The 67,182-nt window shown below is 43.0% G+C and overlaps 1 protein-coding gene across 1 annotated transcript; it reads left to right on the top strand.

The window, feature by feature from the left end:
* The first annotated feature begins 37,636 nt into the window (after positions 1 to 37,636).
* HEBP1 (heme binding protein 1) lies at positions 37,637 to 62,294 on the top strand. Its single transcript, XM_036866676.1, has 4 exons — positions 37,637 to 37,796; positions 46,390 to 46,528; positions 48,286 to 48,466; positions 61,694 to 62,294. The coding sequence occupies exons 1-4, from the start codon at positions 37,719 to 37,721 to the stop codon at positions 61,869 to 61,871; spliced, it is 576 nt and encodes a 191-aa protein (XP_036722571.1). The 5' UTR covers positions 37,637 to 37,718; the 3' UTR covers positions 61,872 to 62,294.
* Positions 62,295 to 67,182: the final 4,888 nt, after the last annotated feature.

Here is a 67,182-nt window from a genome sequence, read left to right as displayed (position 1 = left end):
AAGAAAATACTGTAGCAAATAGCAATGACAGCAGGGAGATGGAGAAAAGCAAAAGAGGAGCTCAGCAAAAGATTTGGGGGTGAGATGCAAATGTCAAGGATCCTATGACATCAGCCTTGCATTTGGATCAGGAAGTTCGAAAAGGGCAGGTACAAGTGGCATATTCACTTCTCATCACAGAGAACCTGACTCTACCACCAGGAGTTGCATGGCTTATCACGAAGACAGACGGGTTTATGTTCCCAGAGCAACCTCTAATAAAACACAAGGGCTCATCCAGATTAGACTCATACAGACTTCCAGACCATAAAACTTTCTAGACTAGTCTAGCCTAGACTATAAAACGTTTTCTGGGCCCTGAGATTGAAACAAATGCTGCTTAACAAGTCTCTGGCTGGAACGTATATTTAAGAATGAATGACAGTGTAATTAAGGACAGACTCACGCTGGCCACTGTAGCCCTCCTTCCTATAGGCCCTCATCATAGTTTGTTCCTATGTGTTCATTTACTGAGCACTTATCACCTACAGGGAAGACACTGTTTTGGACCCTTGCCAAACTTGATCCAAAGCCCAGCCCTTCACCAGCTTCCAAAAAACAATCCAGTGGACCAAGCATATTGTGACTTGTGTAGTTTTCCTGAAGATTCGAGGGGGAGAGAGAAGGGGTCACAGGGCACATAGCATTTCACCAAAAAAAATCAGTTAGGCACGTCTCTTCTCCCAGGTCTCTGCTCCCACTCCACCACTATGTCTTCCTCCACGAGGACCCTCTTGGGTCTGTCCCACTTTTAGGCTTTCCCCCCTTCCCTTTCCTGCCTCCTGCTGCCTTTAACCTCCACAGGAGGCTGGAATCTCACCCCCATCCTACAGTGGGTGAAATCTGTTCATGGAAGCTGTCATTTCATACAAGGGAATTCTCACACAATGTTGGTTAATACTCACAACTATCCTACAAGGTGGGTATTACCACCCGATTCTTACAATGAAGATATGTGAGCATGGATAGAACAAGCCACTTGCCCAAAGGCACAGGGTTGCTAAGCGCTTGAAGGAGGATTTGAATGCAGGTTTGTTTGTTTAATCATAAGAAAGAACATGGCACATGTGCTACAATTTGTCCTTCCTTCATCCGTGGCACATGTCAATCACACACTCCTGCACCATGAGCCTACACACAGCTTTAGAATCCTTAACCCAGCTTTCCTGGGAGCTACTATCTATCAATTTGATTCAGCCTAAAATTTTAAAACTATTTGTAATCCCTGCTTCACTCATAGCATACTAACCATACTAAAAACCCCTTCAAGATGGTACTTGAGGGACTTCCCTGGTGGCGCAGTGGTTAAGAATCCGCCTGCCAATGCAGGGGACACGGGTTCCAGCCCTGGTCCAGGAAGATCCCACATGCCCCGTAGCAACTAAGCCTGTGAGCCACAACTACTGAGCCCGCATGCCACAACTACCGAAGCCCACGCACCTAGAGCCCGTGCTCTGCAACGAGAGAAGCCACCGCAATGAGAAGCCTGTGCAGCACAACGAAGAGTAGCCCCCACTCGCTGCAACTAGAGAAAACCCTCACGCAGCAACGCAGCCCCCCAAAATAAATAAATTAATTAATTTTTTTAAAAAGACAGTACTTGATTCATGATAGGTGTTCAATGATTGAGTGTGGCTGATATTTGGCCAACATTTGTTCTAATTGGTTGGGAGTCCTAGCTGATTAGTCAGACATGTTCTGATTGGCCAGGACATGTACTGATTTGTTAATATTTGGACTACACCCCTGGTTGAGTCTTTTTCTATTTTTTTTAGACTTTTTTGTAAAATTTATTTTATTTTTATTTATTTTTGGCTGCTTTGGGTCTTCGTTGCTGTGCGCAGGCTTTCTCTAGTTGCGGCGAGGGGGGCTACTCTTCATTGCAGTGCGCGGGCTTCTCATTGCAGTGGCTTCTCTTGTTGCGGAGCACCACGGGCTTCAGTAGTTGTGGCTCATGGGCTCTGGAGCGCAGGCTCAGTAGTTGTGGTGCACGGGCTGAGTTGCTCCGCAGCTTGTGGGATCTTCCAGGACCAGGGCTCGAACACGTGTCCCCTGCATTGGCAAGCGGATTCTTAACCACTGCGCCACCAGGGAAGCCCTGGTTGAGTCTTTTTAGTTCTGCACTTCTAGTTCACTGGTTAAGTCCTAAGTAATGCTCTGAAAGTCAATAAATTAGGGTACTGCTGATTGTGTAACCGACACACTATTAGAACACCTGATTTTTCTGCCCTTCTTAGAGGACTTATCATAGGCAGCTGTGTGTTGTAATGATTTGAATATATGTCTACCATATTAAAAACCCCACACTAAATGCTGAGTTCTTTAAGAATAGAAGTGAGGGAGTTCCCTGGCTGTCCAGTGGCTAGGACTCCACACTTTCACTGCTGTGGACCTGGGTTCAATCCCTGGTTGGGAACTAAGATCCCACAAGCCACGCTGGCATGGCCAAAAAAAAAAAGAAGTGAGATTTTTGTATCCTTTTTAGCCCTATCTGATGCAAAGCACATTGCCCCAGATGTTTGTTGGATAAACTTGAATTCACAAATGAATGACTATCACATTATGAGAGAAGAATAAAATCATTTAGAAAAAAAAATTTTTTTTAAACAGGTGGGGGACCTTTTTATAATTAATAAGACTTTCTTTTTCTAAGGTCACATTCCTTGCTTCCTGTAATCCAGATGTTCTCAAGTTCTTTCACTGCGCCTCTTCATACCAGTGCCATGGTCCAAGCACCCAGACTACTTGACCTCAGGAAACCCAGTCCCTCTGAATGTCTGTCCCCCAGGAATGCTTACACACTCCACACATGCCTCCCGGTTGCCCTCCAGTTAGGTGGACTCAGCTTTTCTGATAATTTCCTCTGGTCATCGCATCTCTGCGTCTCCATAGGCATCATTCTACAGAATAAGCAACACTGACACTTGATATCAAGGGCCCTGGAGTCCACTGGTTATATCCTTCTCAAGGGCCAGTTGTTTCTGCAGAGCTGCGTATAAAATAGTGAACAAACCCAATAAGATTCTTGCCTTCAAAGACCTTGCAGTCTAGTGGGGGAGACAGACATTAAGCAGGTTATGAATAGTGTAGTATTACGAATGGCAATAGTACTATGACTGAGAGGAAGCCAGTACCATGAGAGACAATTACAGGGAGAACATAGCTTAGGCGGGGCGCAGAGGGGGCGAGGAGAGGGCTCTCTGAGAACCTGAGGGCCCAGAGAATGGGCAGAAGTTGGATGAGTGAAGACCCGGGTCAGAAAAGAGCTTGGTTCAGTGGCGGAAACCAGCGGGCCTGGAGGACAGCTGTGCAGAGAGCTGGTGGTGAGAAGCAAGAGGTAACATCAGCCAAATCATGCAAGCGACCTCCAGGCCTTGACCGAGAAAGACTTTGATCAAAAAGGGATATGATCTAGTTGGCTGCTACGTGGAGAATAAACTGGAAGAAACCGAAAGTGGAGATGGGGAGACCAGCTACAAGAAAGAGATCATGGTGGATTCAGTTACTCATGCTTTGTCTCTCAGACACAGTGTATGCACAAATTCTGACTTTTCACCTGCTTTCCTGTTCTGGCAAAAAAAAAAGAAAATATGGGTGCTGTTTATCTTCCTCTTATCATACAACCTGTTGAAGCTTACAGAACTCACATTCCTTCTCCGGTGAGCCTGGCTGTAGGTGGGACAGTTACCTACCCCCGGTCTGACGCATACCTGCCGCTCCAACAGCCACGCTCTTATCTGCAGCCACAGATGGCTCTTATCCCTTGGAGGACTGGACCTAATAACACACAGACACTGAGGCTCCCTGGATCTCTCTGCCCTGAGCGATGCCCCCGGCTAGGTGGAACTATCGCCTTAGATGACAGCCCAACACGCAACGTATGGAAATCAACTTTCCTTCTATATTAATCTGTCACAAAAGGAAGGTGAATGGCCATCCTATGAGATATACTATATAAAAAGTAAGTTCTCCCTAACATACAATCATGGTAAATACTAGCCATTATTCACATTCCTGTACAATTAACACTTTCAGTTTTCCTTATTTGAAGCATATTATAATAATGTAACTTTTGAATAACCTAAAAATTATTTCTCAAATATTTGACCTAAAAATTATTTCATACTTTTCATCATCTAATTATTTCTTAAATATTTTTATTATAATATTGCCTCTAAAATAAACTAACAAAACCTGATCACCATGTACTTCTGGCCATCCTTCTAGGTTTGGCAGCAAGCTTGGTTCATCAGCCTGGGGTTTAATATAACACAGTACTTGATGTGATGCTTAGTTCATCACTAGGATGTTATCTGAGGTTCTGAGAAGAGCAGTGGCAGAGCTGAGAGGATGTAGTTAGCCACAGACTGGGCAGAGGTTGTGAGACAAATAAATCTACTCGACATTTGCCTCCACAAATATTTTCATTCATTCTTTTTTCTTTTGCTTTGTTTTCCTTCCAAGTGCTTGTCCTTAAAGAACTAAAGGCTCTGAGAAAATTTCCAGAAACTGTGTATATAAAGCTGCCTTTTATGTATCCAGTTCTTCAGATCTCATTCATTTCTTTTACTTCTTCCTTCTCGTAAATATTCTTTTTTATTTTAGTCATCAAAACCTGTAAATTTTATTCTTTCATCTAAGTAATTACTTTTTTAAAATTCCTTTACCCCAGTCTTAAAGACCACAGGTGGGCACTTAGAGATGAGATTTTGCATAAAGGTGTTTCCTCCTTCCCAACACAACTGTCTCGTTTTATTTCTTTCTCTGAGTTAATCTTAAAAACCTGAGTTTTGTTCTTCACTTGGAAGATTTTGCATGAGGCTAATCTTTCCTCCACTTCCCCAGTCTTAAAAGCCAGCACTGGTCTGATTTGAGGAGATGCTTTGTAATGGGTTTCTATATTTTCCCCCATCACTTTTTGGGGGAACACTTATTTCCCAGTCCCGTATTTCCACATGGAGGCATTTCGCTACAGCACTGTGGAAGAAGTGAGTTTTCTGATTGGTGAGATCAGAAGAAGGAAGGAGGGTGTGTTAGCATAGCTGCTTCCTCTTTGGGACTCATTCATTCATTCATTCATTCATTTACTTTTTAAATTATTCATTCAACAAATATTTGAGTGACTGCTACTTTCTGGGCTCTATTCTAGATGCTGGGATGTAAGATCAAACAAAATAGTGGAGCCAGGTCGGGGAGAAGATAGATAAATAAATAAAATATATAGTGTATCAGGTGGTGATAAATGTCATGGAGAAAAACAGAATAGGGAAGGGGGAATGAAGTTCAAAAGTTGCTGGCAATGGGGGAGGGGGTCCCAATTTTAAATTTGATGTCTAGAGAAGGCCTCAGTAAGAGGGTGACCCTTGAACAAAGATTTATGGAGGTGGCATGAATAGCAAATGAAAAGCCTCTGAGGCAGAAGCATGCCTGGACCGTTTGAAGACCAACAAGAATGTGGCTGGAAAGGATGGTTCTGGGGGAAATTAGCAAAAGATGAGCTCAGATATGGCCAGAGCAGAAACAGGTTATGTAGACTTTGCAGGTATAAGCAAAAACTTTGGCTTTTAGTCTATGTTAAATAAGGAGCTGTTTAAAGTTTGGGGACACAGAAGTGTTGATTTTAAAAGACTTAGATTTTATCGCTTATGTGTGGAATCTAAAAAAAATGGTACAAATGAACCTATTTACAAAACAGAAATTCACAGATAGAAAACGAACTTATGGTTACCAAAGGGGACAGGGGCAGGGGGAGGGATAAATTGGGATATTGGGATTGACATATACACACTACTATGTATAAAATCGATAACTAATAAGAACCTACTGTATAGCACAGGGAACTCTACTCAATACTCTGTAATGCCCTATATGGGAATAGAATCTAAAAAAGAGTGGATATATGTATATGCATAACTGACTCACTTTGCTGTACAGCAGAAACTAACACAACATTGTAAATCAACTGTACTCCAATAAAAATTAATTAATTAACAAGCAAACAAATAAGTAAGACTTAGATTTTAAAGGGATCCCTTTGGATCAGGATGGTAGTGGTGATGAATAGCTTTTGGCCACTGCAATAATCCAGCCGAGAACTGATGATGGCTCAGACAAGGGTGGTGGCTTTGGAGGTGGGGAGAAGTGGTAAGATAATTTATTTTGAAGTTAGACCCCATGGGAATTGCTGATGAATTGAATGTGAGAGAAAGAGGAACCAAGGAGGCTTTGAGGCTTTGGCCTGAGCATCTGGAAAACTGGAAAAGGGGAGTTGGAGGAGAAGCAGGCTAGAAAGGGAGGTCAGGGGTTTGGGTTGGGATGTGCTAAAGTGGACATCCAATCGGATGTGCAAGTGGAAGTGGGAACTAGGCAGCTGGATATAAGAACCTCAAGTTCAGGGAGAAGTCCTAGGGGAAGATATAAATTTGGGAGGCATTAGCATATAGCCCATATTTGAATGAGGTCACTAAAAGAGTGAGTGTGAGAAAGGAGAGGAGGGGAGGGGAGGGAAGGGAAGGGAAGGGGAGGGGAGGGGAGGGGAGGGGAGGGGAGGGGAGGGGAGGGGAGGGGAGGGGAGGGGAGAGTGAGCCCTGAAGCATTTCAGCATTCACAGTTCACAGAGAAGAGGGAGAACCAGCAGGAAACCAGCAGGAGTAGCCAGTGAGATCAAAGAATGACCAGGGGAATTTGGTGTCCGGGAAACCAAGACAAAAAAGTGTTTGGGGATGGGGGGGGGGCGGTATTTAATCAATTGTTTAAATGCTACAGAGAGATCGAGGAAGGAAAGACTAGGAGTGATCTGCATGCTTTCAGAGCTTGCATTTCAGTCTACTCTGCTGTGGCTTAAGGAGCCTGCAGTTTTCCTGCTATGCCAGACTGAGTAAGCCTCTCTAATTCAAAGAAAGAAGCTGCAAGCCCTTTTGGCCACAAATCTAAGCCACGTTATTCAGTCTAGTTTTCGATAGTGAAGCTGATATTTTTATCTTCATCTGCGTATCTCTTTGGTCTACTCTCCCTTCAATCGGAGCTATGCAGGGAAGATGGGTATTAATTTTTTGGCCCCCAAAAGCTTCAACGATCTCAAATATTCTTTTTGTGTATCTCTGCTTGATAGATGTGAAGTTTTGTTTTGTTATATATAGTAGGTTTCCCCAATATTATTTTCTCTTCTTCCTGCCCTGTCTTAGAAAGATTCTCCCCCAAGCTACTTTCTTCTTCTCTTGTCCGGCTTTTAACACCCACCTTAGGAGGTATAGATACCTCAGTGTGAAGCCAGGGACCCTAATCCAGCCCCATAGTGATTCTTTCTTCTCATGGGAAGCAGATGGGATTAACAGACCTAATAATTCCTAATTATTGTTCTTAAACAAGGTACAACAGGATTCACAAACCTCTTCCCAGAAGCCAGGCTGAACATCTGACACAAGCATCAGGATTTTTTTACAACTTCGCCATTAAAAGCCTCTCTTTATGGAAAAACCATGTGTGTATGTTTTCATGTTTCTAAGAGGATAGGAATGAACTTGCCCCTTGGTGACCCAAATGAAGTAGAGAATATGGATATCTCCATGAACCCACAGGATCTGCTTTGAGCAGAGTAACACATGGAGTGAAAAACAATCTAAGTCCTTGGAAATGTCACCGGTCATGCCTGCAGACACTCAGTTGCCCTCTCTCGTTCATGTCCTGATGGACAAAGGCACTGAATCTGGGCAGAGGACCACGGGGAACTTTAAGGAAGACAAGCTCAGGCAGACAACAGGAGCCACAAAGCTCACAAAGATGATGAGAAATCCTCTGATGGCCTCTGGCTCTTAGGGTCTGACATTTCCATCTCAAGATCAAAAGCATCAAGGTACAGTCCAGCTGAGAAAGGGCACTTGTCCTAATTTGGGAAGAGGCTAAAAATAAAACTAAGGAGGAGTTTTTGGAGAGATGATATGGCATGGGGTTACTCGTCCATGACATTAGACATATTTCTTCTTCATTCTCTCTTTCTCCTTAGAGTTACAGACCTTGGGGCTTTCTGTCGTTGTAGTTTTTGCCTTATCAATAGCTTTAAAGACTATTAGCAGTATTCTCAGGGAGATTTACAGGAAGCTGTTTTCTTATTACCATCACATACACTTCATTTTCATTCTACCACCCTCAGAGGTAAGATATGATTCTTTTATACTTTCTCATTCCTGTGAAAAATGTTTATTTTTATGTTTCTCTTTAATACCTTGGCCTTAAAGTTGTGAAACTCTGTTGTCTTATTCCAGAGATTTTTATTTACACAAAACTACTCTCTCCTTCACTAACAAAATCTTTTAAGACAAGTAGATTTCTGATAGAGGACATTTCACACAATATTAACTTGTTCTTTCAGAAGACAAATTTCTTTCTTCCTCAGCCTTCAATACATAATGATCGAGTTCTCTTATTGAGAAAATCTGTGTACATCTTTTCTCTTTCACCTTGAAACTAGGGCTAGAAATATTAGACGCTGAAGAATTTCATTTCATTACCTTTGGCTTTATATTATGTAATTCTTTCCCAGTGGAGTGACAATTTAATTTCCAATCTGTCTTCCATTACATCATTATCCAGGTTTTAAAATATTAATCTCATTGATGACACACCATCTCTTCCAGTTTCTAGTACATGGTAAACTAGATATTCGTAAGTATTAATTTAAAGGAAAAAATTTGGCAAAAAAATGTAGTTTAAACTGGAATGATAAATAAAAATCTTCTTTAATCTTTATCACACTCAATATATTTGCCTCAGATGCTGTTCAATTTATTTTTTTTTTATTTATTTATTTTTTGGCCGCACTTCACGGCTTGTGGGATCTTAGGACAGGGATCCAACCCGGGTCCTCAGCAGTGAAAGCACGGAGTCTTAACCACTGGACCGCCAGGGAATTCCCCATGGACCAACTTTAATTTCATGCCTTCTATGCAAATCCAGAATGGCAATTTCAGAGGAAAGGACAGTACAGCCTTCACATGGGGGCAAAGGGGGCTTCTGTTGGGAGCCTTATGCCTCATGCACCCCAGGCTTTGAAGTGTCTTTGTGTGGAAATGCTCTAAATCTCCTCCAGCATGTGGGCCATTCAGGCCGAGGTGCCCATGCCAGCTCCGGTTTCTGTCCTTAGGGGAGCTCTCTGACCCTGCCTCCACCCACATGCCCCCGAATTCTGCCATTCATTTTCAATTAAACTCTTTATATTGCTGAAGCCCTGCTAGAAATATTTCCCGAGGTCATCCCTCTGCCCCCATCCGCCAACGGTCTCTCCATGGCAACAGAGCCATCCTACGTCACTCCTACCCCCGTGTCCAGTGTCTGCCTGGCTGAAGGGGATTTGAGAGTGTGTGTTTGTTTCTTTTAATAGCGCTGGATCTCAGTGCTGGACAGGATCTCAGAGCTCTGCAAATCTAATCCCCGCTGAGTAGGAATGGCTTCTGTAATCCTCCATCACGTCACCCCTGCTTGGACAATATCAGCTCCCGGGAGCTCGTGGTATGCAGCCGAAATCCACTGCTGGATGCTGTCGTGACTACTGCACATGCCCACCAGCCCGCAAGCTAATTTTCCCTCCCAAAGCCGCAGCGAACAAGGCCTAATCCCTGTTCCGTATGGCAACCCTTAAGAGGCCTGAAACACTGAAGCCTGTTTGCTTGAAGTTATTTCCTCCTTTCTATCAAAAATATTTTCTCTCCCTCCCTCCTTTCTCTTTCTCTTAAGCACATGAAGTTTTGTCTCCCAACGCAAGAGGTTTCCTTTGACATTAATTTCTCCTTCAGCAGTCAACGCTCACATTCCTTAGAGAGAAGGTTTTTTTATGGAATTAATTCCTCCTTCCCCTCAGAAATGTTTTCTCTCACTGTTCGGGCTTTAAATCTTTAAAGACATGAGACATGAGACGCGTATTCTAAAAGCTGAAAATGCCCAGTGAAGAGCAAGAATGGATTATTTAGAGAAGAGAATGTACCTGGAGCTACTGCTACCTATGACATCACAGAACTCTCTCCTTGTTTCTTTTTCTGAGTTAACCATAAAGACCTGAGGTTTTGTTCTCATGTCTAAGAATGAAGCTCTTTTTCTTCTTTACTAGACCAACCTTAAATAAGAGAAAGCACCTCAGAGAAAGGGTTTTTGCATGAAGTTTTTCTGCCTAGTCCATATAAATTCTTTTTACAAATTCTTTTTTCAACCTTACAAATTTTTTTTAACCTTACAAATTCTTTTTTTAACCTTACAAATTCTTTTTTTAACCTTAATTTTAATCCTGCATCTCTGTTTTCTTATCTGAAAAATTGTTGAATATATTTTCTTCCACTCCCCAGTCTTAAAGATCAGGGATGCAAGAGTCTATTTGCTTCCTTTACAAAAGTATCGCTTTTCACACCTTAGCCTTATAGATCTGTGGATTTGTTATCCCTTTTAATGAAGGGACGAAAGTTACAAACTGGCAACTTAGAGAAAAAGAGATACAACTGGGACCAATGACCAGTTACTACTTCAGTTTATTTTTTTATTTTTTTATTTTAAGTAACTTTATTTATTTATTTATTTTTGGCTGCGTTGGGTCTTCGTTGCTGCACGCAGGCTTTCTCTAGTTGTGGCGAGCAGGGGCTACTCTTCATTGCGGTGCACGGGCTTCTCATTGTGGCGGCTTCTCTTGTTGCAGAGCATGGGCTCTAGGTGTGTGGGCTTCAGTAGTTGTGGCATGCAGGCTCAGTAGTTGTGGCGCACGGGCTTAGTTGCTCCGCGGCATGTGGGATCTTCCCGGACCAGGGCTCGAACCCTTGTCCCCTGCATTATCAGGCAGATTCTTAACCACTGAGCTACCAGGGAAGTCCCACTACTTCAGTTTATATTTACAATGTTTTAATTTTAAAGAATAAAAGAAGGTATAATTCATTTCAATTTGATTTTTGTGTATATCATTTCAAAGAAATAAAAATATAATTTATTAATATGTGTACAAAATTAATTTTAGCTACTCAAAATAATGACATAGATACAAATGTACTAATATGAGAACATGCCCATCATAAATTTCAGAAATAAATCTATAATGCTCTATTGTGTGTATGTACACGTGTGTGCGTGTAAAAATGATTAACGTGTATAAAAGGTGCAGTGGGCTGAATATTTGTGTCCCCCTGAAATTCATATGTTGAAACGTAATCCCCAATGTGATGTTATTTGGAGGTGAGGCCTTGAAAGGTCTTAGTGCCCTTATAAAAGAGCCCTACAGAGCTCCCTTGCCTCTTTGCTACATGAGGACATGGCAAGTAGACAGCCTTCTATGAACCAGGAAGCGGGCCCTCAACAGACACCAAATCTGCTGGCGCCTTGATCTTGGACTTCCCAGCCTCCAGAACTGTGAGAAACAAATTTCTGTTGTTTATAAGCTACCCAATCTAGGGTATTTTTGTTAGAACAGCCTAAATTGACTAAGACAGGAAAGGTAAATACAAAACTGTCAAGAATGATTATCTATGGGAGGTGTGTTGCATTGCATCCATGAACGGAGAGAATCTGTGTTATAAGAGATCTTTCACTTTTGACTCCATATTCACTTGTATAAGTGGATAATAAGCATATATTTCTTCTAAAAAATGTTAAAGTTGCCACCAGAACAGAAATAGAAAAGAAAAAAGAAAATATACTAAGAACCTAGAATCAATCAAGAGAAATTATATAAAATGTAGACGTTAATTTCCATTGAAATTCTTTTCTAATAACTATTTACATTTTATTAACCTCAAATTATGTCATCTAGTTTCATTTCGTAATCTACGTCTCGTTATTTTAATGGTGATCATTTTTAAGTTTGATTGTAACTTTTCTATGAAGTAGTCAGCGATGAACTTTGACATCTTTCCCATGCATACTATAGATCAGGGAAATACTTCTTAAGGAGACATTACACGTTTACCCATAGTAGAACTTCAGAGTTCTTATATTATAACATTTCTTCATAAAGAGTCAATTTTTTATATTTTCACTCAGTTTGCAGTTCCTAGCTTTGTTGAATCCTTGTTTTCCTGAACCTGACTCTAATCAGGTTCAATCTCTTTGGGATGTTTTCACAGGCTATTTGAAAAGAGATGATAAACTAGAGTTCCCCAATATTTTTTCCTCTAAAAAAAACTAAATATTCTTTTCCCTTGTTTAATTTTAAAACTCAAATAGAATTTCTGGTTCCTGCAAAGATGGTAAACTGGCACAGATGGCTGGCTCTCTTCCCCAGAGTCAAACAAGAAAAAGCTTCAAGAGAACATGAATTCCAGGGACTAATGACATCGACAGTAAGAAACCTCTGGGGAGGTAGAAGCAGTGCACCTGAAAGGGAATTCTATTTTTCCTTTAGACTATACCTTACAAGGAAGGTGCAAATTGCTGTATTTTGAAGTTATTGAATTAATTCTTCTCTGTATAGTTAAGCTATCAACTTGATATATTTGATTTTTTTGTTTTCAATTTTCAGGATTAATATTTTCCTATCTTGATTTAATTTTGTTTTATAATTACATAAACCATTTACGTGGTTTATCTACCTGAAAGGGGTGGGGGCATATGGATTGGCTAGAGCCTGGGGCAGAAGACTGGCTGGGAGAAATACGTTAGTGAAGACAAGTTGACATTCCCTCCTGCCTCTTCCGTACTCTGTTTTGAGGCAATGACTGCCTTCTTGTCCATCAGGGAAATCAGTGAAATAGGGGTCCAGGGGGTAAAATCAGGCAACCAAAATCTCAGCTAGAGTTAGGAGTTAACAAAAGCAGGGGTGAAGTGACCAGCCTGGAACATTTATTCCTCCACCCCTTCACCATAATCCCTGGCTATTAACTTCCAAATCATATGTCCAGCCTGGACCTTGCCGTTGAACTCCAGACTCGTCTATCCAAAACAGTCTACTCATAACTCTCCTTGGATGTCTAATAGGCACCTCAAACAAAATGTGTCCTCAAACAAACTCTTGATATTCCCCCCAAAACCTCTTCTTTTTGCTGTCTTCCCCATTACAGTAAGTGATAATTCTGTTCTTCTAGATACTGATTCCAAATCTCTTGGTGCTGTCCTCCATTTATACCTGGATAAATTCATACAATGGAGAACTATGCAGCTGTGGGGAAAATAATAAGATTCCTGTGTACCACTATGGAGTGATTGCATGATGCATAGCTAAGTGAAAAAAGCAAGGTGCAGGATAAAGTGTATAGCAGTGTACCTTTACCTAAAAAGGGAGGCAAAATGAGAAACTGCATATATTTTCAAAAATGGAAGAATAAATTAAAATGTAATGGGAAATGACTACTTTTAGGAGGAAGGAAGAAGCAGGTTCGAGGAAACAGGGTTAGAAGATAAACTTCTCTGAATATACTTTGTTTTATAGCTTTTAACTTAGAAACCATGTAAATGGTTTATGTAATTATAAAACCAAATTAAATCAAGATAGGAAAATATTAATCCTGAAAATTGAAAACAAAAAAAATCAAATATATCAAGTCGATGGCTTAACTATACAGAGAAGAATTAATTCAATAACTTCAAAACACAGCGATTTGTACCTTCCTTGTAAGGTATAGTCTAAAGGAAAAATAGAATTGCAAAGTAATCTTAAATTGTATTCAGGAGTCATATTGCTAATAACAAAAGTATGAAACTGTTAAACACACATATATATAATAGGATAAAACAAGTAATCCGTTAATGATGTCTGAAACTATTATATATACACATAGACTGAACTAAGGCAAATTAAGTAATTATGCTAATGAGTAAGCATAAAGAGACACAAATATAAAATCAAAGAAGTTAGGTTTTGAGAATGTGATATTTTATTTGAATTGGAAATACGAGTATTAACTTAAAATACAAGAACAAATGTTTTTAGTTCTGCCCAAGGAAACGACTTAGACGCAATGACCAGCCCAATGAGGACCCCTAGTGCCCAGACTGTATTCTCTAAATACCATTTCCCATGAAAAGGAACCAGGGCTCCTTGGGAAAATGGATGAATTCCTGTCAGAAGCAGGAATGAGCCTGGAATACCTAGTCATACTAGAAAACAAGGAAGCTATTAAAGTTCACTGGGGTCATGTAAAAAAGTCCACGGGAACCAGTTTGAAGGAGCTCCCAATGGTCAAAACTGAAACAATTTGCAGGGGCTCCCAATAGCCAAAGATGGAACATTATCAATAAGAATAATGATCGTAGTAGAGTGAAACATATAAAATATGTTAAAATCCACAAGTTTATAATGATACTTTTTTAAAAACCTCATTGATCACCTTTAGAGGATACAAAAGAACCAAATAATTTTTCTAAAAACTGGAAATGCAAGAGAATTAATACCCCACGAAGCAAGCCTCCTACAAGGACAGGAGTCAGTGTAAATACCCCTTTCTTCTCTTTCAAGCAACAGTTCTTCACGGGCACTCTACATGACTTCCCAGGGTGTCCCTAGCAGGATGAACTTCTAGTTCCCCATAGCGGGATCAACTCAGTGAGGTGCTCTCAGGTTATCTTTTCCTCCTTTCCTGCTTCATTCTCCCTTCTTCTGCTCCTTGGAGGATCATTTTCCAAAACAATGACCATCATGCAAGTCCTTGTCGCAGGCTCTGCCTTTCTGAAGAACCTAGGGTTCTTCAAAAGTTGTTCCCTCAGAAGAAGATTCTGGAACTGGGTCACTGATAGGTCAAACAACAGTAATGACTCCACTACTGGTGATAAGTAAGAAAGACTATGGATTTGGCTGACTTTTGTTCATGGCCTTAAAGGCCTTGAAGAAAAAAAATTAAAAATAAAAAAAGTTGGGCTCAGGTTAACCAGACAACTCTAGACATACTGTGAAAGTGAGAAAGCCTCCATGGCAGTGTTTAAAGAGGTTCTTACCCTTTTTCACAGGGGACTGAAAATCAAGTCCAGGATTTAATTGCTAGGCTAGCAGAGCTCAAAGAATACTGAACAACAGTCTAAACAGGTCTCACATCAAGCTCAAGGACCCGATATCATAATGGTGAGAGTCAAAGACCTACCATGGGGTTATCTGGGTGCATGAACCTAACCACCTTGAACCCCGATACCTCTTAATCTTCCAGGTTGGCAAAAGCAGCTTCCTCCCCCCTTGCTAAAGAAGAACAGCCTCCATTCAAACGGAGACTCCCAAAAGACCTGACACCTGAGACTCCCAAGACACCTGAGGCAGGTAGTTCACAAAATGATGCTTGTTCTCTTCTAGATCTGGCTCCATCTTCCCCACCTGCCTTCAAACCAATGACTAGGGGCAGGTCAGAGTGGAACCCAAGTGGGGAATTACTCCTCTGGAAGCATACTGTATACGCACTCTGTGAATATGAATACCTGGCCAGCATATAGCAACAGGAGCTGGGGCATGTATGGAAATGGAACTCAAGGGTGTTAGACAGAGAGGGAAAAATAAAAGGCAGGATAAGGGAGCAATTGTTGACATGGGAGCACTCTTTCATGACCTGGGGCTTACTGTCCTGACAAGGACACCTGAATCAGTCCTCAAATGCTGTTGGGATGACTCCTTCAAGCTTGGACACAATGTTGGTTGGCCATGAGATAGAAATGCTAGATCTGCCTTGACAGAGTGCGGAGGAAGGTTCAGGAAAGTAGAAATGTTAGAACGATTGCTATACGACTCGGAGAACCTGATACCTAACTAGGTCCCCCAGGAAGGCCCAGAGGGCACTCCCATCACAAGAGCAACAAGAGATGACACTGGTCATGGGGCGCCAGCATCTTCGAGAAGTCCAGCAATAAGTGGCCTCTGTACGACACCACTGATTGCAGGAGATTCTGCCATGGAGTCAAACTCTCTATTATCAAACGGGGTGACAGGATTCCAGACCAGCAGAGGCCAGATGATGGCACCTAAACTTAAGAGTCAAGATGAACATGATTATTGTAATACAGACCAAGCTTGGGATGATAGTCAAGGTCCCTTGACCTACCAGGATCTGTGGCAATGGCTAATAGACCAGGGTGTTACTAGGAACAATACAGATGGACAACAGATTAGAATATTACTTGGTTTATGTAACCACACAAAAATTGAAAGCTAATGAGAAAAAGGTTGATATCAGTCACTACAATAGTTATTTACAATCTCATTTATCAGTTCTAGGACAGTTCTGAGACCTAGAGCCTACTGACTGAAAAGGATGCCTAATCCCCTTGATAAAAGACCTTGCAATGCCACGTCAAACACATACATAAGCACTTCCCTATTCCTTCCCCAAAGGAACCTGCAGCCATTTTCTAGACACACTAGGGAAAGGGGAATACCTAGACCTACTGGCTACACAGTCTGGACTGACAGTGATGCCATGGGACCTAACATGCCATCATAGTTCCCAAGTGAGAGTGAAGCTTATGAAAGCGAGGAGAGAAATGGTGTCTTAGCCCAAGTTCATCTCATGGTGGGTACAATGTGTGCATGAATGTTGTCAGGTCCCTGAGTGCATCCTTGGGATGGATATACTTAAAAACAGGAAAACCCCTCATATTTATTCCTTGACTTGTTCAGTAAGAGTCATTATGGTAGAAATGGCCAAGTGAAAGCCTCCGAAATTACCTGCTTCCTCTTCCAGCCATGATAGTATATCAGAAGGAATACCACATACTGGGAAGAATTACAGAAATTAGTACCACCTTCAAAGTATTAAAGAAAGCAGAGATGGTGGTCCCCATCATATCCCAGTTTAATTTACCTTTCTAATCCTGAAAAAAGAAAAAGAAAAAAGATTGACAGCTGCTGGTTCACTACCATAAACTGATATAAAGTTAAGCAAGGGGTAGTCTCAATCACAGGTGCTATACCAGATGTGATACCTTTACTGAAACAGAACAACATAGTTTCTGTCACTTGGTATACACTACTGCTGACCTGGCAAGCGCATTCTTTTCAATTCCTAGCAATAAAGAGGACCAAAAGCTTTTTTTTTTTTTTTTTTTTTTTTTTAATGTGGGTTGGACAGCAGTACTCATTCACTGTTTTGTCCCAGGGGTATGCTCACCTCCCAGCCTCTGGCATCTTTCATCATGGAGCTGCATTTTTTCCTTCGCCCAAAACACAAAGAAGTCAAAGGAAAAGGTCCATCAGAAGCTGAAGAAGCTACAGGTTTCTGCTCCAGGCCAACAAGGTAAACCAGCAGATCAGTGATAACACATCTGAGTTGCAATAGCAACTGATGCCCTACACTGACCTTGAGAGCATTAAAAAATAGCTGCTTCTTCCCTTCCACCTTTCAGAAACTTGCACAAGTTTCTTTTGTCACCAACCCCAACCTGGAACCACAAAGGGAAAGAAATTCTAAGAAATGCAGTTCTAGCTTAGCTAGGTTCAAACACCCCACCAACTTTCTTGAGTTCCATGTAAATTATAAACAATAGTTCTCAAGTTTTATTGTGCAAAAGTATCGTAAGGCATTCTGATTGTCTACCTGCTACAGACTAAACTTCCCCCAAATTAGTGACATAAAACAACAGCCATTGTATCATTCTCAGGGCTTCTATGGATCAAGAATTCAGAGCACAGTGAGGATAACTTGTCTCTACTTCACAATGTCTGGGTCGCTCAGTTGACAAGCCTTATAGCTGGGGATGTCGCAGATGGCTGGAGGCTGGAATAAGCTGGAGTCCTCTTCACCAACATGTCTGGTGCCTGGGCTGGGATGACTCAAAGGCTGAACTCAACTGGGATTATCAAGCCAGTTTTTTTCATGGAGACTTTCCATGTGGTGTGGGCTTCCTCACAGCATGGCAGCTTCAAGTGGTCAACCTTCTTACATGGTGGCTCGGGGATCCAAGGGCAAGTGCTCCAGCAAACAAGGCAGAAGCTGCATGACCTCTTTGTCCTACCTCAGAAGTCATGTAGTGTCATTTCTGCTTAATTCTCTTAAAAGTGAGTTACTCTAAGTGACTGACTAAAGCCAGTCCAGATTTAAGGGGAAGGCAAATTAGACCTCACCTCTCAGTGGGAAGAATATCAAAGAATTTGTGGTCATCGTTAAAGCTTTAACACCGGAGGAGCTTTCAAAGTGGAGACTCCAACTTTTATTTTTTATTTTATTATTTTTTTAAAACAGCTTTTGCGAATGCTAGAAGCTACTGCTTATCTTTTTTATTATTATTATATTTATTTATTTATTTATTTATGGCTGCAATGGGTCTCCGTTGCTGCCCACGGGCTTTCTCTAGTTGTGGCGAGCAGGGGCTACTCATTGTTGCGGTGCACAGGCTTCTCATTGCAGTGGCTTCTCTTGTTGCAGAGCATGGGCTCTAGGCGCGCGGGCTTCAGTAGTTGTGGCACGCAGGCTCACTAACTGTGGCTCGCGGGCTCCAGAGCACAGGCTCACTAGTCGTGGTGCTCAGGCTTAGTCGCTCCGTGGCATGTGGGATCTTCCCAGACCCAGACCAGGGATCAAACCCATGTCCCCTGCATTGGCAGGCAGATTCTTAACCACTGTGCCACCAGGGAAGTCCCCGGACACCAACTTTTTAATTAAATATGATGGTGTAAAAGCAGAATTTATCCATTGACTCTCAGAAAATTACCCCAAAACAGCAAGGAGAAGGAGAAACACAAACACAAACATAATATTCAATAAAATTAAGAAACAGTTGAAACCGTGAACCTCTAAGTAGGCCAAAGAATGCCAAAAGTAGAAAGGATTAAGCAAGGATTCAAGAAAATTCAGAGAGGGAGAGATCACCCTGGGCTACAGGTTTCAGAAAGAGTTGGCAAAGGCATTTTACCAAGATTAAGGGAACACACTGAAGTGCAAACTCAAAATAATTAGTTTACAACAGTGGGGAATGGGATGTACAGGTTGATTCATAAAAATATAGGCTGCAACTGAATGAATAAGCATTTTCAGAACTCTAATGGAAAACTGATGAATTCATAAAAGTGCTAACAAAAGATCAAGATGAAAAAAAAATTAATTACATGGGACTGAGTGAACTGATGAGGATGATTATAATTTTTGTGACTTTCTGTTTGAATAAAAAAAAAATCGCACAAGGACTCAGAGGCAAAAAATACACAAATCAATTTGCACTGCAAAGTAAAGGACCTGTTACAGGGGAGGATTACTGGACTGAATGTCAATATTATGACATAGTATGAGTGTGTTTCGTGTTTGGTAATTGCCATCATTGTTGCTTTTGTTGTGGTCATCCAAAAAAAAAAAAAATATATATATATATAGGCTGTAGGTTTAAAGAAGAATCCCTTGGACTGGGCATATTCCGCCGCCCTCCCCCTCCTCCCCCTCCTCCTCTTCATCACCACCATCATCATCATCATCATCATCATCTCCGTCCATAAGGAGGTAAGAAAAGAGACAATTTACATTGTGAACTGATTTCATCTGGTTAGAAAGGAGTGGCGGGGAAGACCAAATGAATTCCCACATATATCTCAGAATTGTTTTTTAAAATGTCCCTAACTTGATACATGTTCTTACCCCTCTCTCTCACTGACATTCCATGAACAGCTGATCCAGTAAAAACTCAATCCATTCCAAAAAATTTTTTCAATGATTCAACTTTTTATTTCACTGACTGGTACTTCCGACTCTCTCTCTCTCTGATGCTGCATTTAAAATCTTCAAAATCCCCCAAAATAGCATTCAGCCTTCCTGTATCCAGAGACAGGGGCCCAGAGACAAAAAGATCAGGCCCCAGGCTGTTTTCAGGTGGCACAGTAGCAGACATTCCTAAGACATTCCAAAGACTGGCAAGTCTTTGTCAGTTTTTAACTGAAATGCCTTTAAGCTCTCCATCCTGAAACTTTTTTCTATGGCATCTATGACAGAAATGCATTCATCTCTCATATATACAACTCCATGGGGGTGGGAAGGTGTGGGAAATCCACTCAAAATTGAGTAATCAAATTGGAACTAGCATAGCAGCTGTACAGAGACACAGCAAGGAAAAAAATGGAGGAGAGGAACAGAAAAAAGAGGGAATCAAAAAACAACAGAAAAATATTTCTATAGACCAGATGAAAATTTAGACCAAACGTTTTGTCATGAATTACGATCAAGATGAAGTAATTGGGGTGTAACCCAATATGACTGCCACCGTATAAAAAGGGGAAATTTGGACCAGAGACAGACGCATACAAAGGGAAGATGATGTGAAAACACAAGGAGAACGCCATCTACCTGCCAAAGGATGTCTGAGACCACCAGAAGCTAGAAGAGAGCCCTGGAACAGATCTTTCCCTCCCAACCCTCAGTAGGAACCAGCCCTGCCAACACCTTGATCTTCAACTTCTCACCTCCAGCACTATGAAACAATAAGCTTCTGCTGTTTAAGTCACCCAGTTTGTGGTACTTTGTTACAGCAGCCCTAGCACACTAATTCAAGAAGGGAGGTGGAAGAACCAATATACTAAATTTACCATTGATCATTGTAGGGAATTTACTGGCATTATCTCAAGAAATACAGGTGAAATGGTGTGTTATAAAGTAAACCACTTGTATAAAAATACAAATACTTGAGTGTTAACAGAAGAAACCCACACATAAAAACAAAGATGCTATCTATGAAATGTGAAAACAGAAAATACACTTAAAAATTTATGACAAAGCAAGAACAAACATTAACCTTGAATTAATGTGAAATGACTAAATTCACCTTTGAAAAGAAAAGGTTTTCAGATTGGATCACAGAGTAAAATTCTGCTATGCATAAGGACACACCTAAAAGAGATTATCCTAGTGTCTATTGCTTTGTCTATTTGAAAATGAATCTTGAGTTGCTAAGTAGGAGCTGAGCCAAGAAAAAGATGACCTGGCCCATATTACCGTTGAATATGCAACCTCATCTGTCACAAATTCACTTAGAAACTTCGCTGGTGCTTATCATATGTTTATGAACGCATCTCTGTACATATGAAGAGTGTGAGTTCAGTTATAAAGTGCATTAATATAGCCAGAGGTAGGATTCTTTATCCATAGTTCAAATATGTGTGCTCAAAATTCAGAAAAGTTAAAAATAAGAATATGGCAGGGACTTCCCTGGTGGCACAGAGGTTAAGAATCCACCTGCCAATGCAGGGTACACGGGTTCGAGCCCTGGTCCAGGAAGATCCCACATGCCGCGGAGCAACTAAACTCATGCGCCACAACTACTGAGCCTGCGCTCTAGAGCCTGCTTGCCTAGAGCCCGTGCTCCGCAACAAGAGAAGCCACCACAATGAGAAGCCTGTGCACCGCAACAAAGAGTAGCCCCCGCTCGCCGCAACTAAAGAAAGCCTGCACGCAGCAACAAAGACCCAACACAGCCAAAAATAATTAATTAATTAAATAATTAATTTTTTTGAAAAAGGAATATGGCAATAGCATATCAGAAAAATCCAACTGAAAAGAAAGCTGAGGCTATGGTCTTAATATAAAAATTGATTTCAGAACAAAAAAATATTAACAAGATTTTTTAAAGCACTTTATAATGATAAAGTATGTAACTCACAGTAAAGATATAACAATTACCAGTGTCTATGCACCAAATCACATTGTACAGTCATAAAACAAACCTGTAGGTGATATAAGAATAGGCAGAAACACAATAGGATTGGGAATTTTTAACCTTTTTCCACCCATGAAAGAACAAGTAGATCATTTTTTCTCCCACTCCTTTACCTCTAAAACTCCCCCAGAGTTGCATAATTACTATAATGTAAGGACAGCACCTGCACTACACAGGAAATGGTTTAGTGTTACTAGAAGGTAGATTTAGACGGGTCAAAATGTATATTATAAACTCTAGGGCAACCATTAAATTGTTTTAAGAAGTATAATTGATAAACTAAGAGAGTAGATAAAAAATGGAATAACATAAAATGCTCAATTAAAACTAGAGAAGGCAGGAAGTTCCCTGGTGGCCTAGTGGTCAGGATTCCGGGCTTTCACTGCTATGGCCCAGGTTCAATCCCTGGTGGGGGAACTGAGATCCCGCAAGCCACGCAGCACAGCTAAAAAAAAAAGAAAAGATGTCAAAACTAGAGAAGGCAGGAAAAGAAACATCTGGCAACAAATAGAAAACAGTTACAAACATAGTGGATATTCAAGCAAATATATCTATAAATACACTAATTAAAAGACAGAGACTGTCAGAGTGGATAAGAAAAACAAGACCAACTATATATTGTCTATAGGACAAGAAACCCACTTTAATTATAAAGACACAGGTAGATTAAAAGTAAAGGGATGGAGAAAGATATATTTATATAGATAATGCTAACATTAACCAAAAGAATGCTAGAAGAGCTTATTAATTTAAGACAAACAGATTTCAGAACAAGGAAAATTTTCAGCTATAAAGAGGGGTACTGCATAATGATAAAGGGATCAATTCTCCAAGAAGATAAACCAATCATAAAGCTGTTCAACTCCAAGCTGAATAGAGAAACAGACAAATTGACTATTATAGTCAGAGACTTCAACATCTTCCTGTTAGTAATTGGTAGATCAAGCAGGCAGAATATTAATAAGGAGATAGTTGACCTGAGCAGCACTGTCGATCACTTGATCTAATTAACATTATACATCATTGCCTTCAAAAACAGCAGGAATAGACATTCTTCTCAAGCCCACACAGAACATTCACCTCAAAAGAACACGTTCTGGGCCCTAAGACACAACTTAGCAAATTTAAAAGACTAAAAATCACACAAAAGAATTTCTCAGATCACAGTGGAATTAAACTAGCAATTAACAATAGGGAGATAGCTGAAAAATCCCCCAGATACTTGGAAATTAAACACACTTCTAAATAACACGAGTCAAAGAAGTCTCAAGAGAAATTTTTAAATATTTTGAACTAAATGAAAATAAAAATGCAACTTATCAAAATTTAAGAGATGCAACAAAAACAGTCCTTATAGGGAAACCGAACGCCCATGTTGGAAAAGCAGAAAGCTCTAAAACCAATAAGTTGAACTTCCACCTTAGGAAACTAGGGAAAGAAGAGCAATTTGATCCTAAAGCGGAAAGAACAAAAGAACTAATACTGAACACAGGAAATCAATAGAGGGAATCAACAAAACCAAAGACCGGTTCTTTTGAACGATTAGTAAAATTGATAATCCTCTAGCCAACCTACGGAAAAAAGACACAAATTACCAACACCAGAAATGAAAGAAAAAGATACACACACCCCAATGTGCACTGCAGCACTATTTACAATAGCCAGGACATGGAAGCAACCTAAATGTCCATCGACAGAGGAATGGATAAAGAAGATGTGGCACATATATACAATGGGCTATTACTCAGCCATAAAAAAAAAATGAAATAATGCCTTTTGCAGGAACATGGATGGACCTAGAGGTTGTCATACTGAGTGCAGTAAGTCAGAGAGAGAAGGACAAATATCATGTGATATTTCCGCTTTTATGTGGAATCTAAAAAAAAATGGTACAAATAAACTTATTTACAAAACAGAAATAGTTACAGATGTAGAAAACAATCTTATGGTTACCAGGGGGGAAAGCGGGGGAGGGATAAATTGGGAGATTGGGATTGACATATACACACTACTGTATATAAAATAGATAACCAACAAGGACCTAATATATAGCACAGGGAACTCTACTCAATACTCTGTAATGACCTACATGGGAAAAGAATCTCAAAAGGAGTGGATATATGTATATGTATAACTAAATCACTTTGCTGTACACCTGAAACTAACACAACATTGTAAATCAATTATACTTCAATAAAAATTTTTTAAAAAAGAAATGAAAGAGAGGTCATCACTATTGATTCCATAGACATTAAAAGGATAATAAAGGAAGACTATGAACAACTGTGTGCCAACAAATTTGATAATTTAGGTGAAATGGACCAATGCCTTGAAAGACACAGACTACCAAAACTCACACAAGAAAAAATAAATAACCTGAATAGTCCTATCTCAAAGAAATTGAATCGATAATTAGTAGCCTTCCAAAAAATAAATCACAAGGCCCAGATGGCTTCACTGGTGAATTTAACAACCTATATGGAAGATAATTTAGCAAGATCTATCAAAACTTAAAATGTACCTATCCTTTAGCCCAGGAAATTTTTATTTATATAAACTTGCAAACAAGGGAAATGATATCTGTAGTAGGTTATTCATTACAGCATTGTTCTTGTTATCAAAAGATTGAAAACAATGTAAATGTCCATTGATTGACTACTTGTTCAGTAAGGTATGGCACATCCACACGTGGGAATCTATACAGCTGCAGAAAAAATGAGGACAGTTCTCATATACCAATATGGAATAATTTGTAAGATATATAGGCACATGGAAAGAAAACAATGTACGGAAACCATGAGTATAGTAGGCTACCATCTGAGTAACAGGGAGAGGGGAGAAGAACGTATGCATGTATTTCCTTGTCTATGTACAAAAAAATCTTCAGAAAAATATATATGAAACTAACATAACAATACATACCTCTAAGAAAGGGAAGTGGGTGGTTGGAAAACAGAGGCTAGACGGAAATTCTTTACTACACATCCTTCAGTATGTTTTTAATTTTTGAAATATATATTCTACTCCAAAAATATATGGAATTGTAAAAGTTAGTTTCCCTGTTGCTCCCTCCCAGAGATTCTGATTTGGGGCCAAGGAATCTGCATTATTAACAGGTTTCCCAAGTGATACAGGAGATGCAAGGAGCACACTGTGAGTAACATAAATCCTCCTCACAGGTCCACATATTAAATTATTATAAAAGTGGGTATTCCCTGGTGGCACAGTGGTTGAGAATCTGCCTGCCGATGCAGGGGACACGGGTTCGAGCCCTGGTCTGGGAAGATCCCACATGCCACGGAGCAACTGGGCCCGTGAGCCACAACTACTGAGCCTGCGCGTCTGGAGCCTGTGCTCCGCAACAAAAGAGGCCGCGATAGTGAGAGGCCTGCGCGCCACGATGAAGAGTGGCCCCCGCTTGCCGCAACTAGAGAAAGCCCTCGCCCAGAAACGAAGACCCAACACAGCCAAAAATAATAAATAAATAAATAAATAAATAAACCATGAAAAAATATATATATTATAAAAGTGGAAGCACAAGGAAATGAGGATGAAGAGAGCCAAAGATGAAATCCAGGCTCTGGTCCCTCAGAATGGGGAAATTATAACCTTGTCCTCCATAGGATAAGATGGAAGGGGAATTTTCCAAAATAAAGGACAATTCATCCAGGCAGATGTAAATGAGAACTAGATCCTTTCTCCATTCTGACTGCAATTTTAATATAGACTGTGTCATCAGAAAGAAATAGCTGATGTGACAATTAAATTACAGACATGTCAGTAGAACTCCTCTCTTTGGATTCCTCTTTTTCTCCAAAATTGCTGATGACGATCAACCTTTAAGATTCAAATAAGAATTGTGCACAACTTTTTTCCTTCTCCCTTCTAAAAAAAGTACTTGGTGTAGGATGGAGTGGTAGACACCAGCACGCACACACGCACGTGCACACACACACACACACACAGTCTCTCCAATAACCATGTTCATGGTGCTAACTTTCCTCCTAGCGTTCTGCTCCTCCCACACCATCCCATCCTGTCCCGCCTTCACTCATTCAACGAGCATATATCAAGAACTTATGTTTCTGGTGCTATTCTAGTTACCAGGGACAGAGTCCTGATCAAGGTCCCTCCTCCCGTGATGTGTACATTCTAGTGGAAGGGGGCAAACAAAAGAAAACAGCATAGAAATAAATTATATATTTTCAGGTAGTAATAAGTGCTCTGGGGGAGACGGAACACTTTAGGTTGGGTAGTCAAGGAAAGTCTCTCTGAAGAGGTGACCTGAGACCTGAATGATGAGGAGGAGCCAACCGCGTGAATTTCTGGGGGAAGAACATTCCAAGCAGAGGAATAGCGAGTGCAAAGGCTCTGATCTCGAGCATGCTTACATTCTTGAGGAGTGCAAAGACCAGTACGGGTGGAGTACAGTAAACTAGGAGGAGGATACTAAAATATTAGATAAAAGAAGGCGGCTGCGTGTGTATATACGTACTATAACTCACCTCTACACCATTGCATCGTAGCTTACATGTATCATGCCCTCTTACCCCTTAATACTTCTGTGTGTATTTCCTAAGAACGAGGATATTCTCTTACACAACCACAATACAGTCATCAATATGAGGAGCTTTAACATTGATCATTTCTCTAATCCACAGTCCTTATTCCAATGTAAACAACTATTCCACTAGGTTCTTTATAGCATTTTTTCTGGTCCAAGGTCCAGTCCAAAATCACAGACAGCATTTAGTTGTCACGTCTCTTTAGCCTCCTTCCCCCTGGATCAATTCCTCAGCCTTCACTTGTCTTTTAAGATATTGGCATTTTTAAAGAATACAGGTCAGTAATTTCATAGAATTTGCTTTTTTTTAGCTTATCTCAGATTGGATTTATTAAATTTTTTTTTACATATACATCTATCCACTCTTTTTTAGATTCTTTTCCCATATAGGCCATTACAGAGTATTAAATAGAGTTCCCTGAGCTATACAGCAGGTCCTTATTAGTTATCTATTTTATATACAGTAGTGTGTATATGTCAATCCCAATCTCCCAATTTATCCCTCTCCCTGCCCCTTTCCCCGTTGGTAACCATAAGTTTGTTTTCTATTGATACAACTGTAACTCTATTTGTTTTGTAAGTAAGTTCATTGCTTCTATGTGGGTTTTTCTGATGTCTTTATGGTTAGATTCAGGCTACAAATTTATGGCTGGAAAGCCCCATGGGCGATTTTGTGTTCTCAGAGCATCAATCCAGAGGCATGCTATCCCTCGTTGGTAATGTTAATTGTGATTATCTGGGGGAAGGTATTGTTAGTTTCTCCACTGCCTTGTTACTCTTTGTGGAAAGATACTTTGAGAGCATGTAGATATCTTACTCCTCATCAAAGGAACCCTTTAAACATAAACACATTAATTTATACCCAACAAAACAGACAATAATTCCTCAGTTGGATTTTCTGGGTTATTTGGAAAAATGTTCAAACTTTTTGTTTAAATCAGGGTCCAAAGACAGTCCTTACGATGCATTTGGCTGCTACGTCTTGTGTCTCTTTCGGTCTATGACGAGGGAACATAAATCCTCGCCAGTTCTTACAAGCATGAAATTCCGAGATCGAGAAGCTTCCTGGACACACACGCAGGGTGGTGATTCTACTCCAGTGCCTGGCACATCGAGCTCACCGACTTCTCTCGAACTGTTGGGTCCTCACTTCCAACCATGTAAGCACATCGGCTCCCTCTGCAGCAGGTCGTGGCTGTGCTGTGTTCTCTCCAGACTCAGAAATCTCCCTCCTGAGTGAGGACTAGAGCTTGGGCAGACTTCCAAAACACGAGTCAGCCAAAGTCCTGGACTGAGCCTGCTCACAGCACGAAGTATGCAAGCCACCAACTCAGGGGGCAAAGATGTGAAATGGACGGGGAGTGGCAGGGAGGAAGTGGCCTTCTCGGTCATTACCTCAGGGCTGAGCTACTCAAGACAAAGTGCTCCTTGCTATGACCGCTGGTGTGGAGAAGAGACTGAACGCTGGCTGAAATTTGACTGTAAAATATTTAAATACCGTTATCAGGAATGGTACATACTGAAAGACTCACTACAAACACTGTAAACGTGTGTGTGTGTGTGTGTGTGTGTGTGTGTGTGTGTGTGTGTGTGTGTGTTACCTTAGAGGCTCAAATGCCCTCCTGGTGCAGACTGTTATGTTGGGGAAAACTGCTCAGACGGGCAACTTAGATGAGCAAATGTGAAGCAGAAACCGTGGTGGGAAACGACAGTGTGGAAGGAGCTGCAACTCCCAGGAACCAGAGGTCAGAGCGTTGACAAAATGCATATGGTTGGTGTGTGAGCCGAGGCTGGCTCTGCAGACCATCTCTTTTGGGGGGGAAAAATGTCCATCTAGACTGTACTGTAGCTAAAAACTAATGGCTATTCGGGGGAGATCTATTTGTCCTTATCTGAACAACTGCAACCCAGAGGTGAATATGTGAGGCAAAGAGAATTCAGGACAGGCAGACGGACAGACAGCATCGGCACCCAATCCTGAGGAAGGGCTGTAAAGATCACCCACCGCTGCTGTCCCACCTGCTGGATTTTGAAAGTTCTTCATTCTTCCAGGTGCTCAGGTCAAACACCTTGGAGCCATCCTCCACACCGCACAGCCCATTTCACCAGCAATATCCTATTAGCCGTTCCTCCCGGTTCATCCAGAGCAAAACCACTCCTCACCATCCCCACAGACCCCACCCTTGTCTGAGCATCAGTATCTCTCACTGCATCTCCCAAGGGCCGGCTTCCTGATCTCTCTGCTTCTGCCCTTGCCCCTACCGCCTAGGGGGTAAGGGAGGCCCTTTTAAACCCTCCAGTGGTTTCCTATCTTGCTCAGAATAAAGCCAAAGTCCTTATGAATGACCTACGTGAACCAAAAAAAAAAAAAAAAAAACCAAAACCAAAAACCAAAAAACACGAAACGAACAAACCAAAACCCACAGAAAGCTGCAAATAAGAAAAGCGTTTATTTGGGGTCTTAAGAATTGCAATTCAGGAGACACAGATTAGGGTAAAACTGAAAGAGTGTTCCAGGGATGAGAAGAGTCGGGGGCCTATTAAACCACAAAGCTATAGCCTGACATAAAAAAAAGAAATATTTGTCCTAAGGGATAGGCTGTCACGAGCTGTTTTAGGGTACGGGTCTAATAAGCAGGTAGACTGTCACAAGTTGCTTTAGGGTAAGGGTCTGATAGGTATCTTGAGCTTCTGGAGCATTTTGCAGATGTTCTGGATGCCTGCATTGGGACAATAAGTGGTCAAAAGGCCAGATTCCATCCAGGTTGACGTGCGTAAGTCATACTTCCTCTATGGCCTCCTGGCTCCATTTTAGAGAGAGAGCTCTCTTAGCCATACCGACTCCATGTTTATTTTCCTTTCACACCCACAAGGTCCTACAAGACCCTCCCTGCATCCCATCTGTATTAGCCAGGGCTCTCTGGAGAAATGAACCCACATGAGACACATAGATATATACAGATCTTCCTTGACTTACGATGTGCCAGGCACTGTTCCAAGGGCTTTACAAGTATTCATCCTCATAACAAGCCTATGAAGAAGATATTATCATTATCCTCATTTTACAGATCACAACACTGAGGCACAGAGAAGGCAAGTAACTTGCCCAAGGTCTCCCAATTCATAAGCAGTAGAACTGGGGCTTGGCTCCCAGGCAGCTTGGCTCCAGGGTCCAGGCTTAGCCACTCTCGCTGCTACCTGCTCCCTCTCCGTCACCTCAGCCACACCAGCCGCCTCACTTTCCTCAAATACCAGTACCCTCCCACCACAAGACCTTGCACATGCACTTCTCACTGGCTTGAACACTTCTCCCCCAGCTATCTCCTTGATTATGCCCTCATTTCTTCAGGTCTGGGTTCAGATGTCACCTCTCCATCTAAAGTGGCATATGCTGGCACACCTGTGTCTCTACCCACACCTCCTGACCTATTATATATTTATTAGCGTTCTTATGTACTGCCTGTCTCCTGCACTGAAATGTGAACTCCAAGAAAGCAAGGATTTTTGTCTGTTTTGCTCATTGCTACAGTTTATAACCCCAGAGCCTACCTGAGAACATAGCAGGTATTAAATAAACATGTCTACAGATGGCCAACAGGCACATGAAAAGGTGCTTAATATTGCTAATTATTAGAGAAATGCAAATCAAAACTACAATGAGGTACCACGTCACACCAGTCAGAATGGCCATCATCAAAAAGTCTACAAATAATAAACGCTGGAGAGGGTGTGGAGAAAAGGGAGCCCTCTTGAACGCTGCTGGTGGGAATGTAAATTAGTGCAGCCACTATGGAGAACAGTATGAAGGTTCCTTAAAAAACTAAAAATAAAGCTACTATATGATCCAGCAATCCCGCTCCTGGGCATATACCCAGAAAAGACGAAAACTCAAACTTGAAAAGATACATACACCCCAATGTTTATAGCAGCACTATTTACAATAGCCAAGACATGGAAGCAACCTAAGTTGCTTCCAATAGATGAACAGATAAAGAAGATGTGGTATATATACACAATGGAATACTACTCAGCCATTAAAAAAATGAAATAATGCCATCTGCAGCAACATGGATGGACCTAGAGATTATCATACTAAGTGAAGTCAGACAGAGAAAGACAAATATCGTATGATATAACTTATATGTAGAATCTAAAATAAATGATACAAATGAACTAATTTCCAAAACAGAAACAGACTCACAGACATAGAAAACAAACTTATGGTACTAAAGGGTAAGGTTGGGGAAGGGATAAATAAGGAGTTTGGTACACACTATATATAAAATAGTGTGTACCAAACACTATTTTATAGTGTTATTAAAAAGAGATACACACACTATATATAAAATAGATAAACAACAAGGACCTACTGTATAGCACAAGGAACTATGTTCAATATCTTGTAATAACCTATAACGGAAAAGAATCTAAAAATGAATAGACATATACATATGTATAACATTTTGTTGTACACCTGAAAACTAATACATCGTAAATCCACTATACTTCAATTTTAAAAATAAACAAGCAAACAAACAAACATGTGAAATGAATTTAAGACTAAACAAACCAGACCTGAAGAAGCATTGAAAATTAAAGGAGATGACTTTCATCTTGTAATTTGGAAGGAAAAATGAAAGGAGGTGATTCCCTGGAGAATGGATGTCTGTGGTACTGATCACACACTGTTCTCTAAGAGGAGCCAGAGGTGAGACCAGCACTACTGTGATGGGCAGGGAGGGGGTGTCTCCTGAAGGCTGGAACATGTCCATCATCAACACCAGGTACAAGGCCCGTGCTGGATAAGAAACGCTGACCAACCTGGAAGGTAGGCTTCGTGCAGATGGAGGACAGAGGGTAATGAGGCGGGAACTCCCTCTCTGGGTTTCATACTCTTGGACCGGCGCTCTCCAAGAGTCCTGGTTGCACCAGAAGACACTCTCTGCTAATGTGAGGCAGGAATACCAATTATTTAGCCATGTAAAATGTAAACATCTTAGTGGGATGGATCCCCATTACCTTGACAATAAATTCTGACCTTCTTAGTATTAGGACAACCGTATTCTGATGCCTTATTGCCAATTATTGTTGGATTTGCCTATGCCTTGCTAACATGGAAAGAACAGCCAGTACCTGTTCTATCCTCCTACCTGTTCCATCATCATCATAACCTATGTCACAGAGAAAATGAAAGCCTTCCAACATGAGCTCCCAAAACCTCCCACTTCCAACCTACAAAAGTCTGTACACCTATACGCATCTGTCCCTCTTTCCCTCCTTTTTTTAAATTAATTTTTATTGGAGTATAGTTGATTTACAATGTTGTGTTAGTTTCAGGTGTACAGCAAAGTGATTTAGTTATATATATACATCTATCCACTCTTTTTAGACTCTTTTCTCATACAGGCCATTACAGAGTATTGAGTAGAGTTCCAGAGTATTGAGTAGAGTTCCCTGTGCAATACAGTAGGTCCTTGTTAGGTATCTATTTTATATATAGTAGTGTGTATATGTCCATCCCAATCTCCCAATTAAACCCTCCACCCCCCTTACCCCCTGGTAACCGTAAGTTTGTTTTCTACATCTGTAACTCTACTTCTGTTTTATAAATAAGTTCATTTGTACACTTTTTTTAGATTCCACATATAAGTGACATCATACAATATTTATCTTTCTCTATCTCACCTACTTCACTCAGTATGACAATCTCTAGGTCCATCCATGTTGCTGCAAATGGCATTATTTTGTTCTTTTTTTATGGCTGAGTAACATTCCGTTGTATATATATGTACCATATCTTCTCTATCCACTCCTCTGTTGATGGACATTTAGGTTGCTTCCATGTCTTGGCTATTGTAAATAGTGCTGCAATGAACATTGGGGTGCATGTATCTTTTGGAATTATGGTTTTTTCTGTGTATATGCCCAGGAGTGGGATTGCAGGGTCATACGGAGCTCTATTTTTAGTTTTTTAAGGAACCACTATACTGTTCTCCATGGCGGCTATACCAACAGCGTAGGAGGGTTCCCTTTTATCCACACCCTCTCCAGCATTTATTGTTTGTAGATTGTTTGATGATGGCCATTCTGACCGGTGTGAGGTGGTACCTCATTGTAGTTTTGATTTGCATTTCTCTAATAATTAGTGATGTTGAGCATCTTTTCATGTGCTTTTTAGCCATCTGTATGTCTTCTTTTTGTAATGAAAGCTATATCCAACCTCCCATGTTCTGATTCACATTTGTTTTTAACTTCTCAGGAATATCACTCAGTCAACCATCTTGCCCCTGAATCTTTAACATCTTCCTTCTTCCTAGCTCCTTCCTTTCAAAATTAAAGCTTGCTTCAGTATTTCCCATGTTAAAAAAAAAAAAGTCTCTTGGCCCTACCTCTTCATTGAGCTGCTGTGCGTTTCCCTCCTCCCTTTAACAGCCAAACTGTGTTGAGTGCACTTCTTTACCATCCACTCACTCCTGGGGTCTGCACCCACCAGCCTGCACTCTGACTGTTCTGGCCAAGGTCAGAGGCATTCTCATTGCTGCATCCAATAACCACTTCCCAGTCCTCTTCTCACTTGAGTTCTTGGCGGCATTTGACACTGCCCATCACTCCTCTTCTCGTGACTTGGCTCAGTGGCTCCATGGATTTCCCCCTCCTTATGTCACCACTTTTCCTCCTCCTCCTCAGTGCAGTTGTCCCCCACTGCCCGTCCCCTTGAATGCTGACATTCCTCAGCGTCCCGTCCTAGGCTCTGTTTTCCTATTCTACATACTCTACCTGGGCAATTTCATCACTTCCAAGGTGCCGGGGACTAGCCAAAGATGCTGATGACTTTCATGTCGATTTCTCCAACCTACATCTCTCCCCTGGGACACCACAGTCCTGAGCCTAATTCTCAGCCTCAGCTCTTGAGGCTCAGAAACTTGGTTTACCAGCACATTCAGAGCGGCAGCACATTTTCTCTTGGGGAAAACTAAGTTATAATTGTCACATAGTAAAGACGCCAAAGGTTAGGGTCTACTTTCATTGCATTAATGTTACTGGTGGTATTGTTAGCATATTCATCGTGAAATTTTTTGGGTTTTTTTGGGTGTTTTTCTTTTTTATTAGAGTCTAGTTGCTTTACACTGCTGTGTCAGTTTCTGCTGTACAGCAAAGTGAATCAGCTATACGTATACATATATCCCCTCTTTTTTGGATTTCCTTCCCATCTAGGTCACCACAGAGCACCGAATAGAGTTCCTTGTGCTATACAGTAGGTTCTCATTAGTTATCTATTTTATACATAGTAGTGTGTATATGTCAATCCCAATCTCCCAATTCATCCCACCCATCATGAATAAAAATTGGCAACTAAAATGCCAATTTTTTAATGTGTGAGCGATTTTTAAAACAGTAAATTAAAACCCATTCTGAAAGGGGGGAGACCAAAAGGGAAATGGCTCATCAGGCCTGATCGCAATAACAGACAAAAATGGAAAAACAAGGTTTCATTACTCAGTCTTATTTAGGGGGAAAGATTGTATAAAATGGCACCACCTCAGTAGATAGCCTATTTTTGAGTTTCAACTCAAAGGAAGAATAAAGGTAAAAATCAAGGTCAACGAAATGTAACCCCAAAGTGGTTGAATCTTCTTTGCTCATTTTAGCTCCTCTTAAGGCCAGTCTCAACTTGGCCCCATACAACCCCACTGACTTGAGAAAGTATGTCGGTTTGATGAACATTTCCCGCAGAGACAGAGGAGGCAATTGTCTTGTGTATCAGAAAGGAAAGCTCCCCTTTCCAGTCTCTTGCCTCAAAATCTTCCTCTCTCCTCAGCAGCTGAATTCCCTCTCTCTCCTTACGACATTCACCCTTGAGCATCTCTTCCCATGGGAAGATCATCACGGTCTTGCTTTCTTCCCCTTGTAAAATTTTCATAGACAACTAACATGCATGCAGCTTTATGGACAGAGTTCTGCTTTACACATAAATATTACGACTTCTGTGACTTCACTCTCAGGCTAGGTAAGCTCTGCTTCTGAAAGTTCCTCCCTTCAAGCTCCATATTTGGAGTGGGTTCTGTTGCAGACATCAACCCTGGTTTTTTTTTTTTTTTTTTAGGTTCTCTGTAGTCATCTATTTTATACACAGTAGTGTATATATGTCAATCCCAATCTCCCAATTCATCCCATCCCTCCCTTCCCACTTTGGTAACCATAAGTTTGTTCTCTACATCTGTGACTCTATTTCTGCTTTGCAAATAAGTCCACCTATACCATTTTTCTAGAATTCACATATAAGCGATATTATACGATACTTGTTTTTCTCTTTCTGACTTATTTCACTCTGTATGACAATCTCTAGGTCCATCCACATCTCTGCAAATGGCACTATTTCGTTCAACCCTGATCTTTTGAACTAATCTCTTTCCCTGGGTATCATTTCCAAGGAAACAAATACAAGAGCTGCAGCAACTGCTCTGATTAACTGTAAAGTCCTCTGGTGTCTTTTTTCCCACCGTTTTCCGCACTTGGTGATTTGAAAGTTGGAGTTCAACTTCCTGCCCTGACAGCCCTAGGCAGCGAGAGAAGTGTTGAGTAAAAGCACAGGCTTGGGGCTTCCCTGGTGGCGCAGTGGTTGAGAATCTGCCTGCCAATGCAGTGGACGCGGGTTCGTGCCCTGGTCTGGGAGGATCCCACATGCCGCAGAGCAACTAGGCCCGTGAGCCACAACTACTGAGCCTGCACGTCTGGAGCCTGTGCTCCGCAACAAGAGAGGCCGCGATAGTGAGAGGCCCGCGCACCGCGATGAAGAGTGGCCCCCGCTTGCCACAACTGGAGAAAGCCCTCGCACAGAAACGAAGACCCAACACAGCCATAAATAAATAAATAAATAAATAAATAAATAAATGTGAGCAGATTTGGTATATAAAAAAAAAAAAGCACAGGCTTGTTACTAGCTGCCTGCTCTTAGGTAGATAACCCACCCTCTCCAAGCCCCAATTTCCTAATCTGCAATGTTGAGGAAATAATAGTACCTTCCTCCTAGGGTTACTGTGAAGGTTAAATGTGATAAAGCAAATAGAGCACTTATGATGCTTACCAGCTCATAATCAGCCCTCAATAAGTGTAAGTTATTATTATTTCTCTCCTACCAAATTCTGCTTCATTGTAATAATATTTTTATTAAAACTATTGCAAAAATACATACATCTTTTGCCTACAGCACACACGTGCACGCACACACACACACACACACACACTGAACATTATTCAGTCATAATACTTAATAAATTGCAAAGGAAAGTGTCTCATACCACATCAAAGTCTTTAGATAAAGGAAAATACCTAATAATCTGTGCTTTAAAATGATGCATTTATGCCATGCTCTTGAAGTAGCTGGGTTCAGTTCTTGGTAGCAGAACCAACTCAACCAGGGGCGGGAGAGAGTCTAGCCCTTAACAGTGTACACAGTGCTTTTAAGTGCCTGACAGGCTCTTTTAATCCACTCTGCAGCACTGCGAGGTGACATTATTACCCCAACTTTGCAGATGTAGAAACTGAGGCCTGTAATCTTCTGACCAGATGTCTTCTGATTTCCAAATGCTTTTGCTACGTGACCCAAGGGAGAATTAGGCCCCATTTCATTGTACCTAGTTTAGTAACTAAAATAGATGATTAGCTCTAATATCAAGAACAGTTTTGTTAATCATTTGACAGTTATTAAGCAACCCCTGGGTGTGGTGAGAGAGGAAAAGGCTAAAGAAAAATAGATCTTTGCCCTTTAAGAGCTTCATCTGTAATAAAGGGACATACCCATGAGCAGCAAAAATACTCAGGGACGCTTACAAAGCAACATAGTTTCTCATGAATTGTAAGCTGCATGCTACCTCATACTTTAATATCTCTGGATGCTGTAAAATCAATTGAACATCACAGTTTACTTGTTAGCAGTTGTTTTCTATCTTAATAGCACATAAAATAGCATGCCTCTTATAATCAATAGCCTCTTATATAAGAGCCAAGAAAATATAAAATAATTAAATGGCCATTTCTTTAATAGCAATCAACAAATATTTGCCAAAAAGTAAATCGTTTTATCCGTAAGTAATAAAGTTAATATCTGTTACCACAAAACTGGAGGTCATCAGCATCACCATTATTGATTCCTACTCCCTGGCTCAGGTTCAAGGTCTTCTTTCCCAAGAGGCAGGCACAGCAAGAGGTTCCTCAGCGTTGGGTCAGAGCAGCCTGCACAAATCAGGCTAACAATTAGTTTAATAAATTCAGATGACAGTGTAACCAGTGGGGAACTGTGCAAGAAGAACCCTCATGTGGACAGAACCTTTGAATAAACAAAATGGTACCATGAGTTCAGACAGAAAGAGCACATTGTTCCTGGAAACACAGTGAAAGTTGTATTTTCAGAGAAGTCGAATTTCAGGGGGTGAGTTAGAAGCAGGGGACGTCCTGATGGAGGCGTCAGCGTGGCACAGTGGCAGAATTCAGAGGGTGTATGGAGATCTGTGGAAGTCTGGGTGACAGGGGTGCAACAAAAGCATGATGGACACTGAACCACAGTCACAGATTCAAATCCTGACCAAACCTCACACTGGTTTTTGACCTTGGGAAAGTCATTTTATTCTTTTAAAGTCACTTTACTGGGAAAGTCATAATTATTTTGAGTTTCGGTTCCTCCTTTGTAAAATGACTATAAAATACATTTAGTGCTGTGAGGAGGAGAGGGAATATTTGTAAAGTATTTGGCAGGGAGAGCAGACACTCAATAAATGGTAATAAAATTGGTTAGAAGCTTTTGAACGGAAGAAGTGAATGAGCAAAGCTGTGATTTGGGAAATTAACGTAGAATCTGTGATTAAAACGGGCTGGAGAAAGAAAGTGCTAAGTAGGAAACTAGTTAAGATGCTTTTTCAATCGTCTGGATGAGAGGTGGCAGGGGCGGAGGGCAAAATAGGACATCTGTCGGTGGAGATGCTGCAGCCAGGGGTCCCTAAGGGCGGAGGCTACAAAGACTGTGAACCTGATATAGCGCCTGCCTGGGGACAGGGCCTGAGGGTGGAGGCCCGGCAAAGCACGCGAGGAATCCGAAAGTTCTGCAGTTTAGCGCCCAGGTACCTGAGAGAGGACACGGCGGGGGACAGTCTCGAGGGTGGGGAGCGGGGTGTTCACCACCGCTGCCTAAATCCCACACCGGGGCGCATCTGTTTCAGGCCCCCAGGGAAGAGGTCAGAGCCAGTACAGGAGGCAGGGCGAGCAGAGGACGACGTGCTTACCCACCGCCCCGCGCCCCTGGTGGGCGGCCGGCAGGTGTCAGAGCGCGACCCCTGCGCCGCCCCTCCCGCCGAGTCCCACCTCCCCGAGCGCGTTCCGAGGGGCGGAGCCCGAGGCGCCCCGCCCACCCCCCGCTCGCCTCGCCCATTCGTCACGCTACGCCCTCCCCGCTCGCCACGCCCCGCCCTCCCCCCCGTCCCTCCGGGTAGCCCAGCTGACGCCAGCCGCAACGGCCACACAGCGTGTACCCGCGCATCCAGAGTGCCGCGGCGACACCATGTTGGGCATGATCAAGAACTCGCTGTTTGGGAGCGTAGAGACTTGGCCTTGGCAGATCCTGAGCAAAGGGGACAAGGTAGGCCCACAGGGCTGCCGGGGACCGGAAGGGGGGCCGCGCCCACCGCACCCTGTTCGCGGCTGGAGCGTGGGCAGGTGGGGCAGGAACGTGCCCGGGCTTGTGCGTTCTGGCGTCTGCCGTGGGCACGGCCCTCCGATGCCCAGCGCTTGGACTGGGAAGGAGGGGAGTAGGAGGTCGGGTGCAGCGGGGCAAAGGGCTGTGCTGCGAGGAGGGGAGCCAAAGAGGCAGGATGGGTTTGAGGGGAGAATCCCAGCTTACCGAGATGGACTGCGCCTCTTGAATGCATTCGTCCATTTAAACATTCCAAACTTTATGAATATTTGTTCGCTGAGAGGCCTTCGGTTGCAGGAAAGACTGAAAAAGTGCTTGTCCTTAAGAAACTCCCGAACTGTCCTTGGTGGCGAACTGAATATAAAAGAACAAGATCTGCGCTGCGAAGGAGGTAACTGTTCAAGGCCGGGAGCGCAGGGGAAGGAGCAGTCCGTTCTGCCAGGGGGTGATAGTGGGGCCTGCGCAGAGGAAGTGCCGTCAGCTAGGCCTCAGGGATGTGCAGGAATGCACAGAAACAAGAAGAGCCCGTGCAAAGGCCCAGAGCTGTCAAATGGCTTGTTGGCCTCTGGGAGTTGGACGCCTAGAATACAGGATGAGTGAAGAGGGCATCATTGCACTTTTCCCCCAAACTAACATTAGTGCTCACCCAGGCAAGTTGGACTGCCCCCTGAAAACAAGAAATCTGCCACTAGATGATAATCTCCTTGTGGGCAGGTACTTTGCGCACCTCGCGGCTGTATACTCAGCTCCCTGCCCAGTGCTTCACCTGTAAAAGGACCGTGTTGTCTGGGGGGCCAAAGTCAGGTACCCATTACATTGATCATCACACAAAAGCCCTCAACTAGAGTCTGGACTCTTCAAGCAGCTATAGCCAGAGGCTTGTTACTTCATCTGTCTATATCTGTTTCCTTAGCCGTAGGTAGAATAAGCACTTTAGCCCTGATCAAAGGTGACCTATTCAGGTGCCTACAAGCAGCCAGGCGCATAATGAAAATGAGTGACAAACTATAAGGCAGGGTGCGAACTGAGGCAAGTTGGAGACAGAGAACTCAAGTCCCCATCCGCAAAGGGTAATTCCAGGCAGTTGTCATGCAGTGATGTGAACCAGGGTTGCTGGGTTTTTAAGGAAAACCAGCAATCCAGACTCTTCATGTGAAATCTCTAAAGTTAAAATTTATTCATTCAGCAAATAACTGTTGAGTGGGCCAGGTACTCTTACAGGCAACGGGGATAAAGCAGCGGACAAAACTGGCAAAAATCCCTGTCCTCATGGAACTTCTCTTTTAGTGACTGGTGAACAAGTAAGTCACATATTTCATGTATCAGGTGGTGATGAGTGCTGTGATCAAAAATAAAGCAGGGAAGGGGAGGAGGGCCTAGAGAGTGTTAGGGGTGAGGCTATGGTTTTAAGTAGGACAACTGTGTCAGTTTTAACTGTTACAAATGTTTGTAAACCCTGCGGGTCAGGTAGGCAGGAGGATCTGTCTGTGGTGGGATGTCGCCTGTGTGCATACCAGTCTGTGGACTCGGCCCGATGATCTCTAGGGTCCTCGTTGGCCCTGACACTTGAGGAGTCCACGTGTTACCCACAGCTTGCAGAGAACTTTCCTTTCTGTAGTAGAATTGGGCTCACTTTGTCTTTGGTGTTAACGGTTATTTGCAATGCAGGCGGAGGGTCTGGGCTCCCAGTGGGAGGCACTAGAGGGAAATAGGAGGGCAGGAAGAAGGGAGAGGCCAGTGTATTTCTCCCTCTCCTTCTCCTTCCTATCAGGTCTCTGGAAGCAGGAGCTTCTCTGGGGCTCCAGTTCTTGCTAGCCAGGCCACCGTGGTTCTGGTTCTCACCAAGTGATCCAGGTATCTGAGCTCAGGTAAAAGATCAGCCTCCCTCTACCTCTGTAGGGCACTTACTAACCTCAGGGTTGCTTTACTGTCCCTGTTGGGCATCTCAGCTCTTTTATGATCTGTGAAATCAATTCTCTGAATCAAGGTGCCTCTGTTCAGAACGCTCCAGTCATTTGGTTTTCTGTTAGCCGCTTATAGTACAGTGTCACCTGCCACTGATTTGGTGTCTCCAGGGATAAATGCAGCTCCCTGATAAGCATCTTCCCTCAACATTTGATAAGAATGTGGAGCCATACGGGATATTGTTACCAGGCTGAAGCAAATCATTTAACCTGAATGAACCTCAGTGCCTGCCAACTGTAGAAAGGGTATCAAAATATCCTCCCCATCCACTCCCAGAGTTGCTAGAAATATTAAATTGTTTAAGAAACATGAAAATGATCTGTAAACTAATACACCCTACAAATGTAGTAATATCGTTATGTTGGAACTCACTTCAGCTCCACTCTTACTAGCTTCGTGGTCACGGCCCATTTAACCTCTCTGATGCTAATCGTGAGAGAAAATAATAATCCACGTCTTATAACATTGTTCTGAAATTTAAAGGAGAAAACCAATTATAAATTGTTCAACAAAATACCTAGCACTTGATTGTTAGCTTTCCCTTAGTTTTCCAGGTAATTTGGGTTAAGTTACTTAACCTCTCAACCACTCTGAACCCTGAAATTCCTCAGCTGTAAGATGAGAATGACAATGCCTTATGTGACAATGAATTAAACAGTCGAAGATCCTTGTAATCTTTTTTTAAAAAAAATATACAAATTCAGGGTGTTGTTATTGTGAAGAGAGCCTCTTTCTGAAATGATCTCTCTCTTCCCGGAAAGAGTCTGGGTCAGAAACCGTTGTTCACTTTCCTGGGTGAATGAATATGTTACACAGGGTGCCCCACGTAGCTCAAAGTCAGACTCAACCAGATGTTCAGGGCTGATTCCAGGCACCTGGTGGGGAGGCCCAGGCTGCTGCGGACCTTATCAGGTCCTTCTGCATTGCTTGGGGAGGGAGGAGGACACACAGCTCTCTGTGTGGGGTTGGGTGGGTCTTGTGGCTGCTGAGAGCAGGACTGATATTAGTAATGGACATCTTTATGGGATTTGTTTCCAGCCTGTGCACGTTGATGAGGACCCCACTGCCTGGCTTGGAATCCTTACCCCACCTCTTGCCACTGTATCTTGGGCACGTTACTTAACCTCTTGTTTTCATCCGAAAATGAAGATAAAAACACTTACTTCTTCACAGGGTTGTTTAAAATAATACGTGACACATAGAAAGTACTCAGTTAGGTTGATCATTATTATAATAATTATTGTTGTTTTCTTATAGTGAGAAAGCTGGCTTCCAAAATCAGCATGTATACCAACCACAGCAGGTGGCAAGAGAAAAAAAAACAGCCTTGCAGAGGACCTTGCAAATCTCATAGCAAGAGGCATTCTTGCAACATCTCTGTCTGGGACTTGAACTTGACCAGGGTTCCCACTGAATGTTGAAAACTGCTATTTGTGGCCACTGGCTGAAATCCTCATCTAGTTACTGACGTGGGAGCACAAGCTAGCTGAATGTGGGGTGAGGGAAGGCCATTATTTTGTTACACGTAACAAGGAAATGCACTCAAGATGTTAAATTTGAAGAATCACATGTGCTAACAGTGTTAACTTAGGTGCTTTATTTTCTGCAGAAATAGAACTCTATTTAAATTCAGCTCCCTGGAAAATCAGAATAGTTGGATAATATCCATCTCTCAAAGCTAAATTTTCATAGTGATCCAGTGGTTCAAATGAGAAGTTACAGACATAGATGCTGTGAAAACAGGCAGTACTTGTTGGAGAACCACGTTCAGACAATGTGGCGCAACCTTCCTCCAGGATGGATATATATAGTTAGGCTAGGTTCTCATCTCTCCAGCCAGCTATGGCTACCATATTCCTTTTCATTAGAGTAAAGCCAGGCTTCACTCCACGGCCTCCTTTCCCACAAATCCTTATAGAGGGCCTACTATATATATGTGTAAGACATGGTCTTAGATGCTGGGAGATACAGCGGTACATAATACAGACAGTCCCTGACCCCATGGGGCTTACGATTGCAGTTGGAGATTAAACACACTATTATTCCATCACAATTTCCATTGTAATTATCTTCCATTATAATTCCATTGTAATTATAATTACAATATACTATGTTGTGAAAATACAAGGGCTTATGAAAATATCATGGGGAACCTGTTTTAAACTGGGATCCTCTCTGAGGAAGTGACTTTTTAGGTTGGGACCTGTTGGGTGAGTGGGGATTCATTGGGCAGAGACAGGAAAGGAATCCCCCAGGCAGAGGAAGAGGCAGGTACGGAGGCCCTGAGGCAGGAGTGACCGTGGCATTGAAGGAAATAGCAGAAGGCCAGTGAGGAGGTGCTCGGGGTATGGCCGGCAAAGTAGGAAGAAGCTCAGTGGTGCCTGGGCCATCACAGATAAGTTAAGAACTTGGTGAATGACAGCTTTTAGGCGGGGGATTAATTAACGTGATTAATTTCTATAAAATGCTCTGTGTATGTTCCCTGGGCAACACAGCCTCATTCCCAGCTTTGGTTGCCCCTTATGCTGATGCATCCTAACTGAGCCAGGCCCCTGCTGAGTCCAGACCCATGTGTCTAACTGTACAATGGACGGTTTGCTCATCTGTAACAAGAGACAGATGAACCAATGGATTTGTAAGCGCCCTTCCAGCTCTAGTGTCACCTGTCTTTGAAGTTCATGGGAAGACAGGATCATTCAGGAAGAAGAGGTAGAGTTAAGCTCAGCCTTAAAGGATGGTAGAGTTATCATGGGGGCTGGGCTCCCTGAATCAAACTGGATTCCTTTCTCGGCAGCCGTTCCTTTCTAGCCGTGGACTTTCCTGCCTCGGGGAACAAGCTGAGAACATGCTCACTCAAGACTCAGACACGCCTGCAAAACCCTATATTTAGATCACAAAAGTAGGTTGAACTAATTTGGGGTAGATGAAATGGACTTGCTGTCAGATCACCGTCATTGGACTAGTGGTTCCAAAATCCAACTCCCTGTGAGAGCCTTCAGATCTTCGGAAGTCTGACCCCTGCCAGAGTCTCTGGCCTCCTTTCTTGCCATGCCCTGCTGGACAGTTCTTGCTCCAGTGGCAGTGAACTGCTTATATTTTTCACCGTCATCATAATGTTACTCAGCTCTTTGCTTTTACCCGTAGGGTGCCCGCTACCTGAAATTGCCCTCCCTAAACTATCAGAGCATTTACTACATCATGTAATAATTACGTAGTTCTTCTCACCATCCAACTAGACTTCCCGTATCATATTAATCTCCAAATCTGTAGCACCTGGCAGAGGTTTTCAGTAGATGTTTATTCGATGAATCAATGCATTGGTGACTGAATGTCCAGTTGGATGATCTGTAAGCACCTCAAATTCAGCTTGGCCTACCCAAACTTGTAAACAGACACCCATGTCCCCCAGACTAACCTAGGTGGTTCTCTTCCATGCTCCCACACTGCCCTGGAGCGCCTCTCCCCTTAAACATATCGTCAGATTTATAACCTGTTTTCCTGGCTACTTCTGTTAGACCATGCCTCCTGATGTCAGGGACCATGTCTTTCATCTCTTTAGTTGGTTGAATGAATAAAAGAAGGAAAGAAAACAAAGGAGAGAGCCAGCCAGCTCTTTCTCCCGTGAGAATTGGTCACTGGTTTCTTCATTTGTAAGAGAAGGAGCTGCATTGAATGACTTTTGATGGCCCAGTTCTGAGTGTGACACGAACCTACAAATGTCTGTCAGAAATAACTACCTCAGTAGCTACAGAAAGAGGTTAAAAAAACACCCAATTCATCCCCTGTGGAGCATAGAGCCTTGTGGCAAGCATTAGACCAGAGTTTGGGGATTTGAATTCTGGTTCCAGCTTCACCACTCAGCAGCTGTGTGGTCTTGGGCAACTCAGTGTCTCTGGTTCATTTCCTCTTTGGTAAAATTAGTTTGATTGGGTGAACCTTGAAACCTCTTTCAGGCTGAAATTCTGTGACTCACAGAGTGACATTTCTGGAATTTAAAACATTTTAAGTGGCAAGACTCAGTGGGACCTCAAATGAAGGCTGGGTCTGGTCTCTGCTGTGACAGACGGAGCCAGAAAGAGCAAAATACCCCAAGTTTACGTAACACAATTTGCTACTGAAGGCTCTTTGGAAGTGTCAGACTCACTAAGGGGAGGGCCTCATAGCAGTCCTCGGAATTAGTAGGCACAGCGCCCCAAAGTCAAGGCCAATTTGTGGCCTCTCGATTCTTGGTCTGGTGCAATTTCCCCTGCCCCATGTGGAGGGAAGTATATGAAATTGGCACTCAGGGTTTATGTTCAGATTTCCCTGACCCCTTTCTCACTAGTCTCCTTCAATTTTGCATTGCAAAAACAATAGGTGTTTTTGCATTCTAGGTATAAGATTATAATACTAAGTGTACTTTTTCAGACTGTATAGGCCACTCACAGTCCTACCCTCCTCTAGAGATTCATTATATCCCCTTGGAACTTGAATCTTCAGTCTAAGATGTCGTAGGAAGGCCTGTTTGACCAGCCTGGGGCATCCAGGTCCTCTATCGTGTGTCTATTTTTTATAATCATGAGTAACAGAGGCACCTCCTTAATCAATAAATAAATATCTTTTGAGCATCTAACATGTAAAGCTCTGGGGTATAGTTTCTGTTCACAAAGACCTTCTAGCAGATTTTTCAAACTGTACTGGTGTTCCATTACCAGAGAGTAAAATCAATATAGATCAAGGTTTTTTTTCCTTTCGTGGACTAGACTAAAATTCACTTGAGTAGAGCAGAATAGAAATAAATAGGATAGAAAGAAAAGGCATGTCGCTATAGAGAACAGTATGGAGGTTCCTTTAAAAACTAAAGATAGAGCTACTATGTGATCCTGAAATCCTACTGCTGGGCATATATCCAGAAAAAAACATAATTCGAAAAGATACATGCACCCCAATGTTCACTGCAGCACTATTTACAATAGCCAAGACATGTAAGCAACCTAAATATCCATCGACAGTTGAATGGATAAATAAGGTGTAGTGTATATACACAATGGAACATTACTCAGCCATAAAAAAGAATGAAACAATGCCATGTGCAGCAACGTGAATGGACCTAGAGATTATCATACTAAGTGAAGTAAGTCAGACAAAGATATATATCATATATTGCTTATATGTGGAATCTTTTAAAAAATGAACTTATATACAAAACAGAAATAGATCCACAGGATGGAAAACAAACTTATGATTACCAAAGGGTAAGGTGGGGGAAGGGATAAATTAGGAGTTTGGGATTAACATATACACACTACTATATGTATTAAATAGATAACCAACAAGGACCTACTGTATAGCACAGAAAACTATACCCAATATTTTGTAATAACTTATAAGGGGAAAGAATCTGAAAAAGAATATATATATATATACGTATATATATATATATATATATACGTATATATATATACACACATGTATATATATATATCTGAATCACTTTGCTGTACATCTGAAAGTAACACATTGTAAATCAACTATACTTCAATTTTAAAAAAAAAAAAAGAAAAGACATGTATCATAATGCATCCAGTCCATAAGGGTAAAGTGTTATTTTGTGAAACTTTGCTTCAAACGTGTATGTTCATGATAGGGTGTGGTGTAAAAATGTATTTCTTGTTATGGATTGTGGTTTCTTTTAAAGTTTGAAAGCACTGCCTTACAGCATGTTCAGGAATACAAAACTATTTCATATGAGACATCAAATGGTGAGGAGGAGGAAGAGGGGTGAAAGAGGGCTGTGTGGGTCTATAGGGAAAGGGTAACGACCTTAGGTCAGAGACTCAACACATAGAGGGGATCACTGCCAAGGAGGAAGGGTTTGGGGGGGAGGTGACAGTGCAGCTGGTCATTGAGGGGCATGGGGGGGGTGTGACTTAGTGAGACAGATTGGGAAGAGGAATTGCATCTGGGAGTACAGTGTGAAAAGAACTACTCTGATTCTTCTTGAATTGCAGCCCTTCTGCTAGATTGAGGCTAATCTTGGGGCCATAGAGTTTTGTGGGATTGTTGCTGTATTTCTTTGTTTCCTCCTTCGCAATTTTCTCTTCTCTTTTCCTGGGTCTCCTGTTATTCAAAGGTTGGATCTCTTGGCTTGATCCTTTGATTTTCTTTTCTATTTTCTACTTCTTTGCCTTTTTACTTGACTTTCTAGAATATTTCCTTCAATTTTCTCTTCTAGCCTTTCCACTGAATTTTTCCTGTCTGTTATATTTTTAATTTCCCAGAGCTCTTTGATCTCAGAACAGTCTATTTTTATAGCATTCTGGGTGGTTTGGGTTGTAATATCTTCTATTATTTCTCTGCGAATATTGATTATATGACGTTTTTTCTGCTGTCTCTACATCTGTAAGAAATCTCAGAATCTGTTTGTCATGGCCCTTCATACTCTGGCCTGTCTCTTCCCTGTCACCATAGTTGGGCTCTTTATGGAAAGTTCCTTAGCAGTGTGTGCCTCTGGTAACTGGACTTGCACTGTTTCTAGAGTCATCACAGGTTGCTACTTTATATCTCTTAAGCGCTGCGTATTCTCTGCCTCTAGGGAGAGGTCTCCTATGAGGAGAGGGCCTGTGAAGGTGGGAAGTTTGCCACAGTGGAAGTGACTGATAAGCCTGTGGATGAGGCTCTACGGGAAGCAATGCCCAAAGTCATGAAGTATGTGGGAGGCACCAATGACAAGGGTGAGTATCCCTGAAGGATTGGCTCTGGTCTCATAGGCCAGGGCTGCATAGCCTCACGTCCTCGATGGAAAACACAGGGAGGGACCACAAGGCACCTGTCACTACCTGTTTCAGTGGCACGTGAACTTGCTGTGCTCTGTGGGCAGGGAGGCTCTGGGGAGACCCACTGACTTCATGCCAGCCTCCCCCGACTTTGGGATCCCCGCTCAGTAGCACTGAGTTCATGCTTCTCTCCCAGGTGTGGAGACACAACGCTGTTTGTTTGTTTCTTTGTTTGTTTATTTGTTATTTTTTAACCCTACACTGCTTATCATGTCTTTGGATTGGTGGACTGGGTAAGGTGTGCCCACGAGAAGCCAGGCCACAGAACAAGGCCAGCTTCTGACATGAGACCTCTGCCCCCAGGCTGGAAATCTCCAGAGTCAGCCCCCTGGTAGCTCAGATTGTGTGGGGATACTGAGGGTCAGTGAGTGATGATTATGGAGGGTCCCTGGCTCTGTTCTGGCAAATAAAGAGCCTGAGAATTCTTAGTCTACTCCCCTCTTAAAGTCTTGGCAGTCCATGGGAATTCCCTGGCAGTCCAGTGGTTAGGACTCAGTGCTCTCACTGCCGGGGGCCCAGGTTCGATCCCTGGTCGGGGAACTAAGATCCTACAAGCCGCGTGGCATGGCCTAAAAATAATAAACAAACAAACAAATAAATAAATAAAAAGACTTGGCAGTCTGTGCTGGCTGCCTCCCTGTTTTTAAAATGAGAGGCCTGAAGTTTCAGTGTGCCTATTAGCATGTAAACCGTATCTAAACACGAATTTAACTCTTTAGCTCTCTAATTTGTCCTGCACTTTGGAATCAGTGCAAACCCAAAATGGGTCAGAACACAAGGTGAAAAAAGAGACAACGTGTTGAATTTTTAGGATGTATCTCAAGTTGATAATTGAGAAAGTTAGAAACTAGTATTAACCTTAGTAACATTTACTAGGACCAAAGTAATCAGGCTTTGGACATAAGTTGACCAGTAAGAGGTCAAGAAGAAATCTTTTCCTTCTTAGCACTGTCATAACATTTTCTTTAGAAGAAAATATGTGTAAAAATTATAAACTCATTAAAAATTTTTGAAAATAACAAAACAGCACCCTTAATCCATCTTTTCTAATATAATCATTGTCGTCTTCGAATGTATTTTTTAGGGCTTTTTAATAGCTTTTTAAAATGTAATCATAGTGTTTGTGCAATACATCCTGCTTCTGTCACTTATTTCATAATTATTTTACACTGTAGCTAAATAGTCCTAAGCATAACTATTAATAGCTAAATCGAATTACATCATGTGCCTATAATTTACTTAGACATATTCCTATTTTGAACATTTATATGAATCCCAATTTTTCACCATTATAAATTCTGCTGCAAGGAAAATGCTATTACCTATAGCCCTTTCCATATTTTGGATTATTTCATTAAAATCAACAATTAGATAGGAAGTAATTAGATACTGATATATTTAGAGTCTTAAATATATATTACCAAATAATTTTTTCCAGACGAGTTGAATCACTATGCTCTTACCTCCAATATATACAAATAAGAGGTGTTTTCTCTGTGTCTGATGATATGTTTTAATGCCTGAAATACTTATGATAAATTTCAAGAACAACAAATATTGTCTCAGAAGAAGAATGAGACCAGCAGATGGTCCATGGGCCTGAGCAGGTTCTGTCTCTAACACCCACGTCCCTCTGTGGGGTTCTGTGTTTTCAGGAATCGGGATGGGGATGACAGTTCCTATTTCCTTTGCCGTGTTCCCCAGTGCCGATGGGTCCCTACAGAAGAAATTAAAAGTCTGGTTCCGGATTCCAAATGAGTTTCAAAGCAACCCACCAGCTCCCAGCGATGACAGCATTAAGATCGAAGACAGGGAAGGCATCACTGTCTATTCCACGTAAGGAAACGGTTCTTTAGGCATACACGGGTAGCACGTGAATCATCTGCAGTGAGCATTTGCATTTTTTTTTTCCAGTTTTGAGATGGAATTGACATATAATATTGCATTAGTTTAAAATACAACATAATGCTTTGATATATGTTTATCTTATGAAATGATTACCACCATTTAGTTAACATCCTTCATTAAACAAAGTTACACATTTTTTTCCTGAGATGAGAAATTTTTTTTTTTTTACAAATTTATTTATTTGGCTGCATTAGGTCTTCGTTGCTGCACGCGGGCTTTCTCTAGTTGCGGCGAGCAGGGGCTACTCTTCATTGCGATGTGCGGGCTTCTCATTGCGGTGGCTTCTCTTGTTGCAGAGCATGGGCTCTAGAGCACAGGCTCAGCAGTTGTGGCTCACGGGCTTAGTTGCTCCCCGGCGTGTGGGATCTTCATGGACCAGGGCTCGAACCCGTGTCCCCTGCATTGGCAGGTGGATTCTTAACCACTGCGCTACCAGGGAAGTCCCCATGAGAAATTTTAAGATCCACTCTCTTTGTAACTTTCAAATATACGATACAATGTACAATATTGTTAACTGTGGTCACTGCTGTACATTACATCCCCAGAACTAATTTATCTTATAGTTGGATGTTTCTACCTTTTGACCGCCTTCACCTAGTTCTCCCACCCTCCACCTCCCCACCCTCTGGCAATCACCAATCTGTTCTCTGTATCTGTGAGTTCAGTTGTTTTATTTTAATTCCACATATGAGTGAGATTATACAATATTTCCCTTTCTCTGTCTGACTTATTTCATTTAGCATGATGCCTTCACAGTCCAACCATGTTGTTGCAAATGGCAAGATTTCCTTCTTTTTGTGGCTAAATGATATTCCATTGTATGTATGTACCACATCTTCTTTATCCATTCATCTGTCTATGGACCCTTACGTCATTTCTACACCTTGGTTATGGTAAATAATGCTGCAGTGAACATAGGAGTGCTGATATCTGTTCAAACTAGTGATTTCATTTCCTTCAGGTATATACTCATAAGTGGAATTGCTAGATCATATGGTAGTTCTATTTTTAATTTTGTGAGGAACTTCCATAATGTTTTCCATAGTGGCTGCACCAATATACATTCCCAGCAGCAGTGCATAAGGATTCCGTTTTCTCCTCATCCTTGCCAACACTTGTTACTTCTTGTCTTTTTCATAATAGCCATTGTAACAAGTGTGAGGTGACATCTCACTGTGGCTTTGATTTTCATTTCCCTGCTGATTAGTGATGTTGAGCACATTTTCATGTACCTCTTGGCCATTTGTATATCTTTTTTGGAAAAATGTCTATTCAGATCCTCTGCCCACTTTTTAATCTGATTGTCTGGGTTTTTTTACTCTCAAGTTATATTAGTTTTTTATATATTTTGGATATTAACCCATTACATATATATGATTTGCAAATAATTTCTCCCATTTAATATGTTGCCTTTTTATTTTGTGGATGGTTTCCTTTTTCTGTGCAGATGGTTTTTAGCTTGATGTAGTCCCACTTGTTTATTTTTGCTTCTGTTGCCTGTGTTTTCAGAGTCAAATACAAAAAAAATCATTGCCAAGATGGATGTCAGGGAGGTTACCCTCTATGGTTTCTTCTAGGGATTTTACAGTTTCAGGTCTTATGTTCAAGTCTTTCATCCATTTTGAGTTGACTTTTGTGTATGGTGTAAGATAGTAGTCCAGTTTCAATCTTTTGCATGTGGCTGTCCAGTTTTCCCAGCATCATCTGTTGAAGAGACTGTCCTTTCCCTATGGTACATTCTTGGCTTCTTTGTTGTAAATGAGTTGACCGTGTATGCCTGGGTTTATTTCTGGACTTTCTGTTCTGTTCCATGGATCTTTGTATCTGTTTTTATGCCAATACCATACTGTTTTGATTATGATAGCTTTGTAATATAGTTTGAAATCAGGAAATGTGATGCCGTCAGCTTTGTTCTTCTTTCTCCAGATTTCTTTGGCTATTCAGGGTCTTTTGTGGTTCCATACAAATTTTAACATTGTTTTTCTATTTCTGTAAAAAATTCCATTGAAATTTTAATAAGGATTGCATTAAATCTGTAGATTGCTTTGGGTAATATGAACATTTGAACAATATTAATTCTTCTAATCCATGAGCATGGAATATCTTTCCATTTATTTGTGTCTTCTCCAGATTTTCCATTAATGTCTTAATAGTTTTCAGTGTGAAGATCTTTCACCTCCTTGGTTAAATTTATTTGTAGGTATTGTGTTCTTTCTGATGCAATTGTAAATGGGATTATTTCTTAATTTCTCTTTCTAAATTCATATTATTGATGAATTAAGAAATACTGAATACTGACTTTCTTCTTGAATTTCTTCAGCCTACAGCACACAAACATTTGCATTGTATCTAAGTAAACGCCTTTGCCAGTTGCCAAACTGATTTGGATATAGAGAATATCCCCTCAGCTTAAGCTGAACACCTACATTAGCCACAGCAGGGTTCTGGGAGATTCAGAGAATATCTAAGTCAATCTGTAGTTGGTCATGAATATCTGGGGAGCATAAAGGGCTAGAGATACTTCGTTTTTACCCCACACTCCCCTTGAATGCCAGAAGGGCAGGGAGCGTTTGCCAGAGCCGGACTGCTACCGCCTTAGTTATTCATGGTCTGTGGGCCTTTCAGCAGAGCACATGTGCCTCCTATTATTCTAGTCCTGTTTCCAGGGCTTTACTTGGGGTCCAGTTCCCTTGACTTTAGAGAATAACAGGTGCAAGTGGTTGCATGATTTTATTCTTTAGGCCTCAACCTCCCTTCAGAAGCCAGGTCTCTTCTAGATAATCAGTGACTCCCCAGTTGTTAAAATCCTCCTGTGTGACAGGAGCCTCCACCTCTTCTGCTCCAGCCCTCATTCAGACTTTCCAGCCTTCACTGCAGAGGCTGCAGAGAAAGCAAACTCTATTTAAAGAATACCTAGACTATCTTTTCCCAGGGCTGGGACTAGGGTGAGGAAGCAGGCGCACCTGTTGTGCAAAATTTAAGGAGACACTGTCTCACAGTTGTCCAAGTGTATGTAGGGTTGGCCCTGAGAGTGAGCACCTCCTTAAATCTTGAGCCCCAGGTGTCTCAGCTGTCTCATCCTAGTTCCCACTCTGTCCTCTCCTAGTTCCCACTCTGTCCTCTCCATCCTCTTTCCTGCGTCTTGGGAGGCAGCCTGGTGTAATATGATGAACAAGTATATTTTAGTTTGAATCCTGGATGATGCTTGGGAAGTTACTCAGCCTCTGTAAGACTTTGTTTTCCCATCTTGTAAGTGCTGATAATATAATCTACCTCATAGTATTATTGTTAGAGACTACCTTTCAGTATTCACTGAGATGCTATTTATAAACTGCTTAATGTTTATGACCTGTAGTAGGTTTCAGTAATTATTCTTTCTCTTTGCCCCTTCTTATTTCATAAGAAATGAGGTTGACATGATTAAGTCAGGTCACATAAGACTTCAAGCAGAACGGACTAGTTTCTAATCATTTTTTTTTCCAAACCCAGGATAATAACTTGGTCCAATTTTTTTCTTTTGCCTTTAACTTTTTAGTAGGGAAATCTTCAAACTTATAGAAAGATAGAATAAGAAAATGAAACCCTACGTACCCATCACTCATCTTTAATGATAATTAACTCAAGGCCAATTTTGTGTCATGTGTATCCTCACAACTTCAACCTGGTCCCGACCCTAAATTATTTTTAGGCAAATTCCAGGCATTACATTGTTTCATTCATAAATATTTCATTGTGACTACTGAAGACTTTTTAAAAATACAAAAATAATATCTTATTATTCCTAAAATTTTAACAATTCATTACTGTTATAATAATTTTAAATATCCAGTGTTCAGTTTTCTCCTACTAGCTCATAATTTGTTCCTACAGTTTGTTTGAATCTGGGTCCAAATAAGATGCATCCATTGCAATTGGTTGGTACATCTTTTAAGCTTTTATTGATCTGTTGATTTTCTCACCACCACACGTTTTCATTTTTCCTTGCCGTTTATGGATCATTTATCCTAGTGTTTCCCACAGTCTGAATTTTGCTGGTTTCCTTACTGTGGCATTTTAACATGTTTCTCTGCCCCTGTATTGCCTGAAATTCGTAGTCAGAACTAGAGGCATAATCAGATTCAAGTTTGAGTTTTGGGCAAGGTTATTTCAAAGATGGTGTTGTGTACCTCCATCAGGGGCTCATGATGTTTGCTTGCCTCTGTTTTTGTGATATTAGTGACCTTAGATCACCATTTCCCAGATGCCATGTTTCCTTAGAGGTTGTTAAATGATAATATTCTCTATTTTTCCTTCTTCATTTATTAGCCGGAGTACTTTGGTAAAGAGAAACTTCCCTTCATCTACTATTTGGTTTCCCTGAGATAGAGTTGTAGAAAAAAGGCCAGGTACCTTCTCTTTAGCTTGATGCCTTCTCTTTATCAGTTTTCAGAATAATGATTTCATTTCTTAACATCCTCCAAAGGGGAGGCAGTGTTGATCTCTGGTTTTTGAGTACCGATATAAACATATGAATTCAAACATAATTGATGTGTTTCAGTTCTTTGCAGTTATTATTCTCACAGAGCTCAAACTGTCCCATCTTTGGCCAGTGGGAACCTCTTCAAGTTGGTTTCTTGGTCCTTTTGACATGACCCTGGTAATCTTCAGTAACTTCCTTGGTTTCTGGTAGGACAGGATATTTCAAGCACATCTTGACATTTCTTGCTCTAGAGCTGGAATTAGCCATTTCTCCAACGAACCCTGGTTCCTTATGGTGGGAAAGGGAATCTCTTTAAAAGGTGCTATTCAAGCCAGGTCTGTCGAAGTTTCCTTTACTGCAACCTAAACAGAGAGGAAAGTGACAAAGACGGCATCTAGCCTGGCTCAATGAATTTTTTTTAACCTGTTAGCATCGGATCCTAAGTTAGCATCTGTTCATTCCTCAAGTAGCCACTAGGTGTCACTGCACAGTCAAGTGTGCGTTTAATAGTACCTCTCTGTGGAAGGCAGAGTTGATGACATAATAGAAGGCACAAGTACTGTTTCAAATACATAGTGCATCCTTCCTTAACTCACTCTTCCTTTTTTATGACCTTGTGAAGGGATGTCCATTGATTAGCAGTATGTATGACAAATACTGTTTAAATGAATAGAAGGCTATGAAAAATTAACGTGATTAGAGTTTTTTCAGTATTCACAAGAGGCAATGGAGTTGTCCTTCACACTTCGATGAGTGGCCTCATTCCAGACCACTGTCCTCCCTCTGTGTTCTATAAAGGCCACTTAGGTTAGAGCTCAGCCTCCTCAGTGCAATTCAACAGAGACCAACAGCAGGAGAGGTTCGATGGTGTTAATAAGACTTTCATGATCTTAATGAGATGTCTGGGTATAAAGGAAAGAGTTGGAAACAAGGAGCTCCTTGTCAGGGTGACCTGTGCTCCAAGCCCAGCTCTACCGCTTAATGGCCAGAGGACCTTTGGCTTCTCACCGAGCCTCTCTGTGACTCAGTGTCTTCATCCGTGAGGTGGGGGTAAGAGTAGCGCCCCATGGGCTCGTTGTGAGGATGAAATATAATATCCACAAGTGCCTGCATGTTGCTGGACGTTAGGGAAACACTCAGTGAATGCCAGCCTGTTCTCTTCCTGACTTCACCGCCCTCTGAGAATTAGGTCACGTTTTACTAGAATTAACAAAAAAGTCAAGCTACTACCGATACACTGGAGTTCAAACCTGAACTCCGATAATTATGAGTTTTTTAACTTTGGGTTTCTGAGCTTCAGGTTTCTCATTTATAAAATAGAACGTAGGACGCAGTGTCGGGAGGGTCCAGTGAGGGTGTGCATGTGACAGCACTTTGTCGGCCCTGAGGCAACACCTCTAGGGCTGCCCATGTTGCTTCTCTCTCTGAATGACCAGGCCCCAACTGAGGCCACCAGCAGCTTGGGAAGTTCGGCCTAGAGGAAGAGGAGTTTGGAAGAAAGGGTCCAACTGCTAAGCCTCTAGGGTGTTCCCATATTACTGCCTAGGAGAGCTACAGACCAGTGTAGGCCAAGCTCCTAGAGGGTTCCAGCGTTCATCTGTATCACAGGAGGTTTGGGCCACGGGTGGCACGATACAGCCTTCCCTACTTGGCCTGCTCAACACCCAAGCGCTCTCGTGTCAACTTCCAGGGGCCTCACCTGACCGTCCTATCGAAAATAGCTCCCCTTCCTTTTCTACCCCCTTACTCAGCTTTAGTTCTCTTCACATCACCTACTGTCACCTGCTTTATATACCTATTAGTTCATTTATTTACTGTCCTCTCCCTCACTAGAATGTTCTTGCGGGCAGGGCCTTTGGCTGGTTTCTAAGTGCTCAGTTAAAAGTTGGTGAATAAGGGGAACTCCCTGACGATCCAGTGGTTGGGATTCTGCGCTTTCACTGCCAAGGGCGTGGGTTCAATCCCTCGTCTGGGAACTAAGATTCCACAAGCCACGCGGCCAAAAAAAGTAAAAATAAAATAAAACAAAACAAAAAGGGGGATTTGAGGGCTCTTTAAAAAAATTTTTTTAATTAAAAACAGAAAAGCTGGTGAATAAGTAAATGAATGAAAGTCTTGGACCTTGCCTCCTTCTCTCCTCCTTCGAGAGCTCGGCCCCTCCTGATAGCTTCAGCTGTCACCCTTCCATCAGTAACTCTCCTACCTGACCTCCATCCAGCTCCCTTAAACGTCTTACTATTCCTCAGACTCAATGTGAAGACAAAGGCGAGGCCATTTACACATTCATTCATTCAGTCAAAAAAATCACATCTTCATCATTCACTTACTCTGTGCCAGGAAGCGTTTTAGGTGCTGAAAATATAGCAGGGAACGAGCAAAGCGTCTGCCCCTTGAGGTGGGAGAAACATTGTAGTGGGGAAAACAGACAAAAAGCAAATGTCTCGAGATATTTCAGGACAGTGTCGTTCCAGAGATAAGAAGTGGTACCTGAACTGAAATTACAGGGAAGCCTATTTCTACTCAAAAATAAATACATTCGGGACTTCCCTGGCAGTCCAGTGGTTAAGACTCCACACTTCCCACGCAGGGGGCTCAGGTTTGATCCCTGGTCGGGGAACTAAGATCCCACATGCCACGCGGCACAACCAAAACAAAAAATAGAATAAAATAAATAAATAAATACATGTATACATACATTCCGGCATAATCTGTCTCAGAGTAAAATGGACAGGTGATGAGACGCTGAAGCCCTTGCCCTGGAGGAATTCAAATACCATCTGAACACATGTGCGACAATTATGCACGCAACGTTTGTCCCAAGTGGCAAGTTTGGTTGCGTTTGACAAATGTTTATTGGGTACCTCTGCTATTTAAGCCCCGTCGCCTCTGAGCGCCCCGCCAGTGATAAGATTCTGTATCTAAAACCTAATCCATCACCATTCACTCCCCCCACAGCTGCTCAGTTGTCCCTTTAGTCTAGTATTTGGAAGGGGCTTCAGTCACTATTTCCAGGTGGATGAACCCAGATCAACATGGCTGGTGCTGCCGCCTTTTATCCCAAGCTCTCTGGGCAGCATCGCCGTGTAAACCTCCTCGGGTGGATCCCAAATCAGCATGTCCGATTGGAACTCACATTCCTTCCCACCTCTGACCCCTAGAGGCCCCCTCCATCCTACCCATCCCGTTCACATCCACCCTGACTCCTTCATCTTCCACATCAGTGTTGGCCGAGTCCTAATCACCTCCTGGCTGTGCCTTCCCCTCCAAACGCACGGCCACGGTCTTCATCACCTCTTGCCTGAACCGTTGCTGAGGCCTCCTCAGTGTTTCTTGTCCCTCCACCTCTGCCTCTTCTGAGATGTCCTTTTGTCACCGCCAGCCCTAAAGCACAGGACCGATCGATCGCACTACTTCCCCCTGCTGTTTGGCTCTGGCTGTGGGCCCCTCCTGACTCTGCCCGAGGCACATCCGAGGTTTGGGACCAAGCCCAAGAGAGTAATAAAATAAGAAGGGGGATGGGTGGGCTTTGGGTTGGGTCCCCAGGTGTTTGGCCAGGCAGTGAAGCCTAGTAAAATGCCTTGTTGTGGCGTGTACTGTCCTCCACAACACAGCCCCACTCCGGGGGTCCGCCTAGCCTCAGAGCATGCCACCCACACCTCCCAAGCCCCGCCTCAAACACGCACACATACAATATCCACTCCCAGACCTTCACTCACTCACCCAGCTCCTCTCAGCCCTTCCCCAACCTCTGCTCATTGGAAGCTCTGTGAGGGCAGGAATTTCTGTCATGTTGTTCACTGCCGGCATCAGAAGAGATGCTCAAGAGATAGCAGCTTGATATCACGTCCGTAGCACCCTCCCCTTCATGTTCTAAGTCAGAGCCAACCCTTCCCTGTTCCCTGCCCCCAGAGCGCTCCGTGTGTACCTCCGTTCTGGTGTTTTCTCCTGCCCTGCCTAATCTGTATGTGTGTCTCTGTCCTGACCACTGCAGTTAGACCTCGCCGGGGTAGAAAGTCTTCCCCATCGTCTTTGCGGCTCTGTGCTCTCGAGCGTGTGTTTCCTGCTTGAGCGATGCTCAACTCGATAAGCCTGGTTCAATCTGATTGAATGAAATGCCATACGGTGTTAAGCTTCTTTCCTGTTGATGTGGAATTATCAGCTCTTCGTCTTGTGCTTCTCCTGCTTAGCACAGGGCTATGTGCATGGCAGACTCTCTACAAATCTGTGCTGACCTGTTGATTGTGAAAGTTCCAGGCCACGTCGGGTGGTCAGGCTCAGAGGCATTCCATTTCTCCTCTTCCTCACTGCAGGCCTGCCCCAGGCACTCCCTGAAAGGTAACACGTTCTGATTTTTCGGACCTTGGACCAAAGTCTCCGTCTGTTATCCCGCCTCAATGAAGCCTGCGTGATCCCCCGCCACCCCAACTCTTCCAGACCTTTTTAGGCAGTTCCTTTTGTATTTCTGGAATCCAGGGCATGTGTGTCCTTCCTCGGTTCCCATGGTAACCAAATTCTTGGGAATACTGAGCTCCCACTACAGAGCCCTGGTGGTGAGCAGCTTTGAAGAGGGAGACTTAGACACTTGTTAACAGGCTTGCAGAAATGGTGTATAGACTTCCTGTTTCTTTCCTCTGAGAAGCTCAAAGCGCTTTACAAGCATTCCTTAACTCACACTCAGATGTGCCTGTGGACTTGGAGAGCTGGGGGTGCAGCGTGGAAGCTGAGCCCGGGGAACAAGGCAGCCAGAGCTGGGCCTCCTTCACGTCCTAGGGCTCTGCGCCTGGGAGGGTTTGGTTTTCTGGTTTGTTCGTGCGGTTCTGTGATGGGGGTTCGAGTCAGTTGGCTAGACTGGCACACGTGGATCTGTTCCGCAGCTCATCCAGCTTTGCTCTTTTCCCAGTAGAATGCTTCCTTGATGAAGCAATAGGGAAATTTTCATCCTCGTTATGAGCATCTTAGTCAGCCTGGGAAAGACTATAAAAGTCAAGGGTTTTTTTTTTTTTTTCTGGTAATGAATTTAAGAATCCCTGAATGATGATGACATTCTCCGCATCACTCTCTGCCAGGTCTCCTTGGACTCAGGTGGGTCCTTCTCAGTGGCCTTTGTTGAGCCTTCGTCCTCCTCCCAGCACCGGGGGACCAGGATTTCTGAGAACAGCCTGCTGCCTTTCTGTATGCTCACCACCTGGGCCTCATCCCCCTCTTCGCTGTGACCATAGCCAGCACCTACTCACGGGGGACGCCCAAGTTTCTGTCGCTAGACCCGTCTCTTTCCCCGGTCGTATCTCTGACTCCAGTTCCTACCCAAGTCTAGGGAGATTTCACAGTGCCCAGCACACGCTTAGGGGCTCAATAATTGTTGCACGAATTCGTTTCATCGAGGCACCTTCGTAGAAATATGCCCCAAACCAGATGACAAACCCACCCACCCCTCCTCTCCAAAGGGACTCTTCAGCCCCGAATCCCTCTTCTGGGTGGCGGTGTCAGTTTCCATTCAGAGACTTAACTGGAAGCCCTGGAGAATCCTTGACTCCCTCCAACCCACCCCCGCCCTGGCCTCTCCCCACCCCAGGCTCACCTCCCACATTTGCCTTTGTCCAGGCCTTCCTCATCTCTCCGTCAGCTGTTCCTGGCCTCCCGTGACTCCCTTCCCCTCATTTTCCCACCCCCCCCACCCCAGAGGGGTCTCTCCAAAATACAGTCTGATCACGGCAGTCCCTTAACTTTAAAACCCCTTCCTGAGTCCATCTTTGCATCTAAGGTCAGGCTCAGAGTCCTTAGCGTGACCTTCAAGGCCCTTTCCAACATGGCCTCAGTCCCTCCACTTTGTTTATTTGAATTCCCACCACTGTGCCCTTAGTAGGTGCTTCAGATTTTATTCTATGAGTGAGTGATGATGGAGGCCAACAGACTTAAGTGCCCTCATCTTTACGTCTATCAGCCTGAAGACAGCAACTTCTGTCATTTATCCCAGACTGTTCATTTAGCCAAGAGGTCTAATATGTGTGTTAGGTGCTCAGAATACACCAGTGGACAAAGAGTGACAAAGATCCCTGCCCTCATGGGGCCTGTATTCTACCAGGGGCCTCAGACCGTAAACAATGAATAACTTATATAGTATGTTAGAATAAATTATATAGTATGTTAGAAGGTGAGACGTTCTGAAGAAAGAAAAGGATAGGAAAGGACGGAGGGAGGAAAGAAGGAAGGAAGGGAGGGAGGGAGGAAGGAAGGAAGGGAGGGAGGGAGGAAGGAAAGAAGGGAGGGGAAAGGAAGAATGGGGAAGGGGAGTGGGGTTACAAGATTGAAAGCATTTTGAGAGGAGGCCTCACTGAGAAGTTGAGGTTGTTAACTGAGCCAGTTCTTCGTCATTAAGCTCTCTCGCTCGGTTCAGGATCTTACTTTACATCACCATTATGTCTCTCGCCTCGGGCGTCAGGGAACTGAACGACTGTTCTGAGCAAGCTGCAAAGTAACCGCAGTAGCTACTGTTTGCTGTGCGTTTCCCACGTGACGGGCAGGAGACTGAGGAGTTTGCGTGGTTTTCCCTTTCTTAATCTTTACCACAGCCTTCTGAAATTGACGCCCTCACTCCTACTGAACAGATGACGGACCTGAAGGTTAGAGAAATGCAAGCATTTGCCCAAGACCATGAGCTTAGACGGTGGCAGAGGTAGGATGTGAGCACACAACTAGCCATTTTGCCTCTCAGCTGATGAATGAAGATATTTGAGGACCACTCCTTTGGATGTTTGTAGAACCCAGTAGCTTAAAGAGCCGACATCATCGATTTGCACAGAAAACAGCTTAGTATCACAGCGTGAGAGGGGGCTGCAGAGGTATTTAACACCTGACCACCCCACCCCCATCCAGCATCTGATTCGTTTCAGACAGGTGGTCCTCAATCTATAGCCATTCTTCGAAAATAAGCCCAGTGTCTTACAGGCTTTTATTGTCAGAACAGTCCTTCCTTAATATTCATCCTCTGCCTCCTAATCCAGTTTTATCTCATTTGAGCCTCCATGAAGCTAGAACTCACCTTTCTCCATCTGCCTTATAATCTTCCTTCAATAAACTTGAAGGACCAAGCCTCCTGTCTCCCAAATTGGTCTCAGCCCTGTCCATGTTCTGTAGCTGTTGTCTAGACATTAGAATAACCAACTCCTTAGAGATGAAATCCTGGGTGTTTTCAAAACAGTAACCCTGTAATCAATGTGCTGAATGCTTAGCGAGTATGACTAACCGCTTATAAAAGAGCAAAGCGTGAGTCAGAGAACCCCACCCAAAATAATGCATTTGGCCGAATCTTGGCTTGGTGCAGATTCGGACCTTTGAGTCATAAAGCTCGTTAGAAATGGGGATGTGCTTGACGCTAGTAAAGATTTTAATGCAGCCCCAGATTTAGAGTGGTATATTTAGGGTAGGTCACAGGATGAATTTTGGAGAGAAGGCAGGTGACGTAAGGAGAGAATAATAGTTGTGAAAAGACAAACTTTATTGCTTCTCTGTCTCCACCTTCTGCCATCAAGAGAAAAGCCTGATTTAGGAAAAATCATCTTTACTTTCTAGAAAAAGAAGGCTTTCCTGATTTGATCAGAAGAAAGGATTTATTAGAAGTGATTTCTTTATTTGGGGCATGCTTAAAGCTTGCCTCGGGGCCCTGCCTTTGGTAGCTCTGTTTTTTTTGTTTGTTTGTTTGTTTTTTAACATCTTTATTGGATTATAATTGCTTTACAATGGTGTGTTAGTTTCTGCTGTATAACAAAGTGAATCAGCTATACATATACATATATCTCCATGTCTCCTCCCTCTTGAGTCTCCCTCCCACCCTCCCTATCCCACCCCTCTAGGTGGTCACAAGGTAGCTCTGTTTTTTAACAAAGCTGCTACTTGTCCTTAGAACTGCTCTGCAGTGGGAGAAACATGAGCTCCAGCTCCACCCTAACTCCCTTGGTTCTCCTCCCCGACAGCTGGCGACAGAGAGGCAGGGAAGAGAGGCGACTGGGGCAGCAGAGAGAGCTAGAGAAAAGGGTAAAGCCATGGCTTTGGGAAAAGTCAGCCTCCCATCTCTTCAGGAAATTTCAGAAAGGGAGGGGAAGCTCGCCTTTAGTACCGACTACAGTACTGGTTCCAGACTGGTTCCAGGACCCTCACAGATACCAAAATCCAAGAGTCCCTTATCTAAAGTGGTATAGTATTTGCATATAATCTACATATGTCTTTCCATCTACTTTAAATCATCTCTAGATTACTTATAATACCTATTACTGTAAATGTTATGTAAATAGTTGATGGCACATGGCAAATTTAAAGTTTTGCTTTTTGGAACTTTCTGGAATGTTTTTTTTCCCCCCAAATATTTTCAATCTGCAGTTGGTTGAATCTGCGGGTACAGACCCCCCCGATGCAGAGGGCCGAATGTACTGTGTTTCAGGCCCTGCATTAGAGTTTTTTACATCCGTGATTGTAGTTAATGCTCATAACCGATTGGAAGAAAAAGGAAACATATCCCAGTTTTACAAACGAGGCTCACGCTCAGTGAGATTCAGTCCACCCCTGTAGGAAGGGGCAGATCTGAAATCTTAACAACTAGAGCACGCTTGTCGTAATAAGAGTAGTGAGTGACTCTTTTGAAATCCCCCCCTCTCTCAGAGACCCTGTCCTTTCTGAACCAGTGACTTGCTCTGTGTCCTCAGGCAGTTTGGCGGTTATGCCAGGGCAACTGACTACGTAGCTCGTGCCGCCCAGCTGCGCACCACCCTGGAGGGTACAGCCACCTGCCGGAGTGACTTCTACTTCTGCACTGGGTATGACCCTCCCATGAAGCCCTACGGACGCCGCAACGAGGTCTGGCTGGTGAAGAGCAATGAATAACTGGCTGAACCAGAGCTCCCCGGATGCTTGCGTCTGTGCCCACTTCCTCCAGGAGGAAATGAAGTTCCCTGTGCAGCTCCAGCAGGGCCGACTTTCCTTCAGAGCCAATCAGTCACTGCCAATTTCCTGAAATAAGCACGTTCCAGATCCTGAGGCTCTTGTTCTCGTGGAGGGAAATAAGGCACCCACGATACACATGCGTCCTTCTAAATGACTTAGAAAATTCCGTGGTAGACCAGAAAAACCCAGCAGCATTTTCCCAGCTCTCTGGATCCCTAAAAACTGATTTTTAAAAATTATTGAAACCGTATTTTTGTTATTGAGGAAGAAGTGTGATTTACATGTGCTCTTTCATCTCTGATTCTTATAAGAGCTTTCTTTAAAAAGAAACTGGAAATAAAGATCTTTGACTTAAACAGCTGAGACGAATCCGAAGTGTAGTTATTTTCCAAGATTCCACAGGTGTATAGATACTACTGATGGTGTTTACTGTTGCAGGAATCCTGTGTTTACAGTTCCAAAGCCCTTCAGAATAGAAGCCCAAAGATCCCAGGGAAGGAGAACATGCACCACATGCTTGATTGTCTCTAAACCACAGACATTTACCGTGACTGTGTCACAGTGATTCCATGCTCTGAAGTTGAGGAAACTGTTTGCAGCTGTGGGCCACAGAGGGTTCCAGGGACCACAAAGATAGACCAAGAAGAAAAATCACTACCCCAGATGCATAACCGTGGAGACAGGAAGACCTGCCCAGAGGGTTTATGCAGGATGGTGAGATGAGGTTAGAAAAGCTGGGGTCCAGTTTCATTAACTGAAGAGGATACAAGTGAAAGAATCAATGTGCATCTTGGCCAGGAGAGAAGGAAAGGGAACTCGAGGCTGTGAGGGGCGGTGGGGAAAGTAGCTAAGCTGGAACCAAGTGCCTGGGTGAGCCAGTAAGGATGAGAGCCAGTGGGTCACAGCACTGGGAGGGCGTGCCATCCTCCCAGGGTGCGCAGGGCCAGCCCTGTCAACAGCGCTCCGTGGGGTTCCCCTACACTGTCCCCCACTTTACTCACCCTGTTCCCACACCTAGAATCCCGCCCCCCACGTCTCCCTATCCATCCTCTACCCATCCCTCGAGTCCCAGCTCAAGAGTCTTTGAATTCTTCCCTGACCTCTCCAGCTACACGCCTCTTCCTAGTGATTTATAGTCCCCACGTCACCCCCTAGCGTAAGGGTATGTGTACAGTAGACGCTCAGTCTTCTTAATGTAGATGCGTTTGAATTTTTAAAAATAAGAGTTATTGATAGCTAACATTTATTAAGCATTCACTGTGCAAACTCATTACACGAATTACCTTATTTATTAGACACCACAGTCCTATGAGGCAGTCACAGGCACTGTCATCTCTCCCCATTTACAGATGAACTGGAGCAGCTCAGAGAGGTTCATTAACACGCTCCAGGCTACACAGATGGTACCCAGCTGAGCCAGAATTGAAATGCAGGCAGTTTAACTCCAAGACCAAATACTGCTGAACACTCAGTTCAATGTCTGTTTTCCTTGTCTGGCAAGATAGGAGATGAGGCAGAATGTGACTGTACAAGTGAGTGTACCGGGTGGATACTCCCTGTTCCCTGTATCATTCATTCCGAGGCTCAGTCACAGTGGCAGTGATATAATCCCTATGTCCCTAGGGCATATGCCGCTGCCTGGAACGTAGATAAACAAACTCCATGAACTTATAACTCCAGAAGCAGCACGGAGACCCAGCAGCAACCTATTTGCCCCCTGTCACATCAGCAGCCCTGTCTGTCTTCTCTCCCTCTATAGATTAAAAGTGAGCTAAAGGAAGCTCTGGTGTACTGACACAGGACCGTTGTCCCACCTTAAATAATGTCTACAAAATATGGACTTTTTTTTCTTCAGGTTTCAGTGAGATATAGTTAATATACAGCACTGTAGAACTTTAAAATGGACAGCATAATGACTTCCATACATCATGAAATGATTATTACAATAAGTTTAGTAAACATCCAGCATCTTACATAGAAACAACATTAAATGGGCGCTCCCTGGTGGCCTAGTGGTTAGGACTCTGGGCTTTCACCTCCGGGGCCCAGGTTCAATCCCTGGTTGGGGAACATCCCACAAGCCATGTGGCACAGCCAAAAAAAAAAAAAAAAAGAACCAACGTTGAAGAAATTAAAACAAATATTTTTTCCTTGTGATGAGAAAACTTCAGGTTTACTCTCTTAACCTCTCTCCTGTGTAACAGACATCAGTGAGAATTATATTTATCCTGTTGTGCATGACATCCCTGGGACTTACTTATAACTGGAAGTTTCTACCTTTTGGCCACCTTCATCCAATTCCCTCTCCCCCCACCCCCCGGCATATGTGCCTCTGAACATATAATGCGTGTATGTAATCATGTTGTCTCCACTCCCAGAGTCCTTTCCTCCGGGCTGCCACACTGTGGACCCACTCAGGGTATTTGCCACAAATGAATGGGGTCTCCTAAACCAGAGGCAGAGCCCAGCCAAGCCTCAGCCACTCTAAGAATCAGGAGGACCCTTCAGCACTTGGATGCATCTGCAAGGGCTCTGTGGAGGAAGGAGGGTTTGGGGAGTCCGTTTCATTCTTAGGAGAAGCAGCTTGCTACGCAGTGGAGTACGCCTTCCTTGCCTCCTTGCCTCTCTCTCGAGAATGAGGTGTCCCACCTGCCAGCCAAGGCGAATCCTGTCACTTGTGCTGGGAGCCAGGTCTCTCCCTTCCCTTGGAACTCCCGTCTGTTTTACTCTGTCCTTATGACTTCAGTCTCTCCCTCTTCCGTGGCGCTTTCCTCCTACCACATAATCATGCTCACTCGCACGGTCCAATGTGAACAGATGAAAACCTTGCCTCAGTCCCATCTGGCTTTCCAGGCACCATGTCAGGGCTCTCATTTTCCCCACAAATTGCCTAACAAGTCACTCCACGCACAAAGTGTTCGTCTCCTTTGCTCCATTCGTAGACAGGTGCTTCCTCTGAAACTGAACTTCATCCACAAAGTCCAGCAGGCACATTTTGGTCCCTACTGGATTGGATGCGCCTCTGTACCAGCTGACACTGACACCTCTCCTTCCCCCTTGAGTTCCTCCTTTGGCATCTGTAACCTGTCAATCTCCAGGTGCACCCACCTCTGACCACTTCCCTACTTCCTTCATTGGCTTCTGTCTCCCGCCCAGCCCTTAAATGTTGGCGTTCTCCAAGGTGGGGGAAGGGAGGATGACACACTCTGTCCTCTTATTACCGCATCACATCACTCTGCACACTCTCCCAAGATGAGCCCATCTGTGACGATGCAGATCACGCCCACCGGTTCTCTGACCATCCATGTCCTGGTGACTCCCAAGCGTTCATTTCCAGCCCATCTCTTTTCCTGACTTGATTTTTTTATGCATCCCATCTCCTTTCAAAATGTGACCCTCAGGCATGCAGAAGTAAGAAATGGGTTCATTGCTGAGACATACTCTGAACTGTCCCTCAAGTTTTGTCCTGCATGTTTTGTGGCAAAAAGCATAAACACTTTGAAATAACCACTTGTAAGGTCTCATAAGGCACTGCTAAGATCCATTCTCTTTTGAGGGTCTCTTTCTGGCAGGAGGTGGAAGTATTAATTTATTCTTTAAGTTACACACATCTCAGAGTACATAAATCTCAAGTATTTGTCAGCACATCTCACCGACTAAATGTGATTTTCCTGAGTGCTGATATTTAGTAGTATTCGTTTTTGTACTCTCAGCTCCCAGCAAAAGCTCAGTGTATGATTGTGGGATGAGTAAATGAATGATTGTGTTTCCCAATTCTTGCAACTGCTGAAAGCAAGCTGGGAAATGAGGATGGAGAGTGATAGCCAGTCCACCTGGGTGCCATCCAGCTTGGTGTATATCTACGATGCCAACAGCAAGTTGGACATAAAAAAAGTACAAAAAGGCAGAAATAAATCTATAAGCTCCAGACACACAGATCCAGTGACCTGCTTGACATATCCACACAAGTAATTCACAGATTTCTCAGACTCGACACGCCCAGAACAGAAGTCTTGGTTCAGACTCTTCCGTCCCCCCAAACCTTTTCCTCCCTCCATCTTCCTCGACTCTCTAAATAGCACCACTATTCAAGAACTTGCTCAAGTCAAAAAACCAGAAATCAGGGCTTCCCTGGTGGTGCAGTGGTTAAGAATCCGCCTGCCAATGCGGGGGACATGGGTTCGAGCCCTAGTCCGGGAAGATCCCACATGCCGCGGAGCAACTAAGTCCATGCGCCACAACTACTGAGTCCGTGCTCTAGAGCCCACGAGCCACAGCTACTGAGCCCACGCGCCTACAGCGCGTGCTCTGCAACAAGAGAAGCCACCGCAATGAGAAGCCCGAGCACCGCAAGGAAGAGTAGCCCCCGCTCCCCGCAGCTAGAGAAAAGCCCGCGCGCAGCAACAAAGACCCAACGCAGCCAAAAAATAAGTATGAAAAAAAAACCGGAACTCATCCTAAGAGACGAATCTTCCTTATTTGCTGGATGGTCCTCAGGCAGTTTCCCCTCCCCACGCAGCTATCCTCTGAGGTCAGAACATTCCTCCTGCCGTCAGGGCCATTCCCCGCCCCTCCCCGGGAAAGCCCCCATTCAACTTTATGGCTTGGCCTCCCAATGTCTCTTACAGAAGATGGAGGGGAGGGTGGGGAGGAGTGGGGACCCTCTCCTGCGGCATGAAGTCAGCTCAGTGCCTCCAGCCGTGCCCGGTCAGGACTGGGAGTCCGGGAGACCACACACCTTTTGCTGACTCCGCCTCTAAGTCTTCCCCCTTAGCCCTGCTTTAGCCTGTGCTTATTGTTTGTGATATTTGGCTCCGCCCTCTGGCTAAACACATTCTGAATTCCTTCTCATCATTCATTCATTTCACAGGTATTTCCCGAGCCCCTGCCATATGCCAAGCACTGTTCTGGGCAATTAGATTTATCAGTGAACAAAACAGACAAAGACCCTTGCCCTTGTAGGGTAGGGAATAGAGAGAGTGAACAATTCTTTGTTACATTATATTTTAGAAAGTAATAAAGGCTGTGGAAAATTAAAAAGTAGAGTGGGATAAGAAATAGGGCAGCGTTAGAGAGTACGGGATGGAGAGGGCTGTGTGAAACTTTGACGGGTATGGTCAGGGGAGGCATCTTAGGGAACAAAGGCTTGAAGGCAGCCCTGTGGTTGGTTGTCTGGGGGAAGGAAGTACATTCTAGGCAGAGGAAACAGCCAGTGCAAAGACGCTAAGAAAGGCAAGCCTGTGTGATTATG

This window comes from Balaenoptera musculus, chromosome 10 (assembly GCF_009873245.2).
Source record: "Balaenoptera musculus isolate JJ_BM4_2016_0621 chromosome 10, mBalMus1.pri.v3, whole genome shotgun sequence".
In the NCBI taxonomy this organism is placed as follows: Eukaryota; Metazoa; Chordata; class Mammalia; order Artiodactyla; family Balaenopteridae; genus Balaenoptera; species Balaenoptera musculus.
Note: the sequence above shows the minus strand (reverse complement) of the source record. Positions and strands in the feature narration are given on the sequence as shown.

What these genes read in the sequence shown, in the direction of transcription:
- HEBP1 (XM_036866676.1), top strand. Translation starts at nt 37,719, where the DNA reads ATGTTGGGCATGATCAAGAACTCGCTGTTTGGGAGCGTAGAGACTTGG. An exon ending in GGGAGGCACCAATGACAAGG is followed by an intron (nt 46,529 to 48,285) that starts GTGAGTATCCCT and finishes CTGTGTTTTCAG; the next exon opens with GAATCGGGATGGGGATGACA. An exon ending in GGCATCACTGTCTATTCCAC is followed by an intron (nt 48,467 to 61,693) that starts GTAAGGAAACGG and finishes CTGTGTCCTCAG; the next exon opens with GCAGTTTGGCGGTTATGCCA.